A 72,089-nucleotide genomic window follows, 5' to 3' on the forward strand; every position below is an offset into this window, starting at 1 on the left:
AACTGCTGCAAATTATCAAAGGACACAGAGACACAGTTTCAACTGCGAAGCCAACACTCCTTTTCACACATTCTACAAGTGTGCAAAACAATTATTCTACCGAAAATGCCACAAAGCATTACTGCAAACATACCTTTTTGAGGATGATGGGTAAGAAGCATGTAGATTGTGACAGCACACAAAATGGCAGCTACGGCGTAATACTCAGCGAATGAAATGTTATCAAGTTTCTCAAGAGCAAAAGCAGTTGTCTGCGCGTAGAAGAAGGGATGTAGCCTCCCCAGGCTGAATAACCGCAAGGAACAAGTTAGAACACCACAGCATTTCAGATTAAGGAAGTGAGCAGCGGCGGGAGGCCCTGACACACAGGAAGTAACTGCTTACATCTAGTGTTTTACATTTTTCACAATCGCTGGTGCGCAAAACTTCTCCTGCTTCTACTTATCGGGTCTCACAAAAATTAGAAAAAAGGGTAGGAAGAAGGAGACTATCAAAATCTTAGTCAGTTTTATTTATGGCATAGTATGTCTGCAGAATACTCATCCTCCTGAAAGGCCATGAAAAAGATCAGGCATTTTTTCACTTTGTCGTAAGGGCAGCATCATACGGCCTGACTTCTTTAGAGGGGGATTACACATGGAAGGCTGAAGATGATTTGGAGGCACACAGCAGTTGACTCAGTTATATCTATGCCAATCAGGGCATACTTTGGCATTTCTCACTTAACGTGCCTACTCTACAGCACTGAAAAACAGGTCAGTGTGCTGCCTCTGCTGCTAGCTTTGGAAACTGCATATTAAGTCAAGCTAGCAAAGTCTCTACCTTTCTTTTTTTCCTCTTTACTCACTGACCTCCTTTTCCAAATCATCTGTGATCACCACACAATGCATTTACTTGATAAAGTTGAACGTTTCCAGCAAGGAAAGGATGTAATATGCTACAACACTTACTAATTAACTTTGATTTATAGCAGTATGCAGAAAGACTGTCTATCTCAGGCACCGGGGACCTTTCTCATTTTTTTCAAAGGCGTAATTTCCTCAGCACACCAGGGAGTATTTTTTAACAGCTTCAGGCAGAAGCCAGTGGAAAGCAAGAAAACTTCAGAAGATCACTTAATTTACCCTAAAAACATCAAGCAATGTAGATGCCAAACCTGTGTAAAGAAGAAAAACCCAGAACTTACCAGATGAAGAGAAGAAAAGCCAGGGGTACTTAAGCTTCGTTGACAGAACTGTGCAAACCCTGGTTGAAGAGTAAATTGCTTTCTTATTTCTGCAGAGGAGTGCCTTTAATTAAGCAGAGAAAAACTTTTATAATTACAATTATCCCCATACAAATACCAAATGCCAGGCTTTAGCCAATTTAGTCTCCTATCCCAGTGTTTAGAAATGTATTTTGATGATGTTCTAGACTCCTCTTGTTTTGTTAGATGCAAACCTCAAAAAACATTTGCAGTCCTATATAATTAAGATTCTGACACTCTTCAAACAGATTTCTATCATTATACTGCAGAACTCACAACTGGGAAAGGTTATGCAAAAAAGAATAATCTTGCCCTTAAGTGAAGTATGACTGCAACCTGTACAGAAATACTTGCAGATTCATTTCTGCAAAGGAAAGATACAGGACAATTGAGTTAGAGAAAGAAAAATGAACATCACAGAGGCAAATATTTTAATGAACTAGTAACTGACCAAGGGATAAAAACAAGACAGGACCACACCCTCAGCAGTGTAAGCCCAGATCTATGTTAATAAAGCAGTCTTCTGTGAAAAGCACATGACAAACTAAAGCATTAATACAAAATCAGCCTATACTGTATCAGCTGAATGTTTGAGGAAAAGACTTCTTAAGTGCTAATTAATTGATTTCAATGGGAGCTGAAAGAGGCCAGTACTGAATTATTCAGATACCCCAGAGTGATAGTACAGTTGCATGTACCCAGTCTGAAAATTCACTAATCAGAGTCCTTTGGTCATTTTTCATGGAAACAAATAAATTAATATTTAATAGGATTTAAGAATAGTCAGCCATGAAAAGGTAACAGAACATATATGATATATTTCATCAGGACAATATTTTTAAAGAACAAGATGCACTTAAGCAGATTTCAAGTAAAAAAAAATCCCTGCAGCCCACCAGGGCAGCCAACTGAGAGGCAAGAAAATATGGAGGTAAGAAGACTTTCTCTTCTGTATGAGACACTCTTCCAACTCCAGCAAGTTTTAATAGGCATCTTAGAATTATCAGATGCCACAGGACAGTCTGCCTGTTTGGTCTGCACCTTCTCCCCTCTGTGGCAGCTTAATTTCTACGACTACTATACCTATTCTGTGACAATCTCTTAATACCGCATTTCTTAACATGCATGACAAAACCTAAACTCCGCTCAGTGCAGTTCTGCTCATGTTAAGAGACAGGCATCTCACAGAAGGTATTAAAGGTATTAGGCCTGATTTTGAAAACAAAAGATGCATAAATAAGGGTAGTTACTCGTAGGTCAAAAGACCACGCCAGGTGTGAGTGGGATGTTGCTCCAATCTGAAGGCAGCAGCAATTGCAGATAGAGCAAAGCCAGAGGCATAGAGAAAAAAAAGAAATCAGTTTGGAAAAGAAATTCATACTTATCAACAGTATTCCAAAAATCAGACAGGATAAAATGGGATTTTTTCAAAGGCTAGAATCATAGAATCACAGAATGGTTTGGGTTGGAAGAGACCTTAAAGATCATCAAGTTCCAACCTCAATGTCATGGGCAGGGACACCTCCCACTAGATCAGGTTGCTCAAAGCCCCGCTGAGCCTGGTCTTGAACACTTCCAGGGACGGGGCATCCACAGTTTCTCTGGGCAACCTCTTCCAGTGCCTCACCACCCTCACAGTAAAGAATTTCTTCCTAATATCTAATCCAAATCTACCCTCTTTCAGTTTAAAACCACTACCCCTCATCCTATTGCTCCACTCCCTTATAAAGACTCCCTCCCCATCTCTCCTGTAGGCCCCCTTTAAGTACTGGAAGGCTGCTATAAGGTCTACCTGGATCCTTCTCCAGGCTGAACAATCCCAACTGTCTCAGCCTGTCTTCATAGGAGAGGCGCTACAGCCTTCTGATCATCTTTGTTGCCCTCCTCTGGACCCGTTCCAACAGGTCCGTGTCCTTCCTGTGTTGAGGACTTCAGAGCTGGACGCAGTACTCCAGGTGGGGTCTCATGAGGGTGGAATAAAGGGGGAGAATCACCTCCCTCAATCTGCTGGCCACATTTCTGTTGATGCAGCCCAGGATGCAGCTGACTTTCTGGGCTGCAAGCTCACGTTTCTGGCCCATGTTGAGCTTCTCATCCACCAAGACCCCCAAGTCCTTCTCCTCAGGGCTGCTCTCTAGCCATTCTCCGCCCAACCTGTATTTGTGCTTGGGATTGCCATGACCCAGGTGCAGGACCTTGCGCTCGTCCTGGTTGAACTTCATGAGGTTCACATGGGCCTACCTCTCAAGTCTGTCCAGGTACCTCTGGATGGCATCCTTTCCCTACAGCGTGTCGACCGCACCACACAGGTTGGTGTCATCAGGAAACTTGCTGAGGCTGCACTCTATCCCACTGTCCATGTCTCCAACAAAGATGTTGAATAGCACTGGTCCCAGTACCAACCCCTGAGGAATGCCACTCGTCACTGGTCTCCACTTGGACATTGAGTTATTAACCACAACCCTTTGAGTGCAGCCATCTAGCCAGTTCCTTATCTACCGAGTGGTCCATCCGTCATATCCATGCCTTTCCAATTTAGAGACCAGGATGTTATGCAGGACAGTACCAAACACTTTGCATAAGTCCAGGTAGATGATGCCTGTTGCTTTCAGATGTCATTTCAATAATTATTCAACAGGTTATTCAATAATTATATGAACAAGAAGCCACATAAATAGAGGAAGTCTGTGTGTTCCTTAGATTATTTTTGCCCCATTTTAAAAAGAAGAGCTGCTTGTATATTAAGGTTATTGTTATTCATCTTTCCACTGCAAACTATCTCTAATCATGAATGTATGTAACAAGGTATAACACAAAACTCAAAATATTCAAAATTATTATTTTCCTTCAAAATGAGGCAGTTTCTACCCTGTAGAACAGGGTACTACTACCCTGTAGAACAGAAGTACCTGTTCCTGATGTAAATAATAGATGTAACAGCAGATGTTGTCTTAATGTATGTAAAAAACTGTGTAACAGTGCATTGTAGAAGTTGCTGCTGTAAACAATGATATAAAAACATATCTTAATTAGACCAGATATGGGGTAATCAGACTCTTTGAAGAGAAAATGGTATGAATTTTCATCTGTAAAAAAGAGGAAGCATGGATGTGGATGAAGGGCCAAATTTGCTGTCTCGTAAAAGCCTGTGCAAGCCCAGCTAACTGGGAAGAAATACATTTCTCAAGAGCACCAATGTTAGTTCCAGAGTCTCCCCAATGTTCAAAGAAAGAACATGAAAAACAAATAAGTCAGATGGAAGAAGAATCCTATAATCTATAAAGGTGATTTTAAAAGAGCTTAAGAGTAGTTCAATTGATTGATTTCATGTTTTTCATATCACTGAAGGAAGAAAGGGAGAAGAAATACAGTAAGAATAACAAGAGAGCAAAGCTGGTTTGAACCAACTCAGAAATTATTGTTAGGATCTACTAGGAATAGGTAAAGGAAAGACACAGCTGCTACATGACGCTAAACTAAAAGCACAGTTTAGCTACCCCGACACGGAGAAAAGGTGGGTGTTACAGTCAGAGATCAGCATGGAAAGTTTTGAAAACCTGAGAACTGAAGTGGAAACACATGTCCTTCTAGATGGCTCTTTGATAATGCTAGAACATCTGTGGTGTATGAGATGCCTGTTTTCTGATAGAACAGGTACCTCAGACACTGTCTGGGTACCCGCAGGAAACTGGTGATCCACATTAACCTAGTGCATATGGTGTCCCAGCCTTTATCGACACTGCAGTCCATCTATGCCATGGCCATACTTGTACCCTCCCTGTCTGTAAAGCAGCCCTGTCTGATTCTGAGGAAAGCTTTACAGTTCCCTTAGCAGCTACAGTCTAGCTATGTGCTAAAAAACAATACAGAAAGAAGCCAAGTGATTAATGATGAACGCAAAGGAGTCACTGAAAATCATGAGAAAAAATGCAATTATATCTCTAGAAAGGAGCACTCAAATAAGCATGGATCAGTCAGCTGAAAAAGGTAGTAGAGCAACCTACTGGCCAATCAACTTATAAGTAGCGGGAACATCAGGTCCCAAACTGTGGTCTCCAGTTGAAGCAAGGGAACCATGAAATTATACTTGAGATTAAAATGTACATCACCTTAGTAATGCCTGTTTATTAATGGTCTGATGATGAAGTGTATAGTGGGCAACTAGAAACTGTGGACTGTAGTAAGCTATGGTCCAAAAAGTTTGGCAATTATTGGTATATTATTGACAATTATTAGGTATTGATGAACAGCCAATATGGATTTATGAAAGGGCAGTCATGTAATGCTTTTCTGTGATAGTTTAACTGGTTTCAGTAATGCTTTTGATAGTTTCCCTCATTACACTCCTATGAAAAAAGGTACAGAGAAAGTGGCTACGTGGAATCATCTCAGCTGTTTCCAAAACTGGTTAAAAAACATATTCAAGGTGTAGTCATCAATAGTTCAAAAGAAGATGGTGAAGAGATTTTGAATGATGTACTACTGTAAGTGAGAAGCAAGTTAATCTTTCCGAGGTCCAGTTCCAGTCCATATTTTATTTTACACTGATGATGGTATACGTAACATAGTAATAAAACTTGCAGATCACACCAGACAGGAAGAAGTTGTGAGTGCTCTGAAAGGCAGAACTAGCACTCAAAATGATCTTGTATTCTAGAAACAGTTTGAAATCAGCATAGTTAGATTTAGCAAAAATAAATGTAAACCACTAAACTTAGGAAGAAAAAAAAATCAAATGCAGAAATACAAAAAGGGAAATGAACTGTCTAGAGAAATAGCCATGCCACAGAAGCTCTCAGAGAGTATACTGGGACGAAGTACCATAAGTGAGGAAAAAGAGAAGTTACTCCTGTTTATTTAAGCCAATGAGACACTCCTTAGGCTGATGTACACAATTAGAACACCACAGAGTAAGATGCAATCAAATTTAAAAGGCTCCAAACGAGAGTGGTCAGAATGCTAAAAATTTTGGGAAGGATGACTCATGAGGAAAGATTAAAAAAATAGATGTGTTACAAAAGACATGACTGAGAGGAGACAGCAGTTGTCCTTGACTATGTAAAAGGTAGCAACCTGTAAAGAAAATAGTGAGCAATTCATGTCCATAAAAGGAAGAAGAAGGAGAAGAAGAAGAAGAAGAAGAAGAAGAAGAAAGAAATAAAGGCTGAGGGACTTGGGTCTTTTAGAAGAGAAGACTGAGGGCAGATCTGATCAATGCTTCTAAATACTGAAAGGGAGGGTGTAAAGAGGATGGGGCCAGTCTTTTTTCAGTGGTGCCCAGTGACAGGACAAGAGGGAATGGGCACAAACTTGAATGTAAGAAGTTCCACCTAAACATCAGGAGGAACTTCTTTACTTTGAGGGTGGCAGAGCAATGCAATAGGCTGCCCAGGGAGGTGGTGGAGTCTCCTTCTCTGGAGACATTCAAAACCCGCCTGGATATGTTCCTGTGCAACCTGCTCTAGGTGGACGTGCTTTGGCAGGGTGGTTGGACTAGATGATCTCCAGAGGTCCCTTCCAACCCCATGTGATTCTGTGATTCTGTAATCTGCTTGAATTGAAGGAAGAGAGATTTAATAAGCTATTAGGAAAAATGTTGCCACTGCAATGGCAGCAGGGCACTGGACGCGGTCATCTGGTGATGCCACAGTGACAAGAGTGCACTGGTGATGTAGATCATGTCTCTGAACTACCTAGAGAACAGTATCTGGGCAACTGCAAGCCTCTCAGAGACCAGAAATGGGACTCAGCAGTGTTAATAGCTCTCCACACCTCTCATGTTGGTATCTGTCCCTTTATTTAGGATAAAAAGGAAACACTTACTGAAAAGAAAAGGGTGTAGATTTGGGAGAGTTTTTTCCCACAAAAGTCACTGCTGAATTCACAGTCAGCATTCACATGGTGTGCTACAAGATAGTGTAAACCTGTGGAAAGATGGGAGATGACAGCAGCCTAAGGCTTTTCTAGACTTTTTAGATCCTTGGCTGCTCCATAGTGTTGGAGCAAAATAATGTCAACTGGAATTCATTGCTCCAGTCTGTGTTGCCTTGGCCCTACCACAATGACAATGTCATACTCCTCTGGTGTAAAACTTGAAAAAGCTGGAACTCACTAGACTTCCTGATCCACCCAGATGTGACTGGAGGGTGGAAAAAGAACAACCACCAAACCACCAAAAACCAGATGCTGCCTAATCAGAATTTCACCAGTGTCTCTCCCACTGGTGGATGCAATCCTTTAGCAATTCTCCTGATTGGCTAGCAAAAGGTGAGACATAGTCTGTGTTTCACAAATATTCTCCAATGCAAAGCACATATTTTGCATAATATATTAAAACAACAGTGTAACTGAAGTAACACAATACACCTGGAGGTTCTTAGAATTAAATTTAACTTCTAGGCCAAATTCTGAGATGTTTCTCAGGGCAGAGCTTACTGCAAGATCGGGAACTTGGAGATTTGGGTTATTAGTTGGGCCTAGATGAGGTATTAGGAAAGGAAGATAAAATAGCCATTTATTTTCTCTCTTTAACAAATGCTAGATCTGTAGCTGAACAACATTGGGTTCTATAATTAAAATTATATGATTGCTCATAAAGCATAAAGCTAGTTCTGTAGTTTCACAGCAAATTCTGCTCAACAGCATAGTTCTGTAAAATATGTAGTTTAAAAGCTGGCACAATGGCTATTTTGCTAATGTGTAGATAAAGTGAAAATTTAAGCACAGAACAGCACTTTAGAAATAAAAGAAATCAGAAAGAGAAAAACTTTAAAGATCATCTATTACCTGCAAACCATAACAAAACCCTTGTTTTTAAAAGTATGCTTCACATGACTGCTGGATCAAGGTATCCAGCGTTAGAAGTCTCCTACTAGAGGGAGGCAGGAGGAGTAATCCATAACACCTTTCCAGTCCCCTCCAGCTGGCTCTGGGGAACAGTGGGTTGTCTTCTGCAAGAGCTGTATATACAATTAGCCAGCAAGGAAAGGTAACACTATAAGAACTATCCATAAGGACAGAGAAACATTCACAATTAAATGTATACAGATGGAGGAATCATAAAGTAAAACAGTGAAAACTTTTGCTTAGAGGTAAAATATTCCGTCTTGGCTACCCTGAGGAGTAATCTCTTCTAACACTGACAGAGAAAATTCTCAACTAGCTTTTGTTCTTTTTTTGAGCCTAACTTGCTACTTTTCTAGTTACAACTGAAAACAGGCAACAAAAAACTCTGAAAGAGAAAAACGTAACAATTACCTACCCCTCTCCTCCATTCCCACACAAAAACACACACAAAGTTTTGGGCAACAATCCAGATCTTTAACTAGCAAATATGGGAATCTTGCTTAGAAGTCCTTTTCTTACTGCCAGTGGAACTGCCTGTTTTTCTTCTAAGTTTCTAATTAGTCCTTAAGGCACCAGAGCTCTGCTTTGTTAGCCACTGTTTACAGCAGTGGTCGATCTGAACTAGCTCCTATTTCCTTGATGGCTCAGGTAGGCTATATACTCTCTGTCACACCCCTGCCTTGGGGTCTACCACATTAAGAGTCTGTATCAGCTAATGCAATAAAGATACTATTCGAGACGGTTGAAATTCAGCCACCATCTTCTCAAAGCAGATGGTGCAGGAACAAACGAAGTCTAGGAAGGGAAATCATGAACTTCATTATGATGGCAGCTTGTTACAAAGTAAAACAGGCAAGAGGTCTTTTTTTATTTTTGTCCCCAGGTCATGTACACCATTCATTCAGTGAAGATTTTTCACTGCCACTCAGTTTTGCTGTTTCTCCCTCAGGAAGAGACATAAGCACGCATAAAAATTAATTTTCTAATCCTGGCAGTGGAGGTAAAGGACAACCATACTTTCTTGCCACATAAAGAAACTGAAGACTTAGGATTTGGTCCCGGTGAGCCATGCTTTATATGTGCTTTTTAATCACTGTGCTCTGTGGATAAATATACAAAAGCTATGATACAATATCTGAGAAAACATTGTGCATGCATTGTTGACTGGCTGACTCTTGCAATGAAAGTGGTTTTAGGTGTAATGTTTCATATGATAGTTTAGAGGTACCTCCTGGAAAGCAAAGACTGTAAATCCATCTTATCTGTCATCCTATTATAGACTTAAACTGATCATGATAGTTTATACATGCAATACAAAGTTTCTGAAGAATGTTCCACACGATGCTAATTAATGATGCTAACTGAAGATAAATTTGTGTGAAAATAACAATTATTTTGTTGTCCCCATTACCTTAAAATCTATGAGCATACACAAATTATTATTTATTTATACACAAACCCTTTCACACTGAAGGGTTTAACCTCAATTTACCTAATGATAATTGTCTTTGGTTGGCTCAATGCAGTCTCTGCTTAGTACTAAATCTCACACTGGTGCCTCATTAAATGTGCATTTCAACTGAGATGGCTGAAGAAAAGGTTTTTAACAAACTCTTCCAGAAGACTCTACAGGTCTATACTCAGGACAAAATTTATTTTTTTTTTGGCTTGTTCCTTGCTAAACTGTTTAAATTACTTCCAGTCTTAGATCATCTACAAAAGCAACAATAAGGACAATTTAAAAAGCATTAGTGATCATACATGCCATCTTCCTTTTACACTGTGACCTGAAATGTAACAGAAGGATATCAGTTTGTGCTTTTAGATTTTTGTTTTGTCCGCACTATCCTACCAATTCAAAACAGGGTGAGTATGAAATAAATGCAAGAATTTATTTTCCATCTCACACGTATTATCTGAGCTTCACAAGGACTTCACTAAGAAAATGCTAGCATAATGCGATAATTCCGTAAAACCCATACCAAGTTTAATAGTTTTTGTGCTTTATTTATACTTTCTTCCTAATAAACACTTATTAATAATAAGTGAAAAAAAGTCAGACATTAAGCGTAATAATAAAGCCCATGTAAATATTATTCTAGGGAATTTTTTCATATTGCTCCTACAGGATTGTTTTTATTTTTATCAAGGTCACAGTCGGCATTTTTATCAAGAAGGAAAAAAATGTGTATTTTGTCCTTTCCATGACTGACAACTTCAAAGAAACTCACAATATATTTACTGATAGGTCTTTAATACTGTCACTACTTCAAAAGCTAGAGGAGGAGATAATGTAAACAGCATAGAACTGGAAAAATAATGTGTTAATATTTTGGCCCCTCATTTCCCAAGACCACAGATTTGTGGAGTTTCAGTGTGACCTTTCTGTGACAGAAAAACAACGAGGTTTTTTTTTCCAGTTACTTCTTAGAATACCATTTTTTCTTTAGAGGTCTAAGTTTAACTAGAAAAAGTAGGATATTTTATTAGGGCAGCATACCTGAAAAAAATGGCCCAATTTCAAGTACATGAAGAGGTACTGCCATTTTTAGAACGGAGAATTCTGATTCAACTTCAGTGGGATCCAGAGCAGTAACTAAGATACACTTGAAAGCTGGATCTTCCACTCTCACTTTTAAAAGTAAGAATGTCCACAGAATTTGGCATATGCTAATAATTATGTTGTTAAAAAGAATGTATTTTTGTATCTGCTCACTATCATACTGGTACCAATTCCACAGAAATTATATTACACACCCTCACAAAACACATTTGAATGATGTAACACATTTTATATCATAAGTTACAAACTGAATTTCACTTCGCGATTCATGTGAAAAATTTCAAGCTTGGGAAAAGGTTAAGTTTTGGTCTAACAATATTCTAAACATGAGGTTTTGTTATTACAATGATTGTAAAGCTCAGCTCATGTGACATCTGAAATAAAACATACTCTTACCTAATCCAGTTTGCTTGACTTTAGGGAAAAATACCAATACTAAGTCCAGGTGTCCTGACTTCTTTATAAAAGTCTCCAGGTCAGTATTACTGAAGCTCAGGAAACTGTGATTCATCATATGCAAGTATTATTCTACAAAGTTTGCAAGGAAAAATATTGTGGACTTTTTATATGAACTTGGCCCAAAAGCTGATCTAGGCCTGGACCTATTTTTCTGTAACTGCATTCATGATGCCAATCATTTAGTGTGAATATACACAGGTAAGCACTTTTCACAAGCTATCCTTTTTCCTTATGATACAAAGTATAGCATAGTCTGGTGTTTCTTTTTCAAATCAAATTTAAAAAAAAAAATCAAGTCAGAATAGAAAAAAAGACAAATATACAGAACTATGCTCATAAACTGTAATTTTTAACAACTATAAAAACTAAAAGCGGTAAAGGATATAAAATGTGACATTAAATATGTCTTCCTTTCTGGTTTTCACTTCATGTCTGAAAATGAAAACTGTTTGGAAAGATAAATAAGTAATGTTCATATGCGGGACGTGGTGGAAATAAAGATGTTTCTCATTTGCAAGTTCGTTTTTCTTGGGTAAGCTTAGGATTTCCTGTAGTATAAAAAAAGAACCTCATCATAAATTGCAGCCTAGACTTCACAATGCACATAGATGTTTGAAGTCTAAGAGGGACAAAAGATCTTAAAAAAATATTTTAAAATGCAGCTTTTCTGCTCAGACCCTAAAGTCCATTTCCAGCTCATGAGCCATCTTCCAGAGACAAAGCAAAAAAATCAGTATTCTAATCATGTATCAGGGATTATTACATCTGATTCCAGTGATGGCACAGTACATAAGTATGGTATAATGCCAGTCTTCAACAACTGTAATAGAAAATAGATACATTTTTTTAACACAATTTGAGCAAGCAGTCAGATGAAAAGGTTATCTTCCTGCTAACAACAGCTGTCAGTAACATCTGTCTCACCAGTAACAACAGTATTCTCCTTACGTGGCCAACTGTTCTCTAAAGGCTTTGTTTCTACAGCAGCCTGCTTGGTGATAAAGAGTCCACTTGTTTTATGGAGTCTATCTTTCCTACACTTGTAGTTTTTCAGAGAGGCTTGACTGGATGGGCCTGTGTTTGTTATCTATCAGCTCCCTCCTTATGCGGTTACTATCACCTTGATGGTATAGCAGAAAAGGTAATCATGAAGTTTGGGGTAAACAATACAAACCAAATCACTTGGCCAAAGGCATTTGTATGCTCTTAAAAATAGTGACAGGGCATTTTCTTACTCTCTCTTTTCTACTTCCTAAAAGTTAGATGTATTTTAGGCAGGAAATGTTGTAATCTTTTGCACAGTGTACTAGGGGAAAGGCCTGTGCATTTAGCCTGTGTGGTGGACAATAGGATGTCAAATCTAGTAAGAGCATCTGAATAATCTTATATTTGAAAAATCAGCAGATACTTACAGGGATTTATATTAGCACTATGAATTAATAACCTATGGCATAATCTTGATACATAATACTACTTTCTTCCTCAACTTGTTCCTGGAACTGATCTACAATCCACGTCTGCTAGAGGAGGAAGCAATGTTCCGACAGCTGCCCATCAGAATTAGAAACTTCTTACGGACACACACACAGTTTTGCACAGACAAACATGACTGTGCATTGTTTGCTTTTCTTTTTATTAATTTTGTGCTTGTATAAAACACGACAGCTTGCAATCTAAGCCTAGTCCATAACAAATATTATAGCAGCGTTCCTCCTTTCATGCAGTTGTCTCTCTTATGGCCTCCATGTTCTAGCTCATACGATCCACAGCATAGCTTACTCCCAAGTATAATTCAACAGGCTCTGTGGATGCAGACAGGCTTTGATATAGTTGGACTTAAAGGCAACAATTATCAATGCCAGAATGTAAGATGCAAATCAGCTGATATTGGTTTGAATTATACATTGTGGCCAGTCAAACTGTATATACCACTTAAATTTGTCATTTGCTCAAGCATAGTTGTACAACATGTTTAGAAGCACTGCACTGATAGAGAGATTGCTCACTGGAAACACCCTAGCAAAGGCAAATTAATTCTCTTTAGGGCTGATGAAAAGATAACTTCACAGGCACTAGAAAATTCCCTTTATTATCTTCAGAGCTATTTACAATAGATAGGATCCATCCCAAGCCTGCTTTAATATTCTTGACTTTGTGGTAGATTTAGAAGATAGTTATTCCTGCAGGTTATGTCTCTCCCTTGGACTACCTGCAAAAATGTCCCCAAAAAAGAGAGAGAGGTTAATATACCTAAGGAAACAGCCATCTGGGGCATTTAATGGCTGTTTACTCCTTCACATGCAGTGAGCAACCATAACTGGTAACAACAGGAATGAAACCATGGTCTCAACTCCTCCTTATCTTTTCTACTCACTCATATTGTCCTGAATCTAAATAGTGGTGGGAAGGGAGGTAAAGTATCTATGTGCAGAGGCTGCAGCGGGGACTGGACTTTATCAGTAGTGTATGAAGTAGAGCTTTCTGTCTTCTCTGCCCCCTCTGCACCTGCCTTAGAGCCACAGACAATTCCTTGTGCTGAATGCAAATCCAGAAGACACTAAGGCAATGATGCCCTAAAAAGCTAGGGGAAATCAGCTTGCAGTAAATCAGGAAGACAGAAATGCCTTTTCCTGGGAAGAAAGTGATTAGGTTTTTCCTATGTTTAAAGTAAACATGTCCAAAGCTAGTGAAGTACAAGCTGGATGAACAAACAATGAAGGGGACAGAAAACTGGCTGAACAGCCAGGCCAGAGGATGGTGATCAGTGGCATGAAATCTAGTTGGAGGCCATTAACTAGCTGTAGACCCCAGGATCCAATATTGGGTCTAATCCTGTTTAACATCTTCATTAATGATCTGGATTTTGGGGCAGAATGTGCCCTCAGCAAGTTTACTAATGACACAGAACTGGGAGGAGTGGCTGATGCACAAGAGGCTGTGCTGCCCTTCAGAGGGACCTCAACAGGCTGGAGAAGAGGCTAGCAGGAACCTCATGAAGTTCAACAGGGAGAAGTGCAAAGTCCTGCAGCTGGAACATCCCCACACACCAATACATGCTGCGGCCACCCAGCTGGAAAGCAGCTTTGCAGAAAAGGACCTGGTGGTCCTAGAAGACCATGACCATGTTGGTCCTAGGAGATCATGACTTCAACCAAGATGAACATGAGCCAGCAATGTGCCCTGGTGGTAAAGAAAGCTAATATTACCCTGGGGTGCACTAGGCAGAGTACTGACAGCAGGTTGAAGGAGATGATCCTTTCCCTCTGCTCAGTGCTGGTGAGGCATGCCTGGGTTCTGTGTCCAAGTCTTTTATCTTTGTATGTTATATGTTGAAGCATATGAAAGCATACGAAATACAGGGAAGTGATTAAAGACAGCCAACATGGCTTCACCTAGGGCAAAATGTGCCTGACTAATCTAGTGGCTTTTTACCATAAAGTGACTGCATCACTGGACAAAGGAAGAGCAACTGGTGTCATCTACCTCAACTTCTGTATGGTCCCCCACAACTTTCTTACCTCTAAACTGGAGAGACATGGATTTGACGGATGGACTTTTAGATAGATAAGGAACTAGCTGGATGGCTGCATCTGAAGAGTTACAGTGAATGGCTCAATAACCAAATGAAAATGAGTAATGAGCGGTGTTCCTCAAGGGTAAGTACAGGGATCAATACTATTTGATATCTTCACTAATGACAGATAGTAGGACTAAGCGCACCCTCGGCTAGTTTTCAGACAACATCAACTGAATAGTACAGTTGATTCACTTGAGGAAAGTGACGCCATCCAGAGGGACCCTGACAGGCTTAAGGGATGGACCTGTGCGAACCTCATGAAGTTCAACTAGGCCAAGTGCAAGGTCCTGCTCCCGAATCAGGGCAACGCCCAAGATCAGTACAGACTCAGGGATGAATGGATTGAGAGCAGTCCTGATGAGAAGAGCTTGGGAGTACTGGTGGATGAAAAGTTGGACATGAGCCAACCGTGTGTGCTTACAGCCCAGAAGGCCAACCATATCTTGGGCTGCATCAAAAGAAGCATGGCCAGCAGGTGGAGGGAGGTGATTCTACCCCTCTACTCCACTCTGGTGAGACCCCACCTGGAGTATTGCATCCAGCTCTGTGTCCCCCAGTACAAGAAAGAGATGGACCTGTTCAAGCAGGTTCAGAAGAGGGCCACAAAGGTGATCAGAGGGCTGGAGCACCTCTCCTATGAGGACAGGTTGAGAAAGTTGGGGTTGTTCAGCCTGGAAAAGAGAAGGCTCTGGGGAGACCTTACTGTGGCTTTTCGATACTTAAAGGGGGATTATAAAAAAGATAGAGAGAGAGTTTTTAGTAGGGCCTGTAGCAGAAAGACAAGGCATAATGGTTTTAAACTGAAAGAAGGTCAATTTAGATTAGGTATTAGGAATAAATTATTTACTCTGAGGATGGTGAAACACTGGCAGAGGTTGCCCAGAGAAGTTGTGGATGCCCCAGCCCTGTAAATGTTCAAGGTCAGGTTGGATGGGACTCTAAGCAACCTGGTCTAGTTAAAGATGTCCCTGCCTATGGCAGGGGGGTTGGACTATGTGATCTTTGAAGATCCCTTCCAATCCAGAACCTGATCTTTATACTCCCTGCACATGCAACTCCAAGTAATCTTCTCTGAAGGATTTAAAAAATCAGCTTCTCATTTATTTTTATGTAAATCTAAGAAACCTGGCCATTTACTGTAAACCATGACTAACATATTTTTACGCATAACATATGAAACTTAAACACGTCCTGCTTTTTTTATCTTTAGTCTGTTATCAGTGTTTAGGATTCTCTGTACCAAATACAAAACCACTACTACTTCACACATGTAGTATGTAAGAGATAGTCTTTTCCCATAGCAATTACAAATTGGAATTTTTTAACCTCCCTTAAAAGCCATAGTGCACTGTATATTTATGGTATGGAATTTAGATGAATTCAAATGGGTTATTATTTGATCATTTGAAAAAACTGCCTTGAAGATAAGTCTGCAAGGGCTTATTAACTTGAGTTATCCTCACTTAGATAGATTACTCTAATGCAACTCATTAGAGTAAAGCAGGATTTAACCCTTTCATCAAGTGTGCTCTCCTTTGTGACTCTCCTTCTTGAATTAGTCTGATTCAGTAAGAAAGGACACAGAATTTTTGATAATGCCACTGTCCTGGCATTACGTTTCATAAGGCTATGGCTCAGTGGTCATACTTGATAAGAAGGATATTTCTACAAGCAGCTTTTAAAAGTTGATGAAGTATGAATGTGCGTTTTAGGTTTGCAGTAAACACATGGAGAATGCTCTCACTATTAGCAGACTGGTAATTTTATTAAGGTTTTTAATGTATTACTTTATGTAATAAACTGACTATGAGAATTTACCACATCTTTTTAAAAATGCACTAGATCATTTTACATACTACATATGTCTGTTGTACGTACAAAGGACTGAGGTTCTCCCTGCAGCTTATTTAAGGTTAAAAAGAAAAATTAATTGAAAGAAATAGCTTGGCCTACACAATGGAGTCTGGACAATGCTTTTAAGTAACCAGCATTTTATTATATCCATATAACAAGGATTTGTTGAAATTCAATCAAAAAATGCTGGCCTCAACCCCATAAAGGAGTAGGACTGGACAGAAATCTGCTATCAGAGTACATAGGAAATGGCCTGTTCTGCCACTGAAACCATTTTGCACTGTACCTGACCGCTCTGCAACAGCCTTTGCCAGTTAGGGCAATTTCTTGTGAACCTTCAGAACCAAGTTGTTCAGCCTGGAGAAGAGAAGGCTCTGGGGAGACCTCATAGCAGCCTACCAATATCTGAAGGGAGCCTACAGGAGAGCCGGAGAGGGACTCTTTGTCAGGAGATGTAGTGACAGGACAAGGGGTAATGGTTTTAAATTGAAAGAGGGGAGATTTAGATTAGATATTAGGAATAAATTCTTTAATGTGATGATGGTGAAACACTGGAAGAGTTTGCCCAGAGAAGTTGTGGGTGCCCCATCCCTGGAACTGTTTAAGGCCAGGCTGGATGGGGCTTTGAGCAACCTGCTCTAGTGGGAGGTGTCCCTGCCCATGGCAGGGGGGTTGGAACTTGATGATCTTTAAGGTCCCTTCCAACTCTAAACATTCTATGATTCTATGATTCTAAGTAAAATATAAGATTTAAGCTGACCTTTTTATTTCAGGTAGAAATAATTAAAATGTATTGTTATCATTAATGTAAAGTAGAATTCATGGTACAATTTGAGAATTAGGTAGGAGTTTGACTTTTATCATAGGCTTTTTTGCTTTAATATAGTGTGGGGTGTTTGTTCGTTTGTTTGTTTTTCGTATAAATCTATGTGTGTAAACTCATCCTTAAGTATGTCTTAAAACCAGAGCAGGAAAAGAAAATTTTATTTGGCAACTGGACAATTTCAGGGGCAAGGAAATTAAAAGATAGAAGTAAACGCTAAAAATTTGTTTTATAACACTTGTAAAATGCAGACATTGGTTGTCTGTAAAGATAGTTGAGGAGTATGTCTATTGGGAGGGTTTCTAATTGCATGAGTCACATAACTGAAAGTTAAGTGATATCTTAGGGAGCTGTATTGCTGCTCTTGAAAGTCTTCTGCTTTGTAATTTATGTGTTGAAATGTTTTGAGTGTATAGCACTGGTGGCCATGGCCCCAGGTTGATGCCAGAGCACCATTTTCTTCACTTGAAGTCAAACCAAATAACTACTACCGAAAGAGCTATATGGAAGATAGATAGTAAACTACACTGGCTAAATAAAAGTAATAAAAATAGAAAATATCTTCTGTGAATGCTGTGTTTACCCTAACAGACTGCTGAGGCAAACTGATTAAAATTCAGCTTTTATGGTCTCTCAAACATACACTGCTCAGCTGGTACATGTTAGAGCCCACTCTTTTAGCAATGATAAGTTGTTTTTTCTCAGCAGGTTACAAAATTATTTTTCAGCTTTCTTGGTTTCTGGTTATAAATACTGTGATTGGAAAGAAGACACATTTACTACACGCGATCCAGATACCTTCTAATTACTATCCAGGACTTGACTCAACAAGGATGATCTGCTTTTTCATGTCCCATGCTGGCTTCCAACCACCACAGACACTTAACACTCTCCGAGAGGGCCACAAAGGTTTCTTAGTGTTGTGCATTAATGAGGGTTTTCTTCCCCTTCCTTTGTCCAACACAGGAGGCCATTTGGAAAGCTACTTACAACTTACTTTTAAGTGATACTTTAGGCTTCATTTTGAAGAACACATGAAGTTGGACAGGGATTTAATTCCTCATATAACGAAAAAAAAAGTTATTTGAAGAGGATGTTTTCTGACATCCTGCTCAGTTTTCAGCAACTTAGCTCTGGGTAATACACAGGCAAGTGGTAGGAATGCTGCCTAAGATGAGGGATACTAAAGGCTTGCTCCTTCACCTCTACGTCATTATACATAAAAGTTATCCCATCAAACCAGAAGGAACTACTCACATACATGCATTAAAAACTTATGTGCAAGTCTTTGCAGGATTAAAAAAGGCAGGAAGCAACAGGTTGGGGCAACAGGCACCAGATGGGTGGAAGGAAGAATAAAGTGGTAGGAAGCCATGGTTATGTGGGCAGGTTGCACACACAACTTACAAGTTTGAAGGCATTTGAAGGTCTGATTTTGAAGTTTGACCTTGTTTTAAACAAATGTGATGCTTGTCATGTAACAGCTGTTCCTGAAGCATCTCCAGCTCCAGTGCTCATGATTGATACCTCACACTTACTTTAAATCATGACGAGACCACCAACACAACACTACAGATCACATCATTGCTATTTTTTTACAGAACAGCGTTTAGCATAGTTCGTAAGGTGGTCAGATATCTACCATGCTTCACAAAACACACCGGGGTATACCTTGGGTAACTAGCAGGGAGGGAGCTGATGTTGTCATTCTGAGGAACCGGTACAGAGCCAAGAATTCTGCTGGTCCTCATGAAAATGGTATATAGCTTAGACAAGTCACTGGCAAGAGAAAGAGTGAGAAAGAGAAGAGCTTGCATTCACAAATTTGAGTGAATGGAGGTAATTATACAGGCAATGTAGTAACTCCTGTAAATGATGCCTTGCCAGTAACATCCAGCTTTCACTAAAGAGTTGCATTTTGAAGAAGTAAACTCAGGAACTCTGAAGAAAGAGGAACAAAATTTTATAGCTGTAAATTAGTCTTTTGTGTACAGTCAAGAAAGCTAACAGACTGACGTGTTATTCCCTTATTTTGAAAATTCATTTCAAAAAACCCCAAACACCACATTAAAAACACTGCTTGTGAGATAGATCACTCTATTTCAGTAGAACAAACTGCACTTGAGTCATGGAATAATGACCTGCTCCTTTTGTTGAATGGGAAACATGATGGTATGCTAGCAAATGCATGTAATCTACCATACTGTGTAAAAGCAAATATTCTTACTTGCAAAATCAACATGCAGATTGTTAAAACGGAATCATATTCAGAACATGATGAATAACATATTTGAACATTTAATTTGCTACAAAAATACTGAATACTTCACTATTGAATCAAAAGAAAAAGAAATTAAAAAATATTATAACAATGGTTTAATTTCACAACAGTTCTTAGTAGCAAAACTTTTGTGACCCTTTGTGAAACGAAGCCAGATAAATTGTTATGATTCCACTTCTTTGTAAGGCTTTAGTCATACAGATGAACAGTGACCATCACCACTGCTGGGAAAAGCTGCCAGAAAGCTGACCCTAAAAATAGTTAGAAAGAAAATAACCCTAACCCTCTGAATATCAGCCAGTTACGCTCTTTATTCAAGCAAGTCTCCAAATGATCAGGAATTGTGGCAGGATCCTGTAGTGAACTCCTCACCTGATGGCTTCTCAATATGATGTCCAACTTGTGAATATTCCACCATAAATTTAAAGTGAATTCCCAAAGGATATGGAAAGGTACACTGACGTGTATTCTGCCCTGGGAAAGGCACATCACAGTGGAGCTAATTTTATCCTCTGTGACTGCAAACCCTATGTCTTCCAATAAATCGCTGAGGAGGTGGAGTTGTTCTGCATACTTTTCTCTCTGGCACAGAGACCTATCCTCAGTTTATATTACCATTATGTTATTTGTTCTTTTACGCGTCAGCAAACTCAGTTACCTTGTACTTACATCAACACCCTGGAAACGCAGTTTTTGCCTCAGATGACAAGACCTCTTGAACAGGAGGCCTGTGTTTTCCTTTAACCCAATATGAAAATAATTGTCTTGGTTTCATACTGCCACCACAGAGCACAGACCAGCTGAGAGTCAGCACTTCCCTGGGAAAAGACACCAAAGCCTAGCAGGCAGCAAGCTCAGTCAGAAGAGTACGGTGTTCCAACAGCTGAACTCTTAATTTACTTGGTTTAGAGAGGGAAGGGGGCAGATAGATTTATTTTAAATCAGAAGGATTTTTTCGTTTCATAGATGAAAGGGTGAAAAGAAAAAAATATCCCAGGGATGTATGTCATTGCAGAATTGATGACCTACATAAAAATTTTATTTCCCAGGAGCGCTAGTTTAGGCACCAGGCTGTTTTGCTGCTGTGCTCAAGAGGAAGAACCCCAACCCTCTGCCCCACCACCAACGAGCAGCCCCTCCAGCGGGCTCGGGTCTTGCTCGGACGGAACAGAAGGGGAACAAACTCCTGGGGTGAGACTGGAAGTTTCCTCCCAGCCAGAGGACACAAACCCACAGCTGGTTTCGTCTGCCTACACTTTGTCAGAGCAAACTCGGTTGCAGAAGCGCACCCTGTAGCTGCGCCTCCGCGGGGCCGGGAGAGGACCGGTGGGGCGCGCCGAGGGCCACCGCTTGCCGCCGGCGGGAGCAGCCCGGTAGCGGGGGGGGGGGGGGGGGGGGCGGTGTGCCGGCCCGAAGGCTGGCCAGCGCGGGGAGAGGGTTGCCGGCCCGGAGGCTTGCCGACAACGGGCGGCGGCGGCAGGGCCAGCCGGGGTATCTAGCGGTGGCAGATCGCTTCACGCCCCGGGGGTCTCTCGGGGAGGAGCCGTCCCGCCCCTTCTCCCGCAGCCCGATCGCCTGCCTTGGCCGAGACTCAGGCTAAGGCCGGCGAGAAATAGTTGCGAGGTACGAGGAAAACCCCTTACCTGTTGATTTTCAGGGCGAACGCCCTCCTGTCTGCGGCGGGTAAAGTCGCCATGCGGAGAGCAGCCGCGGGTGTCGGCTGCCGAGGAGGACGGACGCCGGCTGTAGGCACGGAGGGCGGCTTTACTTCATTTATTTATTTTTCTTAATTGCACGCTGCGGGCTAAAAACCCGACGGTCTTCTGACAGTTCTGGGTGGCAACTTCCGCATTTCACCTTCCTCACCGAAATCGGCCGGAGTGGGAGGGATCTGCCCCTGTGCACAGCCGGCTTCTCACCCCCCACCGGCGCCTGCCCCGCCGCCGCTGGCCGGCAGCGCCCGGCACCGGCACCCCCGGGGGCTGCCCGCCGCTGTGGCGGCGCAACCGGGCGACTGGGAGAGGGCAGGAATTTCACCTCCCTGCTTAACACAGGCGACATCCGAACCGCCCGCGGGTTTTTTGGAGGGACGGGGAGGGAAGCAGCGGGGAAGGCAAGCATTCAGGCGAGCGCAATAAAGGAGGGAAGACACCTCGTACCCGTGAGGGAGCGCGGCTGTGGAAATCCTTGCCCACCCCTCCCCCGACCCAACTCCTTTTATTGTGGAAACCGAGGTGCAGGTGTCAGACACCCGTGCCCGGCGGTCGAGGCAGGAGGCAGCGGGCACCGCTGGGCACCGCTGGGCGCCAGGTGGGCCCCGCGCCGCCCCGGGGCGCCGCCGGTCCAGCCCGTCCTCCCCCGGCGGAACAGGCGCGGCCGCCGGGCAGGGCCGGGCAGGATCGGGCAGGACAGGGCACGGCGGGCCTGGCAGGGCTGCTCAGGGCAGGGCAGAGCGGCGCCCACCGCCCTCCGGGCAGGGGAAACAGCCGGGGTCCTTCTTTCGGCTCCGCTGGCACAGGGATGGAGCTGGTTGGGCAGGGGGAGACCGTAAGGTGTAAAGAGATGCCAGCTCTTCACCTGGGATGATATTTTGCCAGTACACACGTGCCCCCAGGATATACGTTTCTCTTTCGCCTGAACGACTTGAGAGCGTAAGGAAAACTCATACAGACCAACAACAGACACCGGCTCAGCTGGGCACAGAGCGGGCCCCACTGCTATTCTCACCACCTGCACTTACAGCTCAGCTTTTTAAAAAGGGCATTTTTAGTAAGTGGCTTGCGGTTGTCTTGCAAAGTGGTGTTTCCTGACTGGTATTTTTCTCTCAGCCTTGATGCAGATCTCGCTGCTTCTACAGATAAGCGGAACTCAAACTTCATTTGAAAGGGGAAACAGAAGCCAAACATGGTTTCTACAGGTGAATTCTGGGGTAGCAGAAGCAATTCAGTTATACGTTGTCCTTTTTTTTATTAAATCCATGTCTTGGTGGCAATAACACTAGGATTCAACCACTGAAAAGCAGTCAAAAATCTCTCCATTCTGGAGGGTATCTAGAGGAAAATAGCATGATTTGGGGCAAGAAGTGAAGATTATCGAGCAGTGAAGGCCTAAAACTGTGCTGCTAACAATTGTCTCTTATGCTGGCAGGATTCACCGTTCTCTAGAGCGCTGTTAAGTATGGGTCTCAAATATGAATGGTAACTGCTATGGTCTTGGAAGAGCACTGGCTACGTGCTGTTAGGGAAGTGCAGAAACGCTAAAGAGGTGAAAGGTTTAACAAAACACAGAAGTAAAAAAAAGAGTTGAAAATGGAAGCAAATATGGATATATTTTGGGGGAAGAAATCCACAAGGACCTACAGCAGAATAAGATCTCAGGTATGAGTCTGAAAACCTCAGAAAGAAAATATTAAAATCTACTATTAATAGAATGGTATTAGCTAACAAGCATTTGCTTTGGGAAGAATAAATTAGACACATTATTGCACAGAACTTACCCACCACACCCATCCTTTCTTTACGTCACCATGATAAAGCTAAGGCCACTTACCTACACATGATTTGTACTTAAATATCACTTAGCTACAAATCACTGATAGGTAGCTATGAGCTGCCATGTGTGTTGGTGACAAGAAAACTCTGGCAGAGATACTGGCCGTGGCAAGGCGCTGCTTCCCTCCATCTTTCTTCTTGTCCGCACTTGCAGGTGCCTGTTGAAAGATGGTCACAGCTGTCACAACCCTCTCCAGTGCACAAACTGGCCACAGTTTTAGTAGATCTGTCACTGCTCTACAAGAAACTCAAAGTGTGCAACCTGTCTTCAGACAGGCGGCTGCGATCACGTTGTGTCAACAGTGGAAAGAAACAGGAAAAATGTAACCTTGTTTTAATTTTAGTAGACACAACCAATTTAAATGAACACATCCATTTTTGAGAGCCTGATCTGAGACACACAATGTTTGATTTCTTCCTGGATTTTTGATTTTTTGCCTCTGTTTCCGGCAACTTAAGGAGGAGAAAAGTAAGCAATGAAAAAAAATGCATTCTGTACATTGTCTGGTTGTAAGACAGTAAGAACAGTTTTGGTGTTTGATAGATTTCACACCCATTTTTCTGTACACGAAAAAGGAGGTATTGGATGTTTTTTCTCTACTGAAGTCTGTGGTTAATTGGTTTTGGGGTGTTGTTTTTTGTTTGTTTGTTTAAGAGAGGAAGATGTTTCTTCTTCTAGTTCTATCTCCATAACTGCTAACTACTCAAGAAGCCACTACCTCATTTTTTTATTGAAGATATAAAAAAAAGAGTCCAGGCTTCATTGTAACAGCTCATGGGGCATGAAGCAGGACCTTTCTTGATTGCCAAATCTGGCCACACAAATCGAGCTAGCGGCAATGCAGGTAACATCACAACCTGCACAAATATACTCATTTATGAATGATACAACTATTTATTTTGCAGTTGCATTCTTGGTAAGCATAGACAAAAGGATTACTCAAAAATACTTTGTCACATGCAGGAGAAGGGCCTGAGGAGACACACAAAAGTAAGGTTTCCAAAACTGCTAGTATATTCAGCAGTTACATACCACACACTTAGATCATTATAAGTTTTCATCTTTTTGGATGAACTGAATTATCAACAGCCTCTGTCAGCATATAACAGGAAAACTCATCAAATACTTGTTTTCATCTGTTATGTCAACAATCCCATTGCCTTTTTTTGGGGGGGAGGAGAAAAAAAGTTGAAGTTGTGTCAAGAGAGCTTATATGGTTGTAACTCATTGGAGTACTACCAGATGAGATATTGGTAAACTGATTTTTTTAAACTATCTTACCCAATTAAGTATTGCAAAGAGTGCTGCTCCAGTTTGGTTTTAAACACTATGGTTTGTATTCCCGCAAGAAACAGACCTGCTGTATACAAGGTCATGAAGGCTAATCACGCCTTGAGAACCAGAAGTAGAACAAGATCATTTCAGTCAGGACATTAAAAAAATTGTATCAAGTCAGGTGCCAGTGAAGGCAACACAAAATCAAAAGCGAAGAAAACAACGCAACTCGTAACAGACCACGTTTTTCCAAACCTAGCTTGCTGGGATGGCAGCAGCTGTTGGTGGGTCTGGCACATGATGCTGTACATATCATGCTTACATTCCCCATTTCATCATCCCCATCCTCCTGTTGCACACATGTGCATCCCAAATGGTGGTCCTAATCATCGTCATATCACTTCAGCCCCAGAATCAGTCACAAAGCCACGCTTTCCATTCATTCCACTTGGGCTTCAAATGCTCTCACCAGGCTTTGGTCTTCCTCCTGCAACCTGACCCAGAGGTGGTGGGTCCAGGGCTGGTTGGTTGCTGTGGTTGGTGGGGCAGGCTGAGGAACTGCAGGACCAGTCACAAAGAGCAGCTGAGCCATGGTAAGGACAGCACAGCTTGGGCACGTACTTCTGGGAGAATGGCTACTGCTGCCTGTTGTTTTGAAGGAGTTTACAAGTTGGGGTTGGGGACATGCTGGAAGATGCAATAATTGGCATGTCTATACACCACCTATCAGGGGACTTTTCTTCTGTTAAGACACACATTTCCAAACACCTTTTATCTTAAAAGAGTACATTAGCAGGCACTTCTTCACCAGCAGTGATATCCCACCAAAGAACGCTATTGCATGATAGAGTACTACAGCATCACGCCTATCATTAAACACAACTTTGTGACCCAGGATAGTCATGGGTGACAAAGCCCTGCTGAAGCTTTAAGTGTCACCTGCTTATTTGTAGAGGATGTACCTTTGATGCTCGATGAGCAACTGAGCCCATGGGAGTTTTCTCAGTATCTTTTTTAATGGGAAGTTTGCATCCTTGGCAAAATACACCAGCGGTATAGAACTTCAGTAATGAGTAAGTGTTATCTGATTACCTTGTAAGAACATCTGGAGGTTCACACCAACAGGAAAACCATGAGGATCTCAGTACCTGCCAGCAACACACCACGCTTGTTAAGGTTTGCTTCTATTCCACCTTCCTACATCATCACTGGTTATAACAGTATAATGTAGCCAGTGCAACCAGACACTGTCTAATCCTTAAAGGAAGCTGACATGCTGTCAAGTTCAGCGCTCTCGCTAGCAGAGATCTCGACTGTATCCAATAAAATCTAAGTGATTTATTCAAGATTACTTTAAACAAAAAATGTTATATGAAATTTAGTAGGCTAAATCTCAGCAAGATAAGTGTAATTTTCCATTAATCCTACTGATGTATTAAGTTGATTGGCAATGAAAGACTAAACCTTCCTTAAGACAAAAAATTTAAAAAAATCACTTAGGCTTAGGTTTCATTTCTGTGTTGGTGAAACAGGAGAAAGGGAACTTAGATCACTTTGCAGCCTTCTGTTTTTTCATAAAACGCTTGACTTAAAAAAAAAAAAAAAAGCTATGTGAAAGCATATTTTCTTTTTCCATTTGTCTGTTCAAATTCTTCTGGATAAATGAAAATGTTACGAGCCAGATCCTCAACAGAGAGTTTCTCAAAGAAAAATGTTTCTCTGCTCAGTAAAACAGAACTTAAGCAGAGACAACACTGGTAAAATTTTCCCTTACTGTCACCATCTTCTTACATCCAATTAGGCAACTTGCTAGATGACGTATGTTGATATTTAAATGCTGGGTGTAAGTCATACCTTTATTCTAATGTTCTCGGTTTCACTAAGTTTCACATCATACCAGCATATTGAGCACAAGCCATAAAACCCAGGAGTGTTAAAAAGCAGCAGGTGCTGTGACTGAAGTAGTGTTGGTGTTTTTAAAAGATCTTCCTTCTCCTACAGGACGTGAATAATCCACCTTCTTCAGAGAAAAACAAAGTCTAGTTGTCAGGAGAAGCTGTCAGTCCAAGTACAGATAAGAAAATACAGATGGTTTAATATAGAAATAGTTAAACATGGGTAACAGGCAAGAAAGAAGTAAATGTCCCCGGGGAAGCATGCAAATCATACTAAAGTTATGCTTCTGTTTACGAACTTATATTTTGAGATATACATGGGCCTGCTCAGCAGCTGCTGAGCTGATCACAGAACTGAACTTAATTTCTGGTTCCACATTGTTTTGCGGGTTAACTGTAATCCAAAAATTCTGGCATCATTGTATGAATTTGCAGCAACCCCCTTCTCTGTGACCCTGAATGACATTGTACTACAGAGACTAGTAGTAGCTGAAAGAAACCTCCGTTCTCCAGCAGCCATGACGCTTTAGGACTGTTATCTTCCACTTAATGTTGAAATGCTGGTGGTTCCCTTTCCCTGTTGTTTCAATGAGATCATGCTGCTCTTGCTACTGTATCGGGAATCAGTAAGTCGCAGTGCCCCTCAGTGCACCCTCTTCCTTATTTTCGTGGCTCTTACACTCTTCTTCCTCAATCCTCCTCTAAGAATAACAGCCTGAAACGCTTTTGTTCATTGTTGAAATCAGCCTGAAGCAATCGGCTCTACTTGCTCTGAGATCTTCAGTATTTGGGAAGGGACTAGCTTATTTCAATTGCAGCCACCCGCAGTGATAGTTAAACTCCACTTCCTGGTACCCATCGACACTATACTGCTTTCTGATGTTGTACATCTGGTCTACAAACAGCTTAGAATAAGACACTCCAACTGCGTCACCCAGATTTAGCTTTGCGATGCTCGTTTTAGCTGCCACCACAATAGAACAGGCAGGGTTTGCATCTGCCTTTGCAAAGTGGGCTTTATTACACAATTCAGCAGCAAGGCAAAGACAGTCAATACTTACAGCAAAATTATAATATTTGAATATAAACTTTAAAGAAACTAAAAGGAAAACCAGAAACCACACTATTTATTTTAGGTAATTTTGTTCAAAAGAAAAATAAAGAACAGTGTCACGTGAACCGATGAAAAGCAGAACAGCGTAAAGAACCAGGACACTAGTTTCATCACCTTTTTCTTCCCCAATACCAGATGTCTCACTGACATGTAAATGAAATTTCAGTATTACAAATACTCTCATTTTTGAAAGACAACTTACAGCCTTTTACATGCTTTGCGATGCTAAGCTGCTAGCTCCCAACACCTTTCTGATTTTTTCTTCCTTTACCCCACAGCTTTCTCACAGTGAAAAATCTTGGAATTACTCTTCCCTTAATCCCTTAACAACAGAAATATGTAAAGTTGAGCAGTCTCAGGACAGCAAAAACATAGACCATCAGTCAGGCTTCTAACAGATACAGCTTTGAAAAAACGATCAGGTTTGTCCTTTAAAACAGGATGTGACACACAAGGGGCATCACACAAGGGGATAACCTGAGTGGTTGAAACAAGAACGCAAAAAGATTAATTTACCATGCACTGGTCTTAAAACTCTACAAATAACAGATCATATAATTATACCTTGTGATGAATGGATGAGATTTACTGCCTTCCACAGTTAAGAAAACAGAAACTTCAGAAATTATTCTTGTCAGCTACCCTTATGTACTGAAGATGCCTAAGCCTGCCACCTTGCTAACCTCAAAAAGTTTCACGCTTGTGCCGCTGCTGACATTCCACAGAGCCGGCAGTAGATTTGCAGTGCAGGACAACAGGAATTATTTTAACTACAATCAAAGAAAAAAAGCTGCATTTTTCTCACAAATCAAGATTTTAATAGGTTGTTTTTGAACTTTAGATCTAGACAGTCATGTAGCTATAGGTGTTTCTGTTGCAATAAATATGGTTATATCTCAAAGGACAACATGATTATATCTCCAAGGACAATATTTATTCCAAATTATTGGAATAAATACAGTTATATCTCTATGGACAAGATAAAATGAGTTATTTGATCATTTTTTAGACCAGACTTTTACATTCCTGCTATAATCAGAATGACTACAGTAAAAGCAAACTATTCAGAGTGGTGTATCACCAAATATCATCAGTATTAAAGGAATGCTTTAACATACACAAGTATAAGAAGATTCAAGGATAAATGCTAAGTCTATTTACTGCCATACAACCCAATAAACATACGAACTAGATGAAGCCCAGCATACTTTAACAGCCTGTACTCAAACCTGTGTTACTTATATTGAGAGCGGAGAACCACACCCGGGTTTTGAGGAGCATGCATACAGAAGTATGCATCAGGCAAATCTCTTCTCCACGCCTCCCCCAACACTATTACTTTTGTACGTTTTGACATGAAGAAACAGAAGATGTACTGCCGATTTGCTAAACCGGGGGTCCACAAAAAGCACAACACCGCTGTTAAAATTCACCACAGATATGTCTTATACACGTACACGCCTCCTCACAGTATCCAACGGAAAACAGAGAAAGCGAGCATTCGATTTGTAGCTTCCTTTTATTTGATTATAAGTAAAAAACAGTACATGCACGCCGCACAAGATCCGCCGGCCAGACCGCAGCATCTTCACCGTTTCTCGCAGGTCAGAACCGACAATTCCCTTCCTGTAACCGGGCTAAGGATGAGGAGAAGGAGGAGCAGCGAACCTCGCTCCCGCCGCCATCGCCCGCCGCCGCCCGTTAACGGACACCCAACTACCGCCCCGCCCTCCCTCCTGCTGCGCCTGCGCGGCAGAGCCCGGCGGGCGGGGGGCCGGGGCCGGGGCAGTGCCATGGCGCATGCCCGCCCGGCTCCTGAGGCGGGGCTGCGCGGCGGGACCCAGGCGTGGGGTGGGTGCAGGTGAGTAGTGACCGGCCGCGGGGTCTGGGGGAAGCGGGAACGCCGGTGAGGGAAGGGGGACGCCCCGCACCCTCCTCATCCGGCAGCCCCGCGTCGCCCACCCCGTGCCTCTCGCCGTGTCCGCAGGCGCCCAGACGTAGGGGCCCGCGGCTCTCATGGAGGACGAGGACTGCCCCGACCTCGTCCCGATAGACGCCGGCGGCGCCGAGGAGGCCGAACCTAGTCCCAGCAGGAAGATCCCCGTGACCATCATCACAGGCTACCTAGGTGAGGAGCGGCCTGCCGCCCTCCCCGGCCGGCGGGAAGAGCTGCCGGGCAGGCCTGCGGCTTGTCGGCCTCGGGAGACCCACAAGTGAGAGGCTGGACTGCGGAGGGGGCTGCGGGGCGGGTAGGTGGCTCGGCAGGTCTGGCAGCAGCCTCCGTGCCCGAGGGCTGGGCGACCAAGAGAAAGCCGGGCGGCGTTTCAGAGAGGAGGCCTAAGCCCGGCGCCGGCAGCGCTTCCTTCAGCGCCATGTCCTCATGCCGCTCCTGCTCAGTGCGGGCCTAGTTAGATTTGTGGAGGGCTTTTGAACAGCTGTGCAAGCTCCTGCTGCTGCTTCCACCAGCCTGTTTTCAGCTTTGTGCTGGTCGGGTTTGACAAATTGCTTTTTTCCCACTTAACATCACGATAGTGTCACGTATTGGCCTCGGTTAAATGCGGGCTGAATAGCAATCTTACACATGCGAGGTTTGGTTTCCCTCTCTTAAACCAACACAGTTGTTGAGACCCTCAAATATTGTTATATACAGTAAAGATCCGGTTAAATTTAGGATCGTCAACACTGTTCTAAAAGTTGTAGCTTTGTACTGCATCATACTCTCTCCAAACCCCCTAAGGGCAGGGAAGGAATGTTGTTTTACCAAATTCCCCTAGTTGTGAACACTTTGCTTAGCAGCGTCTCATCTAATGGCAGTTAGCAGCACAGGAGTGATTGCTGATGACAAAAGAGCTGCTCAGAAAAAGCATCGGGAGGGAGAATAAGTGCACCTTTTGTTAAGACAAACATAAAAATTAGTTTTCTAGGAAAAGACTGCCCAGCTGATGGGGGACTTCTGAGTTTATCAGGCACTGACAGTTAGTGGAGTACTGTGGATCTTTTAAAGCTGAGATTTAATGCACTGATAGTTCCGTGGCGTTAAATATCTCTACAAATTAATTTTTACAGTCTTACAGTAGAATGCAGGGTACAAGAATAAAAACTCGTATTTCAGAACAGATCAGATTTTTCTGAAGTGTGCATGTGTTTGGCACAGTATTTGCTTTTTATTTGAAAATTTAAGCTTTTAAAAAACCATTTTAATAGAAATATGGTCTGTGTTCTAGGAGCTGGGAAAACAACTCTTCTAAACTACATCCTAACAGAACAGCATAATAAAAGAATAGCAGTTATTCTGAATGAGTTTGGAGAAGGTATGTAGACTTGCAGAAACATTCTATCTGTAAAATGGCAAGTATATGAAATTTATGGAAATCAAGAACATTGTCATTTTAAATTCATTACTGAAATTATTGACATACCTCAGTCTTCAGAAGGCCAAAAAGTGTTTTGACTGTTATTCATAAAATAATGCTATGCATTAATCTCTTTTGTACATAAATTGAGTCCCTTGGAGTCAAGTAAATGAATATATCACCCTGTTGGAAGTGCTGTTTGTCCTACTCGGTTTCAAGCAAATGGAAATTAAAATAACATGGTAGACAGTATTTCCTTTCCTTTCCCCTCAGTCACGTAGAGATCACAAATTATCCTAGATCAAGGAAATGGGAAGATGTGTCCTTGGTGTCAGTGGTTCTTTGAACCTTCTTTGAATGTTGAGGGATTCTTAACTGTTGTGGCTATGACTTCATATCTGTACCATAGTCAGTGTTACTTACAGTTTGCACTGTTGTGTTAGTGGTTTTTTGTTTGTGTGTTTGTTTTCATCTACAAAGATGCATGCTACTTTTCTGATCACGTAGCCTAAAATACAATATATGGACAGAGCCTTTTATTTGATATGGAGGTAGAGGTTGACTTCTCTTTCTTTTAGCAAAGTTCGTTGCACTTATGCTCTACTTTCAACTTCTTGGTTTTAGTCTTTTTAGAACCAACTTGACTTTGACTTGTAAGTTACTCATAAAATAGGGAATACTAATTTCTAAAGAACATGTCAGAAACATGGTCTCAGAAGAAAAAAAGTAAAATCCAAGGGTAAAAATATATACCAACTTGAATCTTTCATATCTCTTTTGCAGCCGTCATGTAAATTTGTAGATTAAAATTGTAGTACTACTTATATTTCCAGGAAGTGCCTTGGAGAAATCCCTGGCAATCAGTCAAGCGGGAGAACTCTATGAAGAATGGCTGGAGCTCAGAAATGGCTGCCTGTGCTGTTCAGTAAAGTAAGGAAGGACTATTTACAAGTTCTTACAGTGGGTTTTGGGGGAATTGAAGAAAGGAAAAGACATCCTGGATTTAATTCCTGAAACTGATGGTAATATTGATTGAGACTTCTTTTGACAGATAAAACAAGAATTGGAATTTGGGAGATAAAATTTTATTTCCTTTTGCTGCCTTACTGGATTTGGGCCTGGTGTCTTTCAGAACAACTATCTAAATGCCAGCTTGTACACCATTGGGGCATTGTAGGGTGGGGAGCTCTCCCTCTTTTGTTAGTATTGTATGCTTTTATATAAAGAGCTAAAGATTCAGGGAGGCTGGAACTAAATTTCTTAATTTCCACATGAAATAATTTGTGTTTCATTTGTTTTCATTTGTTGGTTAATACTTTTGGTGACCTAATGCAACACAGTCTTCCGAATTGTAAGCTGATAGTCACATTAAAAACGGGAGTGTGTTTGTTTCTTTGACATGTTTTTACCCTGTTTGTTTGAATGCTGGATTGTTTGTGCTAAGTTTGTAATAAAATGTTGGCCTGTGTGTTCTGAAAATTTGGAAGAACTGGTGCTATGCCTTAAATTGGGAAAGTAAGTGGAAAACAGAAGACCCTATTGCATTGTGTTCTACTGGGGTGTAGGGGATGCTGCCATTGCTGCTGTGTTTTATAGACGTTGTTTTCTTATACAAAATGGCATACATTTCTGCTTCAGGCGGACTTAATTGGCTGAGATTTAAGTAAATTACATATCTTAATTTTGCTGTAGGTGAGGTGGAAAGGCAGGAGAACATGGTTCAGTTCCCCTACCCCTCTCCACAGGGCTCTTTTCTTTTTGTAATCTCAGCTGCTGAATCAGATACTTATGTATTTACACAGCCCTACTGTAATTTACAGGGTTTTCAGTGTTTGAAAACAAATCTTCATTTAAATCCCCTTTATTAAGCCTATTGGGAGTAGGCAAATGCTATTTTGAGACTAAAATAAAACAGAAGACTGCAGCAGCTTGACGACTGAATTTTCGTTGTAGACTGTAAGTCCTGAGTCAGGCCTTTGCTTTGATGGCACTGTGGTCTGCATCAGAATATACGTACTTACACATGTCTTAGCTTGTTTTCTCTGTTCTCAGGTTTAATTGTTTCTTCTTGCAGGGACAATGGTGTGAAGGCTATTGAGAACCTGATGCAAAGGAGAGGAAAATTTGACTATATATTGTTAGAAACAACTGGTTTGGCAGATCCAGGTAGTTCACATATGATTTTCATAACCATGATAATCGTTCTGTTTTTATGAAGTGCTTATTTGCTCACCAGTCAGTTCACTGTGTAAAATGTAATATAAAGTCGTGTGTTGTCAGGCTTTTATTGCTATGTAGACTAAAACTGAATTAGGTAAGGTGCAGAAGCAGGGTTGTGAATGGGGCTTGGTTGGGATTTTTTCTTTTTTTTAGCTTGCTCTAAATTGACTCTAAAGCTTAACAGAAATCCAGTTTCTATCAAGAGAAGACACTAGGCTTGAAGAAGAGAAGCACACTTAAACTAGTAGTTTTCGGTAGGCTTTTGCCGTTCTACATTGCTCCTTCTGAAGTATAAGTTACTAGCATCTGATGTATTGTTACATTGGTTGTGATAGGCCTTATATTTTGTGAAGTCATAAAATATGCTGCAAAAGAGACTAACACATTCTTCTGGTAGGTACAGAAAAATAATAGATCTTGCGAATTCCTTGCATGCTCTTTAGTGATATGTATTTTAAAAAGGTGTTTAAACTTGAGCTCATGTTAGTACTAGCTATCTAAAACAATTTTCTCAGAACCATCTCAATTAAAAATGTGTCATTGATTGAGAGTGAAGGAAATTCTTTTCAGAAGTTCAGTTGTTTCCCATTTAGGAGACTGACACTTCCCAGCTCACAGCTAAATAGTTGTCATGGTAAAGTAATTTTCTTCAAAAGAAAGGACATCGATTTGGCCTCTGTTACACACAAATTCTATTTGAGTCAAATTGGAAAACTATTAAGCTTTTTGGAAGAAAAAAATCAATAGATACCAGAAACCCATTAGATGTTGTGGCCCTTGCTGTATCTTGCTTGAGTAAGCACTCTGAACAACTGGCAGGTATTTGGTGTTGATACAGAGTGATGTTTGAAGGACTGCATCTTGTCACTTCAGGTGGGCAGTTCTAGGTGTTAAAATAAGTTTGGTTGCTGATTTTTTTTTTTTCCTGATGTGCTTAATACTCTTAGACAGCCTGCCAGTAACTAAGGATCTGATAATTGAAAAAAGCAAGGGCTGTTGTTGCCGTCAGCTCCTGCTGTCCTTCATATTGTGGCAGTGATGTGTTAAATTAGCTTGTTTCATAACAAATTATGATCAATTTTTCTTAAAAATAAATACACAGCACATCCTATAGTTGCTAGAATCTGTTTTACAGGGCCTTTTTGTCAGGAAGCAGGAGTAGCATACTCCTAGGCCATGTGTAGTATACAGGGATCAGGTCACAGATTCCAAGCCCTTGATAGAATGTGGTCCCAGTAGTGACTCACCTGTAGGTACTAGGGGGGCTGCTGTTACATTCCCTGGAAGCTTTCCCGTCTCCGGGCTGAAAAAAATCATTTCCTCTACCTCTCGTTGTAGGGCCTGTGGTCCAACTTCAGCTGTCTTGGTGATCCTGTGCTGAGCTCAGCCCAGTTTATTGATGTCTTTCCTGTACGGGGAATCCCCATGCTGGAAGTGCTAGCCATGTGTGGGCTTGCCAGTGCTAAATAGAGAAGAATAACCTCCCTCAGCCGTGCTTCTTTTCCAACAGCCTGAGTGCTTTTGGCCTTCTCTGATCCCAGGGCCCGCTGCTTGCTTGGCTTGCTACCTACCAGGACCCCCAGGGACTTCTCTGTAGACCTGCTCCCCAACCAGTCTGTCCCTAGCCTGTGTCATTGCCAGGTGCTCTTTGTTCTTAAGTGTATTACTCAACCTTTTTCCTTGATGAATTTCATCAGGTTCTTGTCGGCCATTCCTTCCTGCCTGGCCAGGTCCCTCTGAAAGTTAGCTCTGCCCTTAGGTATATCAAGTGTTCCTTTCCGAATTTGGTGTTCTCTGCAAACTTGACAGGCATGTCTTCCATTGCCTCCTGGATTCCTGGTAGAGATGTTGAATAGGATAGATCCCAGGATAGACCCCTGCAGTATCCTGCTTATTACCATCTTTCAGGTAGGGTACGTCCCATTAACTGCAGCCTTTAGAGTTTAGCTATGCAATGAGTTTTGCCTAATGGTCTTTACATTCAGACTGGTAGCGTTCCAACTTGGTTACTAGAATGTCTTCAAAGACAGTGTTGAAAAATTTGCTGGAGGGGATGTAAATGGCATACAGTGCTCTCCCCTCGTCCACACAGAAGGCCAGATATGGCCATCACAGATTGATCAGGCATGATTTACCCTTGTAAACTTCCTTTCTAGTACATTATCTGTTTGCAAATTGAACCTGCATTAGGTATTTCTTAACTTGATCTGTCTTTAAATTATCTAAAGCGAGAAGCTTTACTGCGCAGAGCTGAGATAGTTAAGGAAGACATTCTTTTCTGTGTCTGCTTATTCTTGACTTTCTTCATCTTGTTGATTGATGACATAAGAAACTGTATAGGAGAGATTACAGTAGACAGTGAAGAAGAGGAGGTCCCTCCCTCCCTAGAAGGAAGCAGATTTCTCCCAAGTGTGCCAATTCCATTTTTCTTTCACTGTTTTATCTCTTTTTTTCTCTCATTTCCTCCCCCCCTCCCCCCTTGTGTGTGTGCCATGGCCTACAAACAGTGTGTGAAAGGTGAAGAAAGTACAGATTTTTCTAAGAAATGTGAGAGCCTTGGAGCATAGTAACGGTGGATAATTGATGTTACTGAGTAAAGGTAATTCAGACAACTTACATGTATCTGAAATCGTGAGATTTTTAAAGCTTTTTGTAGTCACAGCTGTTGATGTGCACACAAGTATAATCCTTTGGTAGCTGTTGTTAGATCAAATATGTGGTTGAGTATTTGACATCTGTGATGCTTTCGGAGTTTGGAAGACTGGAGTTTCAAGTACAGCATGAAAAACAGAGTTTTTCTGTGAAATGTTTAAATATTGATAGTTTACTGGAAAATGTCAATTTTGCAACTAAATGTACTGCATTTCTTAGGAGCTGTGGCCTCAATGTTCTGGGTTGATTCTGAACTGGGAAGTGACATCTATCTTGATGGTAAGAAGTGTGAGCTTGTTTTCCAATGTATTGGCATTCCATATCTGGATTTAGTGTAATGTATCCTTATCATTTAAGGCAAGGTTTCAGAAAATGTTTGAAATACATGCTTTTGGTTCTCACACCCCCAAATTTGACCACAGAGATCCACTTGCTTATTCTGATGCTTGTTTATCGACTTGGTGAGCTGTTTCAGTTTGTGAAATCCAACAAAAGTCCTGTAATGTTTTTCTAAGGGATCAGATATGGAGAGATCTTGATTGTGGTGTAAGGAGGGAAAAAAACCTCATTAGTTAGATGTTATAAAACATTATTTAGGAGTCATATTACAGTGCTCTCCTTTTTATTCTTTTTTCTTTTCTTTTCCCTGTGCAATATTTCCTTAATTGTTTCATTTTTTCTGAACTCTTGACTTGTCAACATCTGGACTCTCCTGCCTTTTGTTTTCTGGCTTCTTTGTCTCTTATACTCTTGTTAGCTCTAGTATTTGCTATGTGCCATTAGAAATCTGAATTTACTGTAATAATATAAATAATAACTACATGTAGTTAACGAGCATGTTGAATGTTGATTTTTTTTTTTTTTTAATGTAGGAAAAAAGCTTACTTTTTGGCTTAGAATCCTACTGTCTGTAAAATACCCATTTAGACAAGGAAATATTCAGTTCAATAGGAAACAAGTTTCCTAAATTTCTGCCAGAGAATTGCAGATACATGGTCACTTAGAATAACTGTATAACTCAGTCCATCCCCTTATTTTGTTTCGATAACCTGCAAAAGCATACCTCTGCCAACTTGCTTTTGCAGAAGAAGGAGAGGCATCCACCTTGTGAGGATTTCTGTCACGTGGTTTGGTAGGCATTTTTTTAGGACAGATCTGAGTAAAAAACAAGAAACTTAACTGGGTGACAAATCTAATGTTCGGATACACTGGAAGCATTGAAAGTATTATAAGCAGTTGTAAATGTAAAGATGCTGTTACATCAGTAATTGTGCAGGAAGTTTACAAATTGTTAAATTGTTAGCTTCTTTCAGCACATTTCTATTTCATTTTAATGTTCTCTTTTAGGTATTGTATCTGTTGTTGATGCAAAGCATGGATTGCAGGTAAGTTAATGGATTTGTTACATGGTGTAAAACTGCAACATTAGAAAAGGGGACCCTTTGTGTTGCACCAGGATGAAACTAATCTAACCCCATAGCAAGCCGGTGTGTCAAGTTAAGCCATTGTTTTTTGCAAGGACTTTCGTGAAGGAGTTGGTAGAAGAAGGAGAGGAAGGGACTGAGAGCTGGTTTGCTCTTTTAAGCAGGAACTGAATTTTACATCAGCTCAGCTATCACAAGAAACCACAGCATGTCTTAAGTCATCCCCCTTTTTCAGCTTTACTGATTTGGATGTGTTGTATTACTTGCAAAAATGTTGTCTTTATCTTTCTCTTCACGCAATACTGATTTATTGGCTTCAATCAAATACAATTGTGTTGGACAGCAACACTAAATTATTATTGTTTAAAAATTTTAATATTTAAACTTTCAAGTAACATGTGAAAAACAACAAAAATGTTTTGAAACATTCAGTTTTTCTATGCTTTATTGTCTTTGACAGCTCACTGAAAACTTGCATTATTTAGTCAGTAAGTCCATACAAAACTGACACCAACTCAGAATATTACAAACTCCAGACTTTCTTAGTTATATGCCAAGTAAAGTTTTTCTTTTTAGTAAATGACTTTCTAACTTGTGCAGTTCCTCTGGTTGCAAAGCTTGAACTCAGCAGCTGCTTGTGATTCAAAGAATTTTGAAAGCAATACAGGTAATGACATTGGGATAATAGGCAGCAATTTAAGGGTGTCATGCTTCAGAGAACCAGCCCATCACAAGAAAAGCTGACAAATAGTAGCCTGCGACCAGTCAGCCAAATTGAAACTGAAGTGGTAATTGATATCACGGGTTATTACTCTAATGGATTTGTCACCCAGCAATCTGAAATACGTGTTGTTTTTTCTTTTTTTTAATCAAGGGCAAAAATTTGGACACTTCAGGTGACAGTTCTCTACTTTCAGGGCTTGACATTTGGACTACTGACATTGTCCTTTTCAGGGCAACAAATATGACAACATTTAATTCAATAGAATCAATACATAGAGGATTACAAAGAAAAGGTCAGAGGAGAGGTTCTGTCACAGTCATCCTGTTTTTACGCTCTGCTTAAGTTGTGCACAATCAGGAAATGGTTTTGAGGCGGTGTTTTGGTTTTGGGTTGGTTTTTTTGTTTTAGGTGACAGACTGACAGTGTGGAATAATCTATTTTTGTTTTTCAAGTCAAAGAATGTTAAATGCCCGATAATTCCACTTGAAGAAAAAAAGGGTTTAGTAGGTTTTTTTAATTTATCTGTTTCCCATGACAATTAATTCCACTTTCATTTGGTATTCTTGTGTCACTAAAACCATATGTAGAATTAATATTCCTGGTACATTAGAGCTGTCTGCACAGCTCTAATAGAGGAAATGCACAGGATTCTCTAACTTTCCACACATGTAAGGCATAAGTGGTGAGCTCTTACTTATATTATAGCATTGATTTAAAGTTTTATTGCCTCCAGGTGTCTGTGGTACTTCTGTCCTGGAGATTGCTGCCTCCATGGCAGAGTGAGCAGAAAATAATTTGTAGCTTAACCTTTACTGCTTCAGTGTAGTCTGTTGCTCTGCCTAAATTAAGTAAGGCTTGATATTGCTAAACTTCATGCTGCTTGAGATCCAGGCATTCTTTTTTCCCTTTCGCTAATTCTTCTGTGAGGACATTAGCTTGGGAAGACAGGTGGAGCACAAACCTGCAGATGATACTAAACTTCTGCAGCATGATCAGAAGCTGCTGATTTTGTCAGTGCTGACTGACAAGTTACAGCTTGAATAGGCTGCAAACACTGATGTTGGGCAGACTGGCCAAGGAGTAGTGGTTTGTTTGTACAAACCGAGAAAGAGAGTTACAGATTTTTGTAGCAGAAGTACAGTTTGTCAAATCTTATGCAGCTATGTATATGAAATTGTGTAGTGCAAGCCTAACACATCTTTAACACTTAGTTGACGTCACACTCATTACTAAAATTACTGTACTTCCATTTTTTCAGATATGTTTTTCCATGTTTACTGTATGTCATGTTTTTTTTTTTACTTCATCATAAATCTGAAAAATAACGAGAATGAATATAATACAGTTTTCCAACTCTTTGGCATTCTAACAATCAAATTCCTTAAAAGAGTAGAGTAGAAGTTATAAGCTTCTGTAATGGTGGATATGTAAATTTACCTTTCCACCATCATTTTACCAAAAAATTCCAGAAGTCATCTTCCTCAATACCATGTTGAAAAAGATACCTCTGCTGCATTGGTTTTGGCTTCCTTTAATTGCAAATGAATTTAAATGTCATTTGAATGTGCTTAATCCAGTTGTTTTTATTTTTGTTTAGCACTTGACAGAAGAAAAGCCAGAAGGTCTTATCAATGAAGCATGTCGGTATGGATGTATAAATTAATTTTACATATCACAGTTAGGAACTGCGCTGTATACAAGTTCATTAGAAATGGCTTCTTTTTCTTTCATAAGGCTTTATTCTCCTTCTTTGCTTTTAAACCAAGGTAGATAGGTATAGTAAGGTAGAAAATAGAAAAGTGCTCCATTTGATCCTTTTGCCAAGATCTGACTCTTCTAATAGATATTCTAAGAGGGATGTGTTTTTACATAAGTGAAAGGGAACCTCCTGCATTGGGGGAAGAAAGAATTGCATGCTAGGATCTATCAGATGCTCAAAGTAGGACTGGACATAGAGGAATGTATTTTGCTAGATGTGCAGCCAGAGTGATTAAGGGTTGTAAGAATAGAAGCCTTTATAAAGCAAAGAGACTTCAAGTATGACTTTATGAAGACAGCATGCAAGAGAGATAGGAGCTTGTGAAGTTCATAAATCACCAAGCACTTCAGATTAGATGACATTTAAAACAGAACAAAAACTAGCAAGCTTTCATAGTTCGGTAGACTTCTCTTATGGCACACAAGAGCACCTCAAGGTGCCCGTAGTTCTGTAGTCATATTCCATGATGTTCTAGTTTGATTGATGCTTGCCTTTCTGCACTAACAATGCTCATACTATTTTTTTGGTGCTATGGGAGAGATGGTGTTTCTGCCTTACAGAAAAAGTATTTGTTCATGTTGTTTTTTTTTTCTTTTTTTTTTTTTTCCCCTTTATGCATAGGCAGGTTGCATTAGCTGATCTAATAATCATCAATAAAACGGATTTGGTTTCAGGGGAAGAATTGAATAAAGTCAGAACATCTGTCAGGTATGAAACTTTTGGCATAACTGTAACACTACTGGCTCAAAGGTTATTTTTTTTATTTAAACCTAATTACTTCCTTCTTGTTAATATGGAAATTAGATGTCACGATTACATTGACAGAAGTTGTTAGCTCAGAAGGGAAAAGAAGCAGCGCCTTTCTAAAAGTGTTTCAATATTGTTACGTGTTTACACAATTTTAGCAATTTACCTTTCTAGGTAAAATAGGTACCTACTAAGGACAGGCCTTTGTCTTAATTGTTCACGCTCTTACATTTTTTGGCAGCTGTTCCCATTTTTCAGAATTAGCGTCAGAGAAGAAAAAATTCTGCTAGTAGATAAGAGTTCATTAACAAATGCAAAGATATATGGAGGAAGTCCTAAGTAATTGCCACGGGTGTAGAAGAACCAATGCTCTGAATCAAATTAATGATCAAAGACATGTCCCATCTTTTTCTATCAATACTAATGATAACCAAAATGGAACATTAAAATTTTTAAATACTTTACAACTTTATTAGTAGTTGAGGAGTACTGTGTCCAGTTCTGGGACCCCCAGTTCAAGATGGACAGGGAACGACTGGGAAGAGTTCAGCAGAGGGCTACAAAGATGATCAAGGGACTGGAGCACCTCTCTGATAAGGAAAGGCTGAGAGACCTGGGTCTGTTGAACCTGGAGTAGAGAAGACTATGATGGGATCTCACCAATGCTTATAAATATCTGAAGGGCGGGTGTCAAGAGGATGGGGTCAGGCTCTTCTCAGTGGTGCCTGCTGACAGGACAAGGGGCAACAGATACAAGCTGGAACACAGGAAGCTCCCTCTGAACATGTGGAAAAACTTTTCACTTTGAGGGTGGCAGAGCAATGGAGGCTGCCCAGACAGGTTGTGGAGTCTCCTCAGGAGATATTCAAAACCCACCTGGATGTGTTCCTGTCCAGCCTGCTCTAGGTGACCCTGCTTTGGCAGGGAGGTTGGACTAGATGATCTTTGAAGGTCCCTTCCAACCCGTGTGATTTGGTGATTTGTGGTTTGAATTCCAAAAGTAAAAATGCTTAGACCCAGCAGAGTGTATCATGAGGAGTCTTGGATAGAAAGCCACTATTCTTACCGGTAGTATTTTGTTTTCAGAACTTACAAAGTTCCCAACCCTTACTTAGGATATGAAAACATCCAAAAATGAAGTCTGTTGGAATGTCTGTTGGTTTCTTCAATAAGCTGATAACAGAGTTGGGGTTATTGCTGTGGTGCTGTTTAAGCGATATATTATGGTTGAATTTTCATCTAACTTCTGATTTTTCTATTTTATTTTAGGTCAATAAATGGACTTGTTAAAATTCTAGAGACTCAAAGATCAAGGTATTAAATGGCCCCTATTACTAGGTACTAGATCATGCTTCTTTTGTGACAGTATTAGATGAGTTTGCTTAAAGGAAAACTGTTGAATTGGAAATATTTAACTCAATGTTTATTTTACTAATAAGCATCTAGAGAAGGGAATTTCTTTGAAGAAGTAAAAATGTATTTGTCTTTTGTATTTTTCTTTGTTATTGTTCACATCCTACACTCTAGTGTATAACTATTTTAAAAAAAAATCACTATTTGGATGTAGCTTAGTTTACAGAGCTTATCACTAATGGGTTTTATTGGACTTTGCAATATAACTGTAAATATTTCTTATTTACATGAGCAGTGGATTTTACAAAAGCTTGGGCAATTTTTTTCCCCCAAACCTGCATTTTTTCTGAAGTTTAATATGAATATTGCGATTAATTACTAAATTTGCATTTTTGTCATATTGCCATTTATGGAGTAATAGCATTTGGAAAATTCCTGAAAAATGCTAATACAGATGTAGTTTAATTAGCCTCAGCATATTAAAAAAATGTAGCAGATTTTTAAGGGAGTGTTAGAGGTAGAAATTCAAAGTTTCTCATAACTCATTAACCAGATCTTGTAACTAAAGAGGAGCTTACAAAGCTAAATTTTATCTGAGCTAATCGATCACGTGCATGATAATGTTTTTTTTTTTTCTGTTGGGTCATCTTAAAGACTTTTCTCACTTATGATGGCTGCTGCAAATAAATTGTTACTACAAAATGACTTTGCAAGCAGTGCAAGAAGCAAAAGTAATTGCATTGTTTTTGCTATTTTTCATTGAAATTCCAACTCAGATTTCTTTAATAAGCAACTAAATGGAGATGGTATTCCTACGAGCTTTAGGAAAGCAGTGTATCTTTCAGACTAGGACTGATTTGTCTACTAGTATGTCAGTTGTTTGACTATATTGTGGTAAATGTTCCTATAATACAGGTTCTTGTTTTAAGCAATTTTTGAAAAACAGTAGACACAATGTTAATAAAGTACATTCTTTTTTTTAAAGTTATTGTCAAACGTAGTTAGAAAGCGTAGAGAAGAATACTTGCTGTTATTGACTGGTCAGATAGAACTGGCAAGTGGCTGTAGAATATATAGCTGGTTTGGTGAATCAGGGTTTTGAAGACAGATGCTTCTCTGACTTAGAATGTAAAGATCAGCTCTGTTTACATTTCCAAAAATGTTATTCTTGAGAACGTTTCTATTGGCTTTAACTTCTTTGAAATTCTGTCCACAGTCTGATCACTGGAAGTTTTATGCCCTGCTGTTGAACAAGTTGCACTATGAAAAGCATTCTCTTTAGTGACTATCCTGTTAGTTTATAAGGATTATTCTCATGTTGTTTTTATTACTTTGTTCAAGGAGCAAGGTGAAAAGTTAAAGTAGCTTTGACAGCTTCACACTCCTTTCTTGTTAACTTGCAAATTCTGTTGAGGAATGCTTAGAACAAGAATAAACACTATTAAGAGGGGATCATAAATTCTGTTATTAAGATGTGTTTCATAGTCATTCATGTATTGCTCTTCTAGTGATCCTTAGTAAATAATTTTAGTCAGTATGTGTGTGTGTCTATTACATAAAAAGTTTTTTTTTTAATGGACTTAATGTTCAAAATAGCAACTGTGAATAAACTTGTGAGCAATTCTTATAATGAAGCTTTTAATGTTCACTAGCTTTTTTTCTCTGTTAAGAGTTTTAATGGGTAGTCACTCTAGATTCTGCTGCAAAATTTAAACTTTTGTTAATTTGTCCTATTCTATAAATTCAGTATTATTAAGCTAGTATTTCGTAAAGTTCAGTTGTATTAGAATAAGGTTACTGGCATTTTTCTCTGTCTGAAAATGGAAGTGAGAATGCTCTGATGATTCCAGGTTAAATTAAATCAGGATTTTATTCTGATGGTAAATCTTGGATGTTTACTCATAGCTAATTTTACAGCATCCAAATTTGGCTTTTATTTTTGAGACCTATATATTACTTACAGTTTTCATTACATCTATGCAGTGTGGTATTTCTTTACCTAGTGTATGTACTTTGAGTGCAGCATGAATAATTGAAAGACAAAAGAACAAATGCTGCAAAGAGGTGGAGTTGCAGAGATACAGTTGCAGCATTTCCCTTTCCTCCTGTTTAGGAAACTTCTGGGAACATGGTATTAATTTTTCAAATTCTGGAATTTATTTTATGAGGAATAGGAAATTTTACCTTTGCTACAGAATGGGGAAGAAAATTGTGAAGGGTGATCAGGGCTTAGGAAAGCACTTGTAAGAAAAAGATTTGCAACAGATTGCTCCAGTTGAAATCAGAGATTTGGCAACATGATGATTTCACTGAGAACAAACAGTGGTTTTGAGAAAGCAGATCAGGAGCTCCTTATTCTTTAGTTGCAAGGCAGAGTACAGAAATGGTCAGCTAAATGCTTTGGAGGCGGAAAAGAAGCAAACTCTTTATTGATAAAGTTAAATTGCTCATAAATTGCATATGCATGGGTCTAACTGCCCTAGGAAATTAGTGCAAGTTTGAGGCCAAGATTTTTGTAACATGAAAAAAATAATCTGTAGAGATTACGGTGGTATCCAGCATGGCTAACAATTTTGAAGAGAATGTTAAACTTCATGCTCTGTGTCTTAAATCAGTAACTGTTTGTGTCACTAGAAAGAGATCAATATGTTAAGTGTAGTATCCACATCTGTATCCTTCTCTGGTGTCTGGTGCCAGCCAGCGTTAAATTTTGGATATTAGACTAAGTGGACCTCAAATTCAGTCCTCAATGACAACTCTTCTGTTACTAGTAAATATTCTTTAGTGAATGATGCGTACTGTCTCTCCCATGATTAAACATTTCAAAAGTGAAATAAGCACAAAATTAATTTATTAGCATGTTATTTGAGAACGTATCTTCTTTAATTAGAGGTTTTTGTTCCTCAAAAGCCCACCTGAAAAAGGGATCAATATAGCACTTGAGTGTTTCTGTATGATTTTTCAGAATGCTGTTGAGAATAAACAACTGGCACCGAGCTGGTCATGAGCTTTAGAGAGGGATTATTTATGTGGTTTACGTTCTAAATCTTTCATCTTAGAAACTGCTTTGTGAAGCTATAATACTGGCTCCACTGCAGAGGTCTCTTTTTTTGTTTGTTTTTTTTTTTAACCTCTCGTATGTTCTTTGTATTTAGCCACATATCATTAATTGCATTTAGAAAGCTATCGGTTGCTATTAGTGAAACCTGTGCTATTAGTGAAACCTGTGCTATTACAGTGAAACCTGTAATCTATGTTACTTCTGTAAAAAAAAAAAAAAAAAAGAAAAAAAAAAAAAAGGGGGGGGTATGCAAGTTTATTGGTAGTTGTACTTACAAGTAAATATGATCAGTGCTGTCTGGTCCATATTATATTTTTCACTTGTCTGTTCATGTTAGGGCTGAAATTCTTCATAGTAGCACTTGTCTCATAGCGTATTTCAGTTTTGTTTGCTAACAATGTGTCTAGGTTAAGGGTGCAGAATAATTTCTGGGAAGAACTTCAGGGTTCCTTTTGCCGTTTAAGTAAAATAAGTTACTATTCAGGCATCCAGTACAAGGGATTTTGTCAGCTTTCTTGGAAATACCTTGTATTTTACTGCATTTTTTTAAATTATGTTTCTGTGCTTACATACTACTGTGTAAATAAACATTCTGTTTCCTTGCAGGAGAAAAGACCAAGCACCATCATACAAAAATAAGGCTAAAGACTGAAGTGGCATTTTTATGATAGGCAGGAAAACAAACATAAGCCTCAGTGAACCATTTTAAAAATAATTATTTAAGTATACACAATATTTAAATATAGCAAAAATACAAAGCCTGCTTTCTTTCCTCTGTTTAGAGTTGATCTCTCCAACGTCTTGGATCTGCATGCTTTTGACAGTTTATCTGGAATAAGGTATGGTGATAATTTCTCTGTCTCTTATTAGAAATAAAGTCCCTTGTATAAATACATGCATGAAATAGACACGCTTAAATCCTAGCTCAAATTTGCATCTTACTTTCTGTTAGAATTTCTTGTTTAGTCACTAGTTTAAAATTCTTACTTTATAAGTGGTAATCTCAGACTGAGAATTTTTCCACTTGAAGTGTGTGCAACAAAAGCTTTTTGATGTAAATTTAAATGAGCCGGAGTGTGCACAGTTGGTTAGCTTTTTTTTTTTCCAAAATATAAGTTTTGCTTTAATTGCAGTAGTAGAATAGATTTGTACACTCCCTTTTCTGGTTCTTTTAAAGGATTTCAGAATTTTTTTTCACTTCCTATCATGATGAACTGGAGGCCTCCTTAGTTTTCACAGAAAATAACAAGGGACTGAAGTTCCACAACAAATGAAGCCACTGCATATTCTGGTTACTGTGGTCCTTTTTTTTTTTTTTTTTTTCCCCCCCAGTGCCAAATGTGTTCTTCAGCATGCTAGATGGGTGAAAAAGTAAAATTGGAGTTGAGGGGAGAATGACTTTTTGTTCATTTTGTGTGCTGAAGTTGTTAAGCAAAGAGAGCAAGGAGTACTGGAACAGTCATAAAGGAAAGTAGGGAATATGCAACTGGGGGCAGTATCAGCTTCGTTTTTCTTCCTGGACCCCCACTGTTCATTTTAGATGGGAGAAATCGCACAAGATGCAAGCAAGTAACCTCTAGTAGAAGAGAGATGCTCATGAGATTTCCCAGTGAACTGGTGCAGTACTATCCAAAGGATAGCCTGCTTTTCCTGACTCTCTGCTGCCCTTTCTTTTTGCTGGCACTGACTTGAGTCTGATCTGTGAAACACAATGTTTGTTTCTTTTGAGCTCCTTGAATGTACCAGTCAGATCTGTACCAATGGCAGCATCAGGGAGGTGTCAGAATAGGCATCCAAAAGAAATTGGAGGAGGAAGTCCAATATATCCTTTTTGGTCAACAGAAAACTATTAGGTCATAAACAGATCATAAACCCATGTCCTGAGTTCTTATGATGGATCAGCTAGCTACACTGAGGGCCTGGGGCCACACAACAGAGAGAGGAACAGTCAGAAGATGTGAACCAGAAGGGGATCATTTTTGATAATGGCAATTCACAGTTAGATCTGATAAGCTGTGATTTTAGGTGGCATTCGGCAAAGTTTACTAAGAAGTGCTCTGCTCTACAAATTTGAGAGAGTCCTGAAGGAGCTGACCAAAACAAAATAAATCTTTCTTTCCTTGGTCTAGGCTTCTCTCTTGTCTCACTCATATTCCTTTAGAAGTTCTCAATACTGGCTATTAAAACAGAGGAAACACCTTAAAATTGCAGCGTTTAAAGACAAGTTCTGAAAGCACCAAAAACATTCTAGACTGCTTAAATGAGGTTCCCTTTCTTTTGATTTTATTTGAGCTCTGTACAGTAAAATTGCTTACCCTGGTATCAGTTCATAGATACAGAAATCCCTACATAAAATATTAGTGGTGGGTTCTGCCCTATCATCCTTAGCAGAAAAACCCTTTATGTCCAGCAGTATTTGAGCACAAATACGCATCAGCACACTAATAAATTGTTCTTTTAACTGCATACTACAGCAAGGATTTCTGTCGGCATAGACGGATGAAACATCCTGATTGGTCTGACTGTACTGGTAGAACCTTGTAGTCTACATATGCCCTGAAGTGACAGGAAACACATCAAGAGTTCTGGCTTCTGTGGAAAGCAGTATGAGAAGAAGACAACAAAGCAAAGAAGGTGCAAAAAGCAGGAGTCTGAAATGTTACTTCAGTAGCAGTCAATACCTTTTTCCCCCACCATTAAAGGCTTCTTAAAATTTACAGTCGTCAGAGTAGGAGGAGAGATTTTTATGGGAAATCTTCTGTGAAGTAGCAGAGTGCTGTCATCATAGAGACTTCTGATGCGGTATTCTTTTTTTCTGCAGGTTGGATATAAGACAGAATGTTCTCTGGTACAGAAACAGTATTAGAAGAAGTCTTGTACTGTCTTGATTAAAGACAGATGTGTGTAATCTAAAGTTCGGTAAAATTTTATGTCGCCGTACAAAGTGGCACAGTAAGAGCCTGAATCTTCATATACAAAACAAGTCCCCAAGTTCCTTTATGAAGTAGATAGGACTAATTTTAAATTAGCAGGCACACTGCACAGTAGGAATGAGCTGTACAGAGGGCTTGAAATGGAAGCTGGGTATATAGTATTTCACTTAGTGTTACAGATTTCATTCTCACAAGAAACAGCTTAGTACATTTTTTTCTTCTTGCTTTTAAAATAATTCTTCTAAAGGTTTTTCAAAAAATCAACGTCTAATAAATTGACAAATTCTAGTGACTTGATTTTCCCCTCTTGCTTTAGTGATGTAGTTCGCTTTTTGTTTGTACACAAAGGAATATCAAGGGTGTTGTACTTCTTGAAGTATAAATATTTAAAGTTGCAAAGATACAGCAAATAATTACCATAATCTAATTGTGTTTATATTTTAAAAAACTAATATCCTAGCAAAAATCATTAACTAGACCAAACCAATATAATTAAACATATCTATTTTGAGATAAGCTTCAACTGTTAATTCAGTTTTAATTCTGACTATATAGTCTCTTTGATATTTTATTTTGCTCTACAATACTGAAGTTTTCTTAATTTTTGAAATAATGTAATTTTGTCCATCCTACTCAAATGTGACATTTAAGTTTACCTATTTTCAGTTTACAGAAAAAGCTGGAGCATGTAAAGACAACACATGCACATCTAGATAAGGTAATTAACAAAACTACTGCTTCTTTTTGTAACAACATGGTTGTTGAGGGTAATTGCAAGCATTGCATCCTAATCATGTTACCTTTCCAGAAGATTCAGTTGGGAGTCTTTTAAGATCTTTGGATACATATACGAGTGTGGTTTTTTTATAGATATAGATATAGTAACTCTTAGTTTGAAAAATAGTTTGTAGGCTTCCACAGCTCCAGACAGTCACATCCATTGATTCACATGGAGAATGTTTCTGAAACAAACAAATTCCACTACTCATTTTAATATTTGCAGGATCAAGTCCTAAATTTGTAGCCAGTCTTTATCCTGTAGGTTTTCTGTCCAAATGTTGTCTGTATGTAGTTGTCAGGGAGATGTTATTCATGACTTTGCATTCTTTAAAGCTGCAATAAAACTTCACTGAGTACTTAAGCATGTGTGGATTTCTGTTCTATGAGTGCTTTACATTGTTTTCACAAGAAATAACAATTTAACTTGTAACAGTGAAGTAGATTCTGACCTATAAACTAGGTATCAATCCTGTAAGCACATGTATGCTAAAAAAAAGAAACAGTTCTGTTGATGTTATTTTCAGTACATCAAAATAAACTCTAAAATGTATTCCTCACCCCTGGTCCCTCCCTGATACTCAATCCAATGTGTGTTTATATCAGGGCAGAATCTTCTCTCTCTGTGTGCAACACAATGGTGCTAGCATAATGTAACTACAAATAGAAATTCTGCCTTTGTGGCTTTTATTTGAGCAAATACAGTAATTTTCTGTGATCAGCATGTCTAATTTCAAAGTTGAATTTAAGGAAAGAGTCTGGTCCATCATCACTACTGGTTTTACTAGAAAGGCTCACTTTTAATTTTCGTTTTCTGTTCTTTTTATTTGTGGTTTTTTTGTGTGTGTATGGGGTTTTTTGTTTTGTTTTCAGAATGTTATAATCGCAGTATGTTTTTCTGCTAAGACCCTTTTTGAAAGCAGAACAGTCTTAGGTCAGGGAATTACTGAAATTTTTATTGGTAGGCGACAAAAACTTATAATTACTAATTTGAGTACTGAATAAAATAAATGCAAAGCAACTATACAAACACTTAACATGAACACCTCTCCACTCTCCCTCAACTTTCCCTATTTTTTTCCATGGGTTACATTTATTCTGTCCCGTTCCTCCCAGCAAGGACGCATGTAGCATAGCTTCCTATGCTTTGAGGTGTTTGTGTAATGCTTTTCTGCTCCACATCTCTGCTTTTTTCCTTAGAGTTTCTTCCCTAGGGCCCTCAGTGCCTGTGGAGTGCCCCTACCCTTGGGTAAACAACAAGCTGCAGTCTCTCAGGGGTGTATGTACCCCCTTTGGCATGGCATACCTCCTCCAAAGGGTCTTCAGTCCCAAGTGGCTAGAGGTGTCGGTCTCTCTAACAGGATGCCATGTGTTTCTCTGCCTGAAATGTGTGGGATTTTTTTTTTTTTTTACTATTGTATGGTTTCAGAGCTGGCTGGAGGAATAGATTGGGAGACACACCAGGCAGCTGATGGCCTCCTCCCGTGCCCTTCAGCACTGTAGCCCCCTGCTATATAAGCCTTGTAAGCCTTCACATAAAGACCTGTATGAACATATATGGGTGTTATTATCCACGCTTAATATCATCAGAAGCTGAATGTACAGCTAGTACACATTCAACCCCTTGCCTCTGAGATCTAGACTGTAGGACTTAATGTTGTAGCAGTCTGAATATACATGTTAAAAATGTTATCTAACTTCCATGTCCTGCCAAGCAGATGATGGAGGATAGTATCATAAGGGCTTGAATTCACGTGTTTCCATTGTAGGCTTCATCCTTTGGTGTAAATTAGTAAGGACAGCATTGCTTATTGTAAAATTCAGGGCTTGTTCCTTCAAAACATGACACTTGGCTGTTTAATTTACTCAGTGTGTCTTCGTACACAAGAAAATATTCAAGCAAACAATTAAACAGTACAACCAGAGAGTAACACCAGTATTGGATATCCAATTGGTTTCTGACTCTAACATCTGTAGTTTCATCCAGAAACAAAATGTATGGTGCCCAATATTCATTTGATATGACATGGGCACTGCCTCAGTTGGGGAGTAAGATGATGCATCAGATCTCCAAGAGGTTGCTTCACATCCTATAACCCTATTAACTGAGCTCTGACCTTTCTCCTGATCTTGTTATTCCTTAGTTCCCAGGTGTAGATCTTGAAAAATTTCTTTTCCCCTTTCCAAGTCCCAATTTGTAGAGTGGGAGCATGGAGATTTTGCATCCCCTCCTGACAATTTTGTAACTGCAGTTTGGTTATGCTTTGCCGTGAGGCTGATCTCACACCTGCCTCTGGCATGTTCCCCCCAGTGTGATACTCAAGGTCACTCCTTGATCCATAGGATGTCCCACCAGGTTATCAGATGATACCAGAGGGGCAACAGTGACTGTGCCTAGCTGTCAGAGCTTTTGGTCTGCGGCCTCAGCCTTTTCAGGGTCCCTTACCCCTTGCCTGTCAACACAGGAGAAGTCAAAGCGATAACACTTGATTGCCCCTTCTCCCTAGTCCCTCCACAGGGGTCTTGTTTGTGGGACTGGAAGGATCAAGCCCAGCATACCCCTTCATCAGTAAATCCTAGTTTTCTACTTTTGCAAGTGCCCCCCTCCAGCTTCCTAGCACCACCATAGCCACTGCAGAAGAGATTTCTTGAGGCAGCAGTCTTAGGTGTCCTGCACTGCTTTAATTACTCCAAGTAAAAGGTTGCAGAGTGGTTGCACTTTGGAGAGTGGTGCTCTCATTTCTGCAGTACTGCAACATGGGCTGCCTGATAACGACTCTCTTAATTTTAAGCTGGATTACTGTTACCATAATAGGTTGGATGGCTTGTCACACAGCTTTCCCTTTGGCCAGTTCAGTGTTACCAGCTGCTAAGTTTTGATTCAGGGTTTGTTGTTCTTGCTGAGCACTTGCTAGTGCATCTTCTAGCAGAACATTAATGAAACAGGGACTGCCAGTCTGATGGTGATGAGTTCTAAGTCGTCTTTCTGAGGCTCCGTTTGAAGCATATGATGAACTCCGGCATACTCCCACAGCAAAGCAACACATCCTCCAGTGTTTTACAGGTGGTAGTTTTACCGTTTTGCAGCTTCTGCGCTAATTTTCTTGGATGCAGCCCCAGGGGACTGTTAAGGCCCCATGACATCGTGTGTGGGCTTGAAGCTGGCACCATCCTGTGTCTTCACAGTCATTTTCCTGTCCTATTAGGGCTTTCGCAAGTCCCTACTTCTTCCAACAGTTTATACATTGTCTGTACATATCCCCACACATGTAACAGGTGCATCATTCACACCAGAATATACAATCACAGATTCCCAGTACCAGAACTAAGGCTCCTTCTGGATTCCCCAAGTCATTTTAGTAATGCACTCTGCTCTGGTGAGACCCCACTTGGAGTGCTGTGTCCAGCTCTGTGTCCCCCAGCACAAGAAAGACATGGACATGTTGGAGCAGGTCCAGAGGAGGGCCACAAAGTTGATCAGAGGGCTGGAGCACCTCTCCTATGAAGACAGGCTGAGAGAGCTGGCGTTGTTCAACCTGGAGAAGAGAAGGCTCCGGCAAGACCTTACAGCAGCCTTCTAATACTTAAAGGGGGTTTATAAGAAAGACGAAGAGACTTTTTACGAGTGCCTATAGTTTTGTGTAGTAGCTTTCTGCTCCTTTTTACTTCTTAGTGGTTTTGTCACCGCTCTGTTCCTTAGCATCCCTGCTCCATGGGCCCCAGTCTGTATACAGGTACCCTGCGCTGTGGATGAGTCCTGGGTCACAGTCCTCAGGTGTGTCAGGTATCCATAGATACCAACAGGGTTCACCCATGGGCAACAGTACCCTCAGGGACTACAAAAAAAGAAAAACTTGTATTTTTACATGGTAGCTTAGAAAAGTGTACCTTCCTTCTAGGAAGTTGCTGATTAAATCTCATTTTCAGGTTAACATATAATATATACAATGCCTGCGTTTTTCTTTTTGAACTGCAAATCTTGACTTACAGTTGCTAGTCTTGAAAACAGCAGACGGCAGTTGTATTCTCCTCTTGGAACTAAAGGTTAAATAGAAAATAGGTTTCATGCTTAGCTAAAATTGCAATCAGAATCTTATGTTCATAGTTTTTTGTCTAATTAAATTTGTGTTCATCTTCAATATGTTCAGTTATAACAGTCTGAATAGATCGCTAAAGTAGAAAAGAAGTTAAATGGAAGCCTTCCTGAATATTATGACAGTTATAGCATGCTTGTATTATTAAGGAAATTATTGTTGTTTTTGTAGTGTGGAGCCATTTGACCTGTGGGAGACAATGAGAATTCATTATTACTATTGCTATTTTGTTCAACACCCGCAGTTTTAACATGGTTGTTGAGGCAGATGAGGCATAAGTGAGAACAGAACACTTCTCTCACAGTAGGCTGCAAGTCCTCGTTGGATGATAAAGTGTGCTTATTATCTTCATGTGGAAGGTCAACAGAAGCAATACTGCACTTTTTGTGGAGCACAGTGAATTTCTGTCTGTCTGGTTTTGAAGCTGCTCATACTGTTAGCTCTTAGTTGTTTTGGTGAGTTTACTAAGTCATTAGATGAACATTTAGATTTGCTGCTTGTTGCTTATATTTAATCTGCTGCTTGTTGCTTGTATCTAATCAAAAAAGAGAATATGATTGCCTTTTGCTGTTCTCAAGACTAGCAACTTCGCATTTGAGATTTGCAGTTCAAAAAGAAAAATACAGGCATTGTATGCATCATACGTTAATCTGAAAATTAGATTTAATCATAGCAACTTTCTAGAAGGAAAGTACACTTTTCTAAGCTACTGAGTAACAATACAAGTTTTTCTTTTCTTGTTGCAAGCAGGGCAGAAGACCAGCTTGGCTGAACAGGGAGCTCCTCCTGGAGCTTGAGAGGAAAACGAAGTCTTTGGAAGTGAGGTCAGGCTTTGCAGGAAGACTACAGAGCTGTGGTTCGTTTATGCAGGGAGAAGACACAAAAGGCCAAAGTCAATTAGAGTTGAAACCGGCCAGAGTTGATTCAGATACCAAGAAGGGCTTTTTCAAGTATGTTAATAGCAAAAAGAAGTCTATGGGAAACATTGGACAGATATTTGTTGAAGATGGTTATCTGACTAATAGGGATGAAGAAAAAGCAGAGGCATTCAATGCGTTTTTTGCTTCAGTCTTCAATAATACCGATACATCTTGGGCTGCCTGGTCTCCTGGGTTGGAGGACCAGAAGTATGGGAACAGCGACTTCCCATTTGTGAATACTGAAATTGTAAGGGACCAGCTGTATCAGCTGAATGTTCACAAATCCATGGATGAATCCTGGAGTACTGAAGGAGCTAGCAGATGTTATGGCAGGAATGTTCTTGATCACCTACCAAAGGTCTTGGCAGTCTGGGGAGGTCCCTGCTGACTGGAAGCTAGCCAGTGTTACTGCAGTCCACAAAAAGGGCATGAGGGAAGGCCCAGGGAACTCCAGACCTGTTAGTCTAACCTCAGTTCCTGGAAACATTATGAAGAATATACTGGGTACTATTGAAAGGCATTTAAATAATAATGCAATCATCAGGCACAGTCAACATGGGTTCACAAAAGGAAAGTTCTGTTTGATATCCTTCTATGATAAGGTCACCGACATGGTGGATGAAGGGAAGGCAGTGGATGTAGTTTTTCTGGATTTTCGTAAGGTTTTGGATACTGTCCCTCACAGCATCCTTCTGGACAAGTTGTCCAGCTGTGGGATGAGGAGGTTCTTGGTGCAGTGAGTGAAGAGCTGGCTGAAGGGCAGAGTTCAAAATGTTGTAGTGAATGGGGTTACATGTGGCTGGCTATCGGTTACCAGCAGTGTTCCTCAGTTCTAGGGCCAGTTCTGTTCAATATATTTGTCAACAATCTGGATGCAGGAGTTGAATGCATCATTAGCAAGTCATGTCCTTTGAGGAGCCACTGAGGACTCTGGGTTTGTCTGGCTTGGAGAAAAGGAGGGGCGCTGTGGGGTGACCTCGTTGCTCTCTACAGCTTCCTGAGGAGGGGACATGGAGAGGGAGGTGCTGATCTCTGCTCCCTGAGATCCAGTAACAGGAATGGTTCAAAGCTTCGGCAGGGGAGGTTTAGACGGGACATAAGGAAGCATTCCTTTACCAAGAGGGTGGTTGAACACTGGAACAGGCTTCCTGGAGAGGTGGTCAATGCCCCAAGCCTGTCAGTGTTTAAGAGGCATTTGGACAATGCCCTTAACAACATGCTTTAACTTTTCATCAGCCCTGAAGTAGTCAAGCAGTTGGGCTCGGTGATCGTTGTAGGTCCCTTACAACTGAAATAGTTCTGCTCTGCTCTATTCTGTTCTGTTCTATTCTATTCTATTCTATTCTATTCATTTTTTTGTCTTAAACTAGTCATTTGAAAGCAGTAATCACTTGAAAGAATTTTAGATTGTACAAAAAGTATTTCTCTGTGTGTTCTTCTATGCCATTGACATGTTATAGTGACAAAAATAAGTTTAAGACACATTATTTCCTTTGTTTTGTAATAAAATGTTGATTTTAAACTACACATTCATGATGATGATGGAATAAAACATCACTTCAGACATCTTTATTTTTGGAATCTATTCCTACATAGTCTGTTTATAAAAAGCCTTTCATAACAGAAAAGTATGAATAGCTGAAAAATATGTTGACTGATTTTTGTCTGATAGAATTGTGATGAAGATCAGAAATTGTGACAAAGATCAGTATGCCAAGAAAATAGCATTCTGAAACATATTTGAAAGATTTAGCTTACTAGCAAATAAGAATTAAAATTCTAGGGCTTTCTTTGAGAACAAAGATCAGCTACAGCAAAGAGTTACGTGGTAGCAGCTGATGGCATTAAACTATACAAAGCATTGCATATGAACTTTAAGTGCAAACCTGAACAGAACCAAAAAGTATAGCATAATGTAGCAAATTGGAGCAGAATAAAAATGGAGATCTTTTTATTTTTTTAAAATTTGACTGGGTATATAGTTGCTCTTTTATGAAGCCAAGTTACAAAGAACACTTTTTAAAATTGATGTAATGAAATCTTTATTCAGTTTGGTAATAATAAGTGGGTCTTTCCATTTGCAGGGTATAATTACAGCAACATTTGAAGTTCCAGGAAATATAAAAGAAGAAAATTTAAACCTCTTTATTCAGGTAAGTAGTAGATCACTGCCAGCTGAAAAATCATTATGACTTTTTATAGAAAACCATCCCATGCCATTCTGTTTATGAAAACGCTTTTCCTTTTCATAGAATCTTCTGTGGGAGAAGAATGTGAAAGATAAGGTTGGGCGCAACATGGATGTCATAAGACTGAAGGTTAGTCAGAAATTACCAACTTCTTTGGTTTGTGCTTTCACATCTTTCACATCTGAAAACCTGCAGTGTGCTGGCAGTTACCGATCACTGTAGCAGAGCAGACAAAATGAAGAATAGCAATTTGTCATTGTTCCGTGTAGAAACAGTTTGTTACCTGCTGATTGGTGGAACAACTCAAAAGGAGACAGCTGACAGAGAAGCAAACGTTGATCCTACTTGTTTTGAATTGAGAGGGAAGAGGTACAGTCCCCAACATCAGTGGCGGAGTTAATAATCAGGACATAATTAAATCACTTTTTCACTTTTCACCTCCATTTCTTTGAAAGGTACCATCCATCTCACATAAATGTCTCCCTATCTAGGGATTGGATACTACAGATTGGATACTATAGATTGCTATCTGTAATTATAATTGTTGGCGTAATACGCAGAAGTTGAATTTGGCGTAACATAGATAGCAGTGCAATTCTAGTTGTGGTCCACACGTACTACTTTTTACAGTATTGTCTGCCTGTAGTTTTAAAGACGGAGCTCATAAGTATTCATCTTCACGGGCATTTCATGTGTTTTTCAGGTACATGGTTCTGAGAGGAGTACAAGTGCCAGTTTAGGATAAATTTTCATTTTCTTGATGCTAAGCAACCATGTAAATCACTAAATCACTGAAAAATGAGAATCAAGTCTGTCATTTGGTAGGCTGTAAGAAATACAAGAAAAAAAGTTCTGGTTTGTTTCCTGAGAACACTTGTGTATCATGGATGGTGACATAATTATTTTCATTTCATTGGAAGAAAGGTTGTATTCTTGCCCTTCCAGCAAAAAAATGAGAATATCCTTGTCTTCTCCTTCCTGACAAATAGAAGAAAATAGTTACAGAAGCATCTTAAGCTGCCTGGAATCAGTACTGCTGTGCAAAAGTACATTTTTGTTGTACTGAGCTTTGGAATCAAAGTGATTCTTTAGGAGATCTGAGGCCTGTGATGAGCTCTCAGTCACAGGCAAATACACCAAAACAGATGAACCCCAGGTAATTACAGAATGGGTTCCAAACTTTGTTGCTTTTATATTTATATCTTACCTGCAAACTCTTTTAATACAATAATTTTGATATGTGGGTTAATGGGCTCACTCTGGCAGTAATTCCTTCTAATTCTGTCACTAGTCATTTTACCTCATAAATGTTTGTTCTCCAATATTCAAAGATTCTGTTTCAGAATAGTGAATATGCAGAGCATGACAGCTTAATCAGAATAATCTGAAATAAAACTTTTCTGATGATTTTACATCATCTTTGCTGACCATCAGTCTTTCGTGGACTCATACATCATACACCATATATATATTCAAAGTGGCATAGCAGCTGATGACATTTTATTTTTGCTCGAATATGCTAGAATCAGACCAAATGAGGAACAGAAGGCAGAGTATGGTGAAATGTAACTATTTGTCTTTAACAAAATAAGGAGATTTGAGAATGGATGTTATGAGGAGAAGTGATCATACCACATGGTTATTTTGACGAACTGGTGCATAGTTGCCAGAAATATTTTTCCCTGCTTAGCTTAGTTTCAAAGTCTTTTTTCCCCCTCTTACATATTTCATTTTAAAAGGTTTGTTTATATATCCTAACAATTATTTTTCTGATAAGGGACTGGTATCTATTCAAGGCAAATCTCATCAGGTGATAGTCCAAGGTGTCCATGAGCTCTATGATCTGGAAGAGACTGCAGTAGCCTGGAAAGAAGACGAAAAGAGAACAAATAGACTGGTCCTAATAGGTAAGAGGAAATTATGTATCTTCTCGTTGACTTCAAGCAGCAGGCAGTTCTGTGACTTGTCCAGTATAAAGCAACTGGCTTAAACTGGCCAGAATAATAGCAATGAGTATGTTCAGTATAACCTCCAGTCAAAGATTTATCCATCAAGGGCTCCTGCAGTTTTATATTCCAGAGGAATCTACACTATAACTTTTAGTGATAATAAGACAAAATAAAATGAAATAAAGTAAAATAAAATTAAATATTAATTATTCAAAAGTTATGTTGGCATATTTGGTTGTTTTTAAAACCCATAATTATAAATATGGTGTAGGGAATAGTTTGAATGTTTGATCAAATATTTAGTAACCGTAAGGAAGCTGATTATAGCCACTAAACTGTATAAAATCTGTTTTGTTTCTGAAAAGCTTGTAATGCTGAAGTTGTGCATTTCTATTTCCTACTTGTTAGTCTCTACTTTGCAAAGTGCTTTTATGACCAAAAAACCCCAATTTTTCCTCCTTTCCCTTACTTGTACAGATTGAAGTCTGTGGTTGCCTGTAAGATAAAAAGTTACCTTGTTACCTGCAGCTTAATTTTAATACTGCTATTTTCACTCATTGGGATAATAAACATTTTCTTTGCTGAGAAGACTTGCATGCATTTTTTTGTAATAAATAAACACTGTAAAATACAGTTAGCTAATTTATTTCTCTTTACAGGCAGGAACTTGGATAGGGAGATCATCAAAGAAGTATTCATAGCCACTGTGAGAGAGAGTTGACATCAAACTACAGAACCGATGAAATGTCTGTGCTTAGCCCTGCACGCTTTTTATGGCAGAGAAGACTGAATGACATGCAGTATAGTAGTTCCTTTTTCCTCTTGCAGTTTAGGCAACAGTTAAACCCTGAAGTTCTCCTAAGAATCCCAGTTGACGTACTGCTTAAAGATTAGCTCTTATGGCCTGGAATCAAATACAAAGAACTCTACCATTTCGGATTTGGCTTCAGTTGTGTCAGTAACATCCTGTACCTGTGCAGAAATGCAGATGGGCTATAGGCTGTTGTTTATGCTGCACATGAAGTATTACGATAGGAATATGGTAGACATATGTTTGAAGCCTAGTGCTTTCACCAATTAATTCTCTTTTGCTACTGGAAATGAAGCAACAGTGATTATTGCCGGTGATGTAATCACAGTAAAAAGTAATTAGTGTTCACTATTAAACTGTCTTCCATCTCTTCCCACTTGTTTTGTGATTTTTGAATGTATACATCCATCCCAGGTACCGCTAAGCCTGTTGTATAAACAAAACTAAAAATATGGATAGCAGAGGCTCAAGACCATATGGAATATATACTATCTGCATAATAGCTATGATTGCAGCATTCAGTCACATAGCCAAAGTGTTAAAAGGTGCAGCTGGCTGACCTTGCAGATCTTCCAGGCCATGACCCTGCCAGTTCAGGATTTGGGGGGACACATTATTTGTTATGGGGTTCTCTGACACTGTTTGGGGGCTGTTCTGAAAACTTAGTTTGAAGCTTTTGTCTCTCTGCTCCTTGCTTTTACAATTTAGAGTTCAAGTTCTTACCCTGTGCCTTTTCCTGTAGTCATTGTTCTTGGCTCTTAGCTTTAGAAGGCTATGTTGGCTGCAGCTGGGTGAATGTGAAATGAGTGAATGCAAGAAGGTAAGGTGGAATTAAAAAAGTTTCAAAACGTAATTCTAGGACACGCAGCAGATATTCTGAAAAATGGACTCTTAGCTACAGTGCTACATGGATGCTTGGCTGATGTGTCTGGATAAGCAGAAGTTTGTTTTCAGTACTAGTGGTGCATTACTTGTCACATACCTAACATTTGCTTTAGGATAAAAGGTGTATCAACCTGAAAAAAAAAAAAAAAAAAAAAAGGAAAAAAGAAAAAAGAAGGCCATTCCCTTATCAGAAGCTTAAAAAATTTCTTTTTTCTTTTACTGAAATAAATGAGTTCGGAGTTTGTTTCCAAAGAACTGAGGAAGGAGACGTTAATCTTTCACTGCCAGGAGCTGGTGTCTCATTTGATTAATTTATGAAGTCATGTGTCCAATATGATAGTGCTCTTCAGTCTCCCTGTGGATACATTACCAGACATGACTTTATTCCTCACATCATGAGTAGTTTTAGATAGCTTGAGGAAATTTGCAGAAATTAACTATTTCCGTAAACTAAAGCAAGGTAAAAAGAAAGAACAATCTACTTACAATGTTGCTTTCTGTCTAGGGGAGCATTCCTGGCATTTCCATGAGGTGGGTCTATTGTTGAGCCACATTGTGACAGTTTTCCTTTGCAATTGCCTCATATTTTGAATTGCAAAAATGACTCTTAGTTCTGCATGAAAATTAGTCAAATGATTGCCATCAGTGTTGAGTTATAAACATCATGTAAATGCAGAATTGTATATAATACATTTGTATTTATGCCGCTTATGCTTCCATTTGTCATAGAGAAAGTGATCAAAATACCTTCTATCTTGTATGTGCCTCATGTAATAGGTGAACTCTGTTATCTTTAGAAACATTCATCTCTGAAGTGCCCAACTGATCATTTTCCGTTTGAAAAAAAGTTCAGAGATGTAATAAGAAGAGCCTCAACCATGAGTCATAAGGGAACAAGCCATGAATGGCTTACACGCTTACTGTCATATTTTAGATGATTATTTTTAGCATTTGATCACCAACCACATACTCCAAAATTCCCACGATGACTGCCAATATGCTGTGGGTTTGGGTTTTTTTTATTTCTTGCACTGTTAATAGGGCATCTTTGCAGTTGGGAAACTTCTGTATAGCTCATCTTGTTAGCTTATTCTTCCTCTGTAGGATGTTCTCTGCGATTCTCTCAGTGGTAGTGTCAGAGATCTTTAATCAGTGCACACAGCTTTGTCTCTCCTTGTCTTCTGCCCACGTCTTTTCGGGGAGCCCCTGGTAGGGAGAGCAAGCAGCTGCTGGGCAGGGTGGGAACATGCACCTCCATCCTTGCTGGCTGTCAGGACACCTTCTCTGCATCCCCCTCCTTGGTTCTGTTCATACACAATAACACTGGAAACAACCAAGGGCCAGCTCTTTATCCTCCTCTCCCAAGAAGACCACTGCTTTCTTTTCTCAGATATTTATTTAACTGACTTTTTCTGGTCTGTTCTTATACATCCAGCCTGGGGCGCTAAGTCTTGTTTTTGTGTCATGCCAAAATGAGAAGGAAAGGTAAATGACAGAGCTGAAGCAGAAGCTGCCCGTAGTGAACTGATGGCTGGGTGCTTTCGGTGTTTGTGTTACTGGTGGTTATATCAAGGGTGGCCTTCTCCAAGGAACTGGTTTAAAGTGAGGTTGCGCAGGAGGCTGGAGGGAGCAGGCGGGCACTGCTCAGCCCTGTCCTGGGCTAGTGGTGGCATGGACAATGGCATGGCCAAGGGATGCTTGAGGGGGCAAGGAGGGGTCTGGTGAGGGCAAGCATTAGTATTTCTCCCCATGCAGGTCCCAAGAGGGACACAGTGGGCAGTGAGCTGCACCTGCTCATGAGGAAATGGTGGTCCTCGTGACTGTGGGGCAGCCATCCACATTTGGGCCTGCTTCAATGCCAAAATAACTCCCAGGATAACAATGCTTCACTCCTCGCCTCCAAGACATGCTCAGTGCTAGGTACGCACTCAGCATCGATCTCATCAACAAAACCCACGCATTGTCTTCCCTAGCAAAGGCGGAGGAGTTTCTTTCCCAGAGGCAAGTTGCAATGATTTGATCACCTCTGCACCTTCAAGAACAAATGTCTACAGAAATTGCCTTTCCAAAACAGCATTTTCTCCACTGTATTCTACCTTCCACATGTTTTCATAGGCTCTGTTAAACTCAAAAATAAACAACAGAAATTACCTCTGTACTAAACATCGTGCCATTTGTTTATATCACCTGTCGTGTTTAATCTTCAGGAGTTACACAGGGAGATGGATGAGGTTTAGTTTATCTGTTTTATGATGTCCTTTAAAATTCAAGCAGTTCTGAATTTGCTAGGTTTTCACTAGATTCTTTCTAATCCTTAAGTACAATGACCTCTCTTCCCACCCTCCCACCACACTGGAGCCGGTTGTTGTCCATGTCCCATCCCATTCCCTGTGTGCAGGATGTGGCCAGAGGGGACAGGATAGGTTGGGCTGGGGTCCCAACCTCCCCGTGAGCCACCCTGCTCCTCCACCCTCAGCCCGGCCGCCCTGCAGAGCTGCAGCATCTCCCCCTCCACCTGGGCGCTTCCACTGCTGCCGGGAGCGCTGCTGGGCTGACCAGCATCCGTTGTTTCTTCCTCCTCCCTCCCAGATTCACTTCAGCATCATTTTTGCATGTTTGCTGGTATGCTTTGCTCTTCCTTCACTCTGCAGCTCCACATTGCGTCTCAATTTACTACATACATTTACAAACCCTAGATACCACACGTTTGTTCTCTTTTTTTTTTTTTTTTTTTATTACCCTTAAACCTGGTTTTATCCCCATCCAGGTCTGCATTGTTGTAACTGACCATGGGTGGGCGAATTGTTTATAGCAGTGGGGTCCCAGTGCTAAGCCTGTGCCCCATCTCTTATCGCCCCACGCCGGTGCTCCTCTACGCCGCATCCTTGTCTCCACTTCTCAAGGCCGCTGATAGGCGTGTATCAGGCGTGTGCTTCTCTGTGCTGCATCATTATGTTACAACCATAAATATCTCGTTCTACACAGAATGGCGGTTTGTTACTGCTGCCTATAAAAAAAAAAACAAACCTGTGGTTGTAACATAGAAGGATAAAAAAGGCAAAACAAATTAGCAACAGACACCTGGTGAGTGAGAGAAACTGCTGTCACAGGTAACCCAAGCAACACCAAGGAAAGATCAGCCAGGGCAAGCGTGGCAAACCTCAGCCCCGAGGCCCTGCACAAAGGACAGTGCAAAGCCTGTGTCCTGTTACTGGCGGTGGCAGTGCCACGCTGCAGGATGACAGAGTTGTTTTCCCAGGGCCCTACATATGGTCCTTCCCTTCTTCCAGGACACGCCGTGGGCAAACGGAGCAACAAGGACATCCAGGTGTGGCTACGGCCAGCAACTTCACAGAGGCCTCAGGGCTTCTGTGCAGCTCGGTCTAAGTCCTGCATCCACAGACATCCATGGAAATTTGGGGAAAAGAGCTGTAACAGATCAAGCATCAAGCAGACCGAGAAATGTATTGCTTGTTAAGAAATAAGCAAAAAACTTGCCACTTGCATTTACTCATAAGTATTGGACTAAAATGTAGACGAAGGCTTCCAATCTTCAAGCACAGTGGAAAGTCCCGATGATCTTACTCTCCTTGCTTGGGTAGCCTGAAATACCTCCTGGTTTCACATGGCTCTCTTAACAGGATTTCAATCGCACCTACAAGCACAGTTAGCTTGTTAATTTGTTTCTTTACTACTTCCGCTATACTGTTCTTGTTTGGAACTTCTTTTTAATAGGAATGAGCAGCTAATAATGATTTTTGTACTCTTAAAATTGCTAAGATATTAGTATTTTTATAACTTCATTTTCAGTTAAATGCAGCAGGAAGGACTATGGTTGTCTTATTTTTCTACCCAGTGCAGAAGCTTGTTATAATTCTCAATAGGTTGCTCAGAATCACAGCACTGAATCTTTCCTAGCGGAAAAAGGTTTTTTTAAAAAACCCAACACTACAACTAGCTGCTAACAATGTATAACAATGTAAAGCTGCTATCACATTATGACAGGGTGAAGGTGCCTGGTTACACAGGTAAGCCCTGTGAGCGGCAGCAGGGCAGAGCAGAGCAGCCCGTCAGTGGAAGGGCTGGATTCCTGCACCAGCAGGTCTCCCAGCTCATCCTTCCTCCCCCTTTCCTCCCAGCGGATCCTTCCTCCCCCTTTTCTCTCAGCATGTTTTCTTAGGATGCACTGACATCGTCACTTCTGGGGAAAAACAGAAAAAAAAAAAAAGCTGTCATGGTGTGAATAGTTCCTGCTCCTCCCGTGGAGATGCCCCTCTTTCCTGCAGAAGGGGTCCACCCAGCGTTGCCTAGAGTGTTTCAGTGCCAGGGCAAACCGGTTAGGTCAGGTCGTCCTGAACATCAGACTGGTCTGACACTGCACTGAAGAAGACCCTGCTCGCATTGACTGATAAGATCATTAACTTCAGCTGATGAACAGTAATACGTGGATGGAAAAGATAATAATTTTCAACCGTGCTAGCTGAAAGGGGTGGTCTCCATTACAATAGCTGAGTTCACTGTAACTGCACAATTCTCTTAGTGGCGTTGTTAGCAAGTGCTATTTTTTAAAAACCAGCTTGTCTTCCGGAACCTCTCTTTATCAGAAGAGAACACAAAAAAATAAACAGACTTCTCAAAGGAAACATGAAATTCAATTAAAATTCTTCCTGTCTGCTGGTGCTAGAATATGCTTTGGAAAACTCTTCAATTCACTGAAGAAATGAGAATGTTTTGCCCCTTGAGAAAGTGCAGACTGCTGGTCTCTGTTTTTTCTGCTAGGAACCAAGCAGAACATCTGCTAAGATGAATTCACAGCTCTAGAAATAGCCTTTAGCTTTCAGAATCACCCGAAGGCTTCTGCTTTTTGTATTTAGTTTGCTTTTCTCTTCTAATGCTATGCTTTTATTGTTATTTTTTTTTTGTCTGCACCATTTGTCAGTTATTTTAATCACCACTGTGAAAGACTTTTCACAGATTGAAGCGCTCTTAGCCCAGCAGCAGAGGTCACAACCAGAGCTGAAGACTATATTTGGATCTAGACACATTCAGAGCAGATGAAAGCTGAGGTTTTCTTTCAGGTGTTTTAACTGTTCGAAGCAACTAGAGTCTCAGTTACCTGAGGCCCTTAAATCAAAGTAGGATATCATTGTAGAATATACTTCATGGTTTGTATTCCTTGTTACCATATTCCTGGAGCTACTGGATGAAATATGCCAGGTTGTTTTACTCTAACATGCAGGAAAGTCATATTAGATAACTGCATTTTTTGACCGAAGAACCTATGGCTTTTCTTTTTTTTTCCTGTCCATTTTTTTGCCTATCAAGCCAGTAATTTAAAAAATGAAGTCACAGTGCTGATTCTGTATTTTCACTATAAATAAACCAAAATAAATCTGAAAGAGAAGGGTTGGCACATTCATGGGATGTCTGACAGTAGTGTTCTACATTGTGTCTATGATAGTCATCTATTCTGTTGCAGCAAGACAATTTTTTTAGACAAAAAATACATGACTGATTTCATCATTAAAAACCCCACTACCCACAGTAGCAAATACAGGATAAGCATTGCAAAATTCAAAATCTTTTTTTAATCCTTTCACATGCTTTAAGAGTATGTGTGTTATGGAGTTTGTCAAAGTGTAGGACTGGTTCAGAGTAGCCACCAAATGAGACTGGTGGCAGTCCGTGGAGGATTGGTGCCTCACACTGCCTTGGAAGCTGGGTTTTGTCTAGTTGCCTGGCAGGTTAAGGGAAGTTCAGTGATAATGCATGCTTGCGGATGTATACATACCTCCTTGGTGGGGAAGACTTTCCACGTACTTTGACAACACACTTTTAAGAAGATGCAGATTTGAAAATAAGGCAAACTATTTGTCCAAGTCCAGTAATCTCTGACCAGCTGTTTATCAAGACCACACTCCGGGTCCTTCACCTGGAGCTAAGTTCAGCTTCTTTTGTGATTGCCATGGCTGGTAACTCATCCCATGGAGCCCCTGCCCAGCCCCTGCCTGGCCCTTACCCGGCCCCTCTGCCTTTGTAGAAGCTCACTGATCCCTTGATCAGTCCCTTGGCTCAGGCCAACATTTAACCATTGTTAACATTTTTGCACTGTGAGCTTCGTTTTCATTAATTGCTGAGTGAATGACCAGCCCTTTTGCCTGTGCACTGTGAGAATGAGCATGTGTATACTGGAAAACACAGCAATTTACAATAGTTTGATGTGTGATTTAACTTGAATTAATGTTTCAATCAAATCTATTATTTGAGTTTTAAGATAACAAATCATTAATAAACTTACTACCAATAACAATACAATGATTATTAACATAGGTATAACATCCATTGCAGTACATTGGCAGCTTCTGATGACCAGTCATTGGATTGATGACACTGAATAAGGGTTGTTTCCCCCTCACTAAATGAATCAGTGTAATACTGCTGTATATCATTTTTATTTCTCTTTTCCCTAAGCATTTTCCAATTTCAGATAGATGTTGAGTAACGTTGTTACTTAGTTTGAGAGAGTTATATAGCACACGTAGCATATATATATATATATATATAGCATACATAGCATACATATATAGCATATTGGGGGCCTGGACTAGATGACTTTTAAAGGTCACTTCCAACCCAAACCATTCTATGATTCTATGATATTAAAGATTGCTCCAATCACTGCTGAGGTTTTAAATGGTGCAAAATAAGACACCTCCTGCTCAGTCATGTGAGAGGTTAACCAACAACTCTTTTGGAGGTGTGGTCAAAACCACATCACATTACAATGGCAAATGCTGCCATGTCCAAAATTTATGTTGCCTTTGAAGCAAACAGTATTTAAAGTGGGTACTCTACCCACAAACCATTGTCACATATTCGTGCCTTGTTACCACAGACATGTTGCCAGGCACTGGCAGCAGAGCAAAGTCTAACTGTGGCTGTGAAGTTGGGTACCAGTTAATTTTCAGTACCTGAGCTGTTCCATGGGCAGGGTAAATCCACAGGAGGCGGGTTTCAGGGCTATGCCCCAACCACCGATGTTCCCATGGTGGTCAGGCATCTCTACATTTTCCTGCAAGTTAATAAATCTTGGACATGAGGCTTGGAGGTCTCGGGTGTAATGCAAGCCCAATTTATTGCTGACCTATTGCCTCTGGTGTCAGCAGCATCCTGGACTTTTCTGTTGTGAAACAAGGGTCACTTGATGGACCTCAAGTTGCATGTTTAACCACAACCTCAGGTCCAGGCCTTTGGGGGGAGGGCAGGCTTTACCTCAGCTTTAACAAGATTTTGTACCACTGTTGACACGATCCACTTGTATGGGACTTCTCACAGGGGTTTGCCACTGGTTTAGCTGGTGTATGACTCCCCATGGGGGAGATGGGACTAGAGTCCCTCCCACTGTTGTCCCCTTTCCACTGCAGCCACACCAGGTTTGCACTTTCTGTCTGTACCTTCTGCTGTCTCCCAGGGTCTGAGTCTTTTCTGTATGTAAGCCTTCACCTGAGCTGTAAGACTTGTGAGTATCCAAGGGCTGGCACACGGCATGGAAAAGAAAGCGCTTCCACATTTTCTGTAGTTACTTAAAATGGACTCTCAGACTTTCTAAACATTCATTAAGCCCTTAAGTCTGGTAGCTGAATTGCTTTTTCTAATAAAGCAAGTTATTCCTTTATCCGCTGGGAGATACGCAATGTAGTGGCAGTCAAGTATTTTTTCTGTGAAGGCCAGAAGGCAGCTGTGTGGCTTAGGACAGGAAATCTGTTGCCGTGAGAGCTGTTCCTGGCATCCCAAGTCCTTTGGTAGGGGAAGAGATTGTGCTGCTGTGTGCTGCAAGGCTGAGCGTTTCCCAAGGAGGCATTTTGAGTTCTGAGTTTAATGTGAGACACCTATTAGTTAGGAATTGCTTGCAGTGGTCGTTGTATTCACTGTATTACTAGTCATGTACGATGGTTATGTAAACCAGTTTGGGAACCCCAAGAGCAAGAGAAGCAGCAGAGAACAAATACCATGGTTTTCACATTTATTCTCTGCAAATTACATCACTAAATACCTCCAAAAATTCTTTCTCCAGCAGTTCAGAGGGACAATACTTGTTACAGTAATGTCCAGTAAAATTGGATGTTAGTATAGTAACGTTCACAACATCCCATGCAGGATGTAGATTCTGCGCTGAGTTAAAAAGCAGTCGTCCATCGCCAGCACAGAGCTTTTCCCTTCCTGGGGCAGTGAGCCACAGCCAAGGACAGTAGCCAGCAGAGGTTAGGAATTTCAGAAACACAGCTGCCTCTCTTGCATTTTAGGGAATAACCTAGGGCCAGTAGAAGCATATTGTTATAAATGTTGTGCTAGCACTCAGAGGCAGTTGTCATTTCTGTCTCCAGCATTTTCTTCTGCCCTTGCTCCATCCCTGGAAACACCCACTATGTCTGCCCTGCGTTTTATAAGCAGTGACTACCCACATTCATTGCTAATTCTGCAGTATTTCTGAGTTTTCTGGTTTGAAGTCCTTGAGGTAACAAACTTCATTTCACTTACATATTTCCATATTTTCCTCTACGACATTATCCAGAAAAGCCACACATGTTACACAGTACCTTTTAAAATTACCTGAGTGTCAATGAGTTCCTATTAATGAGTTTTAGCTGCTGTAAAACTGGTTAGTTTACAGGGCAGAGGAATGGATAGCCTTGTATATGACAGCAAACTTTGGGAGCGGGGTAAATCTGAGCTTAAAAACTTTAAAAATACCCATTTTTTTAGTTTCAGTTTTATTAGAAAACTATTATTCAGAAATCCAAGTGTGAAGCAAATCTGCTTGTGTTAATTTGCTCTTCTTCCTAAAAATTAACTTTACTTCCCTAGGTTATAAATTGACTGTCCTTTCCATTGCTAGGAACAACTTCTGTCTTTTTTTGCAGAAGGCAAGTAGAGAAGGTTGCATCTTTGTGGCTGACTCTTCCTGTTGCCAAAACTGTGCCAACCTTCCAATAAGCCCTTCTTCTTCAGTATTTTTTTCTTCAAAAAGCCTTTCTGCTATGGATACTTTTTGTGGCAGTTCCTTCTTGAATAAAAAGAAAGGCTAACGAGCTGAAGTAAAGTCCCATTTCCTCTAGAATTTGAACTTTGATATCCATTTAAGGTTGCTTGTTTTTTGAGAAACTCTGATGCCTTTCTTAGACTGATACAGCTGCCTTTAATGTATTGGGGGCTATCTGAGCAAAGGCTGTGTTGATATGAGATTGAAACTATTTTTCAGAAGGACCCAGTCATAATCATAGAATCATAGAATGCTTTGGGTTAGAAGGGACCTTTAAAGGTCATCTAGTCGTCTCCAGGGGGAACAGAATTTGTTTCCAAATGGTGACTTATCTCAGCTCCTCCCTTAACACGGGATTTCTTTGCTTATTTTTGCCTTCTAATAGTTGAGCTGCTCACAGAAAAGAGAATGTCACAGAAAAAAGGGTATTTGCTGGCATCTAGTGGTAATATTTATATTAGCAACTGTTTGTTCGCTCTGCAACAATGCGGCCTCAGTTTTCTCCTGGGAAATTCGATTGTAGTTTTATGCTCTTTTCCAGGTAGTAAAGGATAAGATTTATGAATAAGAAAAAGCCTGTATCCTTTTAATGATAGTTCATTCTAAAATCATACTGAGACTTTTTCCTTCCAAATGTTTTCCTCTTTCGTCTAAAGCTAAGAGAATTCTGACCTCATTTTTTTGATGAAGGACTTTGCTGACATCATTACAAGATGATGATGATTGTCAAAGATGCCTGAGAAGATAAGCTGTAGCTTTCCATTCCCATAACAATGGGAAGAGGGATACCTTTAATCACCTTCTTCAACCAGAGTAGAGAGAGTGTTATCTTTATAGTTCATTTTTTTCCCCACAGGTATTATTGTTGCTATAGAATGGACAGTGATGCAGAAAATCTCGAGGTATCACTCAAATCTGTAATATACCATGCATGATGCGCTGAGTTACAGCTCTTATTGCCCAGTTCAGCTCTGCAGGTATCAATAAAGCTGCATCAATTTGTACTCTTTGAAGTCAAATAAGGCACCTCTGCTTTGCATCATTTAAAGGCAGTTACACTGACATCTGTTAGATGGCACATGCACTGGACAGGACTGTCCACTCAGACATCAGAAAAAACATCAGAAAACCAGGAAAACTGCAAGTGCTAAACCTGGATTACTGCCATCTGCCCAAGCTGTGGCATTTGGGAATGGATGAATACAGCGCTGTTGGGAAAGGGTAGGATGGATGAGAAATGAGGCTATGTCATAATACACCCTTGATTAAGAGATAACACTATGAAAAAGTGATGTGGAATCCACAAAGACCCAGTTCCAAATTTATGTGAACCTCTTTTTAAGTATCTATGTTATAACAATGTGTATTATAAAGGACGAAGTTAAATAGTCATATATTTTCCAGTATGCTTCCAGCCCTTTCCACTTAAAAGTGATCTTGGGAAGGCTGAAAGACAAGCTTGTAAACTCTGGCCCGAGATTACTTCAGAAGGATTATTAAGGCAGGGATAGCTTCAGCACTGGAGAAAAGCTAAAAATATAGATCCAGAAACTGCTGGAAACTGCCACTTTGGTAGGGTGTTTGCTGGTTAGTTGAGTGGCCATGGGAGAGGTTGGAAGGGAAGTGGCGTCATTGACATAACCTGATCCAAAGTAAAACCTGACAGGCAAAGGCCAACAAGAGCAAGTCAAACCAGCACCCTCGCTAAAAGTGGTAGGCACAAACAGCCCTCCACTTCTGCGCAAGGGGAGTCTCCTGGAGAAAAGAAGCTTTAACCCTAGAGTAAAGAAATAAAGCAGCATGTTACTTCTCTAAATGCACATTGTGGTCTAAATAGGACAGACTTGTTCAAGCCAGTTCCATGACAGATTAATTTCTGCAGCACTAGGCTCCAAAGACCTCAACCCAGATGTGGACTGCAGGTATAAATAGACACATTAACTCAGTGTTTCTGGGAATCTTAAGGAAATGCCCTACTTAACAGCTGCAATTAATACTTTATTTTATCTAACTTTCTATTACATTTGCCAAGAACAACTATACTCATTTTCCAGAGTACATAAAATTTTTGTTCCACTTACACTTTGACAGAATATAAATAAGAAAAATCTGAAGTTACCCTGGATTTATCTGAGGCTAGAGAAAGGTCAGGCAAGACCAGGAGCAGAAGACACACCAAGACGAAAAAGCTAGTTTTTCTGCCTACTGGTGCCCCAAAACATATATCCAAATGCATATCCCTAGTTGAGCACCCTTCCTGGCTTGCAGGTCGTGAGAACTGGGAGTGAACTTCTCAGAGATGAGCCAGAAGATACAGAAGGGAAAAATAAATCAGACATTTCCTGTGGACAGACCCACAAAGAACAGACTTTAAGATAGACCAGGCATGCCCACAGAAGGAGGCGCTGCTCGACCACTTTCCACATTGCTGATGGCACCTGCAGTTGGGTGAAGTTCTCAGCCACAAAGCAGGACTAATGCAAATGGCTTGTGGCATCTTTAAATTATATCTTTCACTCAATTTGTCTGGTGGGGTTTTTTTTTCTGGATCTTAAAGTCAGTGATTCTTTCTGGATTATTTTTATCAAAGTACTGCTTTTATTTTTATCTAACCTCATCGGTGGCCAAAGAAACAACCAGAGCAACTTGAATATGGAGAGGTTGTTTAGCAGACAGTATATTGCTGTAAGAATTTTTTCTTCTTTTTGTCAGCTATAGTCAGAGGATAAGATAAACTTCCTGGCAAAATCAATTTGTCAGCTAGAAATTAAGAGTATGTGTGCTGAAAAATTATTTGACCCCTGACATGAGAGAGAGGGGAACTCTTAAAAAAGAGAAAAATCCCAAGGGCTTTATCCAATGGTATTCTTCCAAATGGCAGAGCCGGAAGCAGCAGACAGTGAAGAGTAATGTTAACAATGTTTTTTTCAGTGGGTGCAAAAACAAACAAGGGAAACCTTTAAGCAATTATGCAAAATGATAACATTTTCTAAGGAATTGCTGGAGTTCTGTCTAGGACCCTTTCTTAAAATAGGGGGTTTTAACCCCTAGGTCTCAGATTGCCTTATAAAGGGCCAGTGAACTTGGTTAGTGAACGGAGGAACTTAAATATATTGTGACTTCCCCAAAAGCTCAGAAAGAAAACCGGTATTAAAATCAACCTCTCTCCCTTTCCCATCCTCTACTCCCCCACCCCTCCACCCCCATATTCCAAGGAGCTGTTTTTCCACCCTGCTTTCTTCCATTTCTATTGTATTCCTGAATAGTTTCAGTCTTGAGTCCTTGTCAGAGATGCTGTGACTCAGAGCAGGCGTGATGATGGTCTGCTTTTCTTACCTTAATATGTTGTTGCAGAAGACAGTATATATAAGATAAGGAATGCCTGTAACAAGCAATCATTTCCTCAAGTGTGTATCTCCCTTCAGACGTGTTTGTTATCAGAAGTGGTGCCAGGGGAACTTTTCCTGCTCGGTGTTTTCAGGCTTTGTTTATGCTTTGACTTATTGTTAAAAATACCGGGCCTTTAAAATGGATGGACAGTAGGTCTGTACCACAAATTCAGTCTCTACTTCATGTACCAATCTGTTAGTACAGCAAGAAACCCAGCATTTTCCCTGTTACCTTTATTGCCTGGTATCCCTGGGCTGGTAGAGAGATTGCCAGGGTATATTTGAAATGTATGTTTCCCTGTGTACTATCACTGCCCAGATCCC

General features: G+C 40.2%; 2 protein-coding genes across 5 annotated transcripts in view; one reads left to right on the forward strand and one right to left on the reverse strand.

Annotated features, from left to right (window-relative positions):
- Nucleotides 1-1,285, reverse strand: part of DOCK8 (dedicator of cytokinesis 8) — an 83,208-nt gene extending 81,923 nt beyond the window's left edge. The window contains exon 1 of the mRNA XM_074166620.1: nt 1,187-1,285. The gene's annotated coding sequence lies outside the window, so the exon portion shown is untranslated. The remainder of the gene's footprint in view (nt 1-1,186) is intronic.
- Nucleotides 1,286-29,261: 27,976 nt separating this feature from the next.
- On the forward strand, nt 29,262-58,826 carry LOC141477592 (zinc-regulated GTPase metalloprotein activator 1A-like). Of its 4 annotated transcripts, none has more exons than XM_074166817.1 (16): nt 29,262-29,346; nt 29,473-29,613; nt 30,710-30,796; nt 31,672-31,768; nt 32,913-33,004; nt 35,930-35,989; nt 37,058-37,095; nt 39,456-39,502; nt 40,239-40,325; nt 41,634-41,678; nt 45,561-45,617; nt 48,378-48,429; nt 55,587-55,655; nt 55,755-55,820; nt 57,469-57,598; nt 58,300-58,826. In XM_074166817.1, exons 2-16 carry the CDS (start codon nt 29,502-29,504, stop codon nt 58,359-58,361), a joined length of 1,101 nt encoding a protein of 366 aa, XP_074022918.1. In that variant the 5' UTR covers nt 29,262-29,346; nt 29,473-29,501; the 3' UTR covers nt 58,362-58,826. The 4 variants fall into 4 exon arrangements, 3 of the variants coding, with proteins under 3 accessions (XP_074022918.1, XP_074022919.1, XP_074022920.1); XM_074166818.1 differs by having other exon boundaries at nt 29,303-29,346; nt 57,502-57,598; nt 58,300-58,823; XR_012463709.1 differs by having other exon boundaries at nt 29,308-29,346; nt 57,488-57,598; nt 58,300-58,823.
- The last annotated feature ends 13,263 nt before the right edge of the window (nt 58,827-72,089 follow it).

This window comes from Numenius arquata, chromosome Z (assembly GCF_964106895.1).
Source record: "Numenius arquata chromosome Z, bNumArq3.hap1.1, whole genome shotgun sequence".
In the NCBI taxonomy this organism is placed as follows: Eukaryota; Metazoa; Chordata; class Aves; order Charadriiformes; family Scolopacidae; genus Numenius; species Numenius arquata.

Coding starts and splice junctions, on each gene's coding strand:
- LOC141477592 (XM_074166817.1), top strand. CDS start 29,502: ATGGAGGACGAGGACTGCCCCGACCTCGTCCCGATAGACGCCGGCGGC. Junction 33,005..35,929: donor AACTGGTTTGGCAGATCCAG/GTAGTTCACATA, acceptor TGCATTTCTTAG/GAGCTGTGGCCTCAATGTTC. Junction 48,430..55,586: donor CACATGCACATCTAGATAAG/GTAATTAACAAA, acceptor TTCCATTTGCAG/GGTATAATTACAGCAACATT.